Source organism: Somniosus microcephalus, unplaced genomic scaffold (genome assembly GCF_052327205.1).
Source record: "Somniosus microcephalus isolate GS21.2 unplaced genomic scaffold, FLI_Smic_1.0 unresolved_chr2, whole genome shotgun sequence".
In the NCBI taxonomy this organism is placed as follows: domain Eukaryota; kingdom Metazoa; phylum Chordata; class Chondrichthyes; order Squaliformes; family Somniosidae; genus Somniosus; species Somniosus microcephalus.
Genome location: NW_028225180.1, coordinates 82916822 through 82978519, shown reverse-complemented (window position 1 = coordinate 82978519; position 61698 = coordinate 82916822). Strand labels below are relative to the sequence as shown.

Below are 61698 nucleotides of genomic sequence, written 5' to 3'. Positions count from 1 at the left end.
CAAACCCCTTCCCATTCACTCCCACTGTACACAATCCCAATGGACCCAACCCCTTCCCCATTCACTCCCACTGTACACAATCCCAATGGACCCAACCCCTTCCCCATTCACTCCCATACTGTACACAATCCCAGTGGACCCAAACCCCTTCCCCATTCACTCCCACTGTACAACATCCCAGTGGACCAAACCCCTTCCCATTCACTCCCACTGTACACAATCCCAATGGACCCAACCCCTTCCCCATTCACTCCCACTGTACACAATCCCAATGGACCCAACCCCTTCCCCATTCACTCCCACTGTACACAATCCCAATGGACCCAAACCCCTTCCCCATTCACTCCCACTGTACACAATCCCAATGGACCAAACCCCTTCCCCATTCACTCCCACTGTACACAATCCCAATGGACCAAACCCCTTCCCCATTCACTCCCACTGTACACAATCCCAATGGACCAAACCCCTTCCCATTCACTCCCACTGTACACAATCCCAATGGACCCCTTCCCCATTCACTCCCACTGTACACAATCCCAATGGACCCAAACCCTTCCCCATTCACTCCCACTGTACACAATCCCAATGGACCCAAACCCCTTCCCCATTCACTCCCACTGTACACAATCCCAATGGACCCAAACCCCTTCCCCATTCACTCCCACTGTACACAATCCCAATGGACCCAACCCCTTCCCATTCACTCCCACTGTACACAATCCCAATGGACCAAACCCCTTCCCCATTCACCCCCACTGTACACAATCCCAATGGACCAAACCCCTTCCCCATTCACTCCCACTGTACACAATCCCAATAGACCCAAATCCCGTCCCCATTCACTCCCACTGTACACAATCCCAATGGACCAAACCCCTTCCCCATTCACTCCCACTGTACACAATCCCAATGGACCCAAACCCCTTCCCCATTCACTCCCACTGTACACAATCCCAATAGACCCAAATCCCGTCCCCATTCACTCCCACTGTACACAATCCCAATGGACCAAACTCCTTCCATTTCAGGTGGTGGTGTTTTAAATAAACAGTGCAGGGAGAGTCTACTAGCAGTTCCTATGCACCCAGGCTGCTGCTAATGCCCCTGTAGCTGGCAGGCAGTGATCACCTCCCTCTGAACCTTCATTCCCCACCAGCTGAGAATTACGACAGCCTCTGCTCAGCATCTCCCTGCCCAAGGAGGCTTAACTGGGAAGTTAGGGAGGGATCTGCACCATTCCTCTCCGTGGTGCTGAATGTCACTGCGCCAAGGAGATTGTCATTTCCTTGTCCTGCCCTCCTCTCCCGAAGGCGCCGACAGTTGCTGGGGTACAGGCACCTCTGATGCCTCACCTCGCGTCCGACATTCACGGGTGACTGCCGTGCAACTCTTGCCGGGCTCTTCAACAGCGAGGGCATCACTGCCACATCTACTCCTGTCCGGACACCTGCACTTGGGCGGCAGGAGTCACTGGACGGTAATCAGGAACAGGAACCCGAGCCGATTCTCCCTTCCTTAAACTGGGGCATTGGGAGAGGGCTGGGATTGTGCCTGGGAATATATAACAGAAGAGATTGTGTGCATGAGGAGAGGCAACTTCAATCGAAACAAGAAGAATCAAGAGCAGCCTAAATGTCAAATATTTATTTTAATAGATGTCTTTTTTTTTTTAAAGCTTCGATAGATTTGAAATAAACTTTCCCCCCCACCCCCACACACGATCTCCATGGTTTTAGTGCTCAGGACTCCAGTTTAGGATCGGTCCTGGTTTTAAAAAGTGCTGTACACTGAAAGCTGTATCCGTAGTCAAGCTCTGCCATGTAACTCGAATCCATAAAGCACCGGCTGGATACAGGGCTCCAACTGGGATTTCTTTCTTTTTTTAAAAAATTATTCTGCGGTTCACGTCACGTGCAGATTTGAGTCTTAGTGCAGGGTCAGTCACCAAAAGAAAACAGAGAAAAGTGCTAGGAGATTCTCTCGGCTTCGCCGGTCACGAGTCTTGCGAGCAATCGGGAGAGAGAGAGAGAGGAGGCACTGGGGGAATTCCGCTCATCCGGCCTCCCCAGAGCCGGCTGTTTTCCCCAAAGTTTTCCGTTTCCCCTCCCCGAGTGAGGATTTGATTCGCTCCGTGGTCCTCTAACCATGGCATCAGCTTGCGTGCTGAAGTCTCACCGAGTTTTTCCTCGGTGCCAATCTTCCGTGTAAACCCTGGGTAGAAGGCTGCTTATCAAAAAGTACTTTTCGTTTTATATAAATCGATATATATATATATATATATTTTTTTTTTTGCAATTAAAAGAGCTTTCCCTTGGCGGCAGAGTTCGTAGCGGTTTAGTGTCATGCCTTGTGGATGGAGTATTTCCCCTTCTGTAGCTGGCTGACGTACAACTTGGTTTTGCTGCCATCTAACCTGCGGAGCCAGACCTCTCCTGTGCTGACAGCCGTAATCGTTGCACTGTTGGAGCAGAGAAAGAACCGCGTCTGTCAACAAGATGCCGAAACGAGGTGCCCAGGTTAGTTCCAACAGGCTCCGGGGGGAGGGGAGCTTAATCGGTTGTTACTTGGGTTCATAGCAAGTCCCAGCAGCGTGTGGCACCGAGTGGGTGGCTGCAACTGCCCCAATCTCAATGGGGCAGAAAGAAGGACCTCCGACCAATCCACTCCAAAGCCCGATGGGTCAGGAGGTGAAGTGTCCCGTCAGGTTTGGTCCACGCTAATCAGGACGGCCTCGGGTTCGAATGCCCACTCGTGGAGGGGTGCAGCTCCACCAGCGCCAGCCCACCCCAGGACCACAATGCACACATCACAGCCAACCCCCTAAATCCTGTCCTCACCCAACATTCACACACCCGGGCACTTTCTAGGGTTGTACTCCCTGGAATTTAGGGGTGATTTGATCGAAGTTTTCAAGATGTTAAGGGGAACAGATAGGATAGAAAGAAATTATTTCTGCTGGTTGGGGAGTCTAGGACTAGGGGGGGCAGTGTCTAAAAATTAGAGCCTGACCTTTCAGGAGTGAAGTTAGGAAACACTTCTACACACAAAGGGTGGGAGAAGTTTGGAACTCTCTTCCACAAACAGCAATTGATGCTGGGCCAATTGTTAATTTTAAATCTGAGATTGATAGATTTTTGTTAACCAAAGGTATTGAGGGATAAGGCGGGTAGATGGAGTTAGGTGGCAGATCAGCCATGATCCCATTGAATGGCGGAACAGGCTCGAGGGGCCGAATGGCCTACTCCTGCTCCTATGTTCTATGTTTCTAACAGGCTCGAGGGGCTGAATGGCTTTCCCTCCTGTTCCGATGCTGGATAGCGATCAGGATTGGGGACCCTGGATGATTATTTTCCGCTCCCTGGACCGGGGGGGGGGGGGGCGCGTTGCACCCGCTTGCAGTGCCCCAACCGCCGCACAGATCAACTGACTCAGCGTGGAGTGGCAATCAAACCTGGGTCCTTCAGACCCAGGAAACAGAAACACCGGGGGGGGGGGGGGGGGGGGGGCCTGGTTCGCTGCACGTCACCTACATCCACGACACCCCGTCGAGCTGTGCTGCAGGTGATGCACATCGAGAGGCATTCAGCGGGTAACTTGCCATGACGCTGTGTGGCTCTAAGAATTCAACGACGACTTGATGCTGATGTAAAAAAAACACACTTTACAGGAAAGAGAGAAAGCAGAGTGGAGGGAGGAGCAACTGAAGAGGAGGCTTTAGAAAGCAGAGTGGAGGGAGGGGCAACTGAAGAGGAGGCTTTAGAAGGTAGAGTGGAGGGAGGGCAACTGAAGAGGAGGCTTTAGAAAGCAGAGTGGAGGGAGGGGCAACTGAATCGGCGCAGATCAGTGACTACCCCCGTCCGCTGAGCTGAAAGAGGCTGCACAGGGACAAGAGGCATTGTAAAAAAAAAAAACAACTCAAGGATTACAACTGCTCTCAGTGGGCCCTGGGCTCGCGAGGGGATGTAATCAGCCAGGGCTCCTGCTCCTGACTGCTATCCAATGAGTGACCCCTGGTGGAAAAGCGTGCGAGTCTGTGAGATAGAGTGCGAGTGAGTGTGTCAGTCAGGTAAGGCCAGGATCACTCTCAGCTCCCTCTCCCCATGAAGAATAGCCTGCTGACACAGTGTGTAGCTTCACACATGCAGAATTGGGGGCAGATAGCAGGAGGGGGGCACCCATCAAACCAGCGCCTTCATAGTGTGGTGGTGGGTGGGCGGGGCGGGGCGGGGCGGGGGGGGGGGGGGGGAAGACAGAAACACACAGAGTGGTGTAGAGTGCGAGAGTGCTTACTGTGAGGGTGCTTCATCCTTTATCTCCAGTACGATGCTCTGCCCCTTGATGTACCAGTCTCCCTCGTAGAACAGTCTTCCGTCCTCACACCTGGCCACGTACAAATGCTTCTCTTGTTTGGGCAGAACTGTGGAGGGAACAGACGCGTTAAACTTTTCCATTCTCTGCCTCTCTTTTACTATGCTTTCTCCCGAGTCCATCTTATAATTTTGCTAGAGTCAAGATTGGCTACCGACCAAAATTAACGACAGCCAAAATCAATGCATTAGTAAACATTACAGCCAGCCTGGCTCAGTGGATAGCAGGAGTCGGCCATTCGGCCCCTCGAGCCTGCTCCGCCATTCAATAAAATCATGGCTGATCTTCGACCTCAACCCCACTTTACCGCTCGATCTCCATATCCCTCGATTCCCCTAGAGTCCAAAAATCTATTGATCTCAGCCTTGAATATACTCAACGACTGAACCTCCACAGCCCCCTGGGGTAGAGAATTCCAAAGATTCACCACCCTCTGAGTGAAGAAATTCCTCCTCATCTCAGTCCTAAATGGCCGAGCCCTTATCCTGAGACTGTGACCCCTGGTTCTAGACTCTCCAGCCAGGGGAAAACAACCTCTCAGCATCTACCCTGTCAATCCCCCTTAAAATCTTATGTGTGTGTTAAGGTTGTGGGTTCGAGACCCACTCTCAGACTTGGCGTGACACTCCAGTGCAGTACTGAGGGAGTGCGGCACGGTCGAAAGGTACCGTTCTACAGATGAATATTAAAGGCCCCACAACACCATTGGGAGAAGAGCCGGGGGGGGGGGGGATGTTCTCCTCGTGTCCTGGGGCCAACATTCCTCTCTCAACCAACAAGAGTAACTGGTCGTTCACGTTTGCGGGATCTTGCTGTCTGAAAAATAGCTTTGCCCATTTGCCTACTGTACAACATTTCAAAAAGTAATTGGACGCAAAGCTCTCTGGGATGTTTCTGAGGTGTGACGGACACCTTCCGTATTACAGATTGGAGTCATGTTAGAGATTCCCACAAACTCTAAGCGGAGTATAACAAGTAGTTCACATTTAGTGGGAGGGAGCGAGGGGTCCTCTGCTGGGGTTCGGATGTCAGGTGGAGACTGGGTCACACTCGGTTCTGATGCCCACTCGCCCTCCCACTTGTGAGGGTGCCCACCCACATCGTCAGCAGTGGCTCAGTGGGTAGCACTCTCGCCTCTGAGTCAGAAGGTTGTGGGTTCAAGTCCCACTCCAGAGACTTGAGCACATAAAGCCAGGCTGACAGTCCAGTGCAGTACTGAGGGAGCGCCGCACTGTCGGAGGGGCGGCGCTGAGGGAGCGCCGCACTGTCGGAGGGGCGGCGCTGAGGGAGCGCCGCACTGTCGGAGGGGCGGCGCTGAGGGAGCGCCGCACTGTCGGAGGGGCGGCGCTGAGGGAGCGCCGCACTGTCAGAGGTGCTGTCTTTCGGATGAGACGTTAAACCGAGACCCCCGTCTGCCCTCTCAGGTGGACATAAAAGATCCCAAGGCACTATTTCGAAGAAGAGCAGGGGAGTTCTCCCCCGGTGTCCTGGCCAATAGTTATCTCTCAATCAACATCACTAAAAACAGATGATCTGGTCATTATCACATTGCTGTTTGTGGGAGCTTGCTGCCGCGTTTACTACATTACAACAGTGACTACACTTCAAAAAGTACTTAATTGGCTGTAAAGCGCTTTGGGACGTCCGGTGGTTGTGAAAGGCACGATATAAATGCAAGTCCTTTTTTTCCCCCTTTCACTTTAGACTATTTTCTAATACTCGCCGTCTGGGCTCACACATGGAGCAATGGCCACTGGGGTGCGGCAGAGGAGAGTGGCCATGGTGGTATCTGCAGGGTTGGCATGGTGGCCAGTTAGGAAGCCGATCTGCCCTTAATTTAGCACAACACTGGCAATCTCAGACAAAGTGAGAGAGAGCTGGTGTGGGAAATAGAATCAGGTCAGACGGGGGCAGTCAGGTTCGTGCTGAGGGTTTTCAACTAAAGGGGGAAACGAGCTGTGGAATAAGTTCCCAGGGAAGGACACTGGAGTAGACAGTGTAAGGGGTGGGGGGAAATCAAGAAACCAATGTAGGGGTTTGTGGACCGAAAAAGGCCCACGGGGAGAAGGCGGGGGCCCGAGACACACGGGGAGAAGGCGGGGGCCCGAGGGACACGGGGAGAAGGCGGAGCCCGAGGGACACGGGGAGAAGGCGGGGGCCCGAGACACACGGGGAGAAGGCGGGGGCCCGAGGGACACGGGGAGAAGGCGGGGCCCGAGACACAAGGGGAGAAGGCGGGGGCCCGAGGGACACGGGGAGAAGGCGGGGGCCCGAGGGACACGGGGAGAAGGCGGGGCCCGAGACACAAGGGGAGAAGGCGGGGGCCCGAGGGACACGGGGAGAAGGCGGGGCCCGAGGGACACGGGGAGAAGGCGGGGGCCCGAGGGACACGGGGAGAAGGCGGGGGCCCGAGACACACTGGGAGAAGGCGGGGGCCCGAGGGACACGGGGAGAAGGCGGGGCCCGAGACACAAGTGGAGAAGGCGGGGGCCCGAGGGACACGGGGAGAAGGCGGGGCCCGAGGCACACGGGGAGAAGGCGGGGCCCGAGCGACACGGGGAGAAGGCGGGGGGCCCGAGGCACACGGGGAGAAGGCGGGGCCCGAGGCACACGGGGAGAAGGCGGGGCCCGAGGCACACGGGGAGAAGGCGGGGCCCGAGGGACACGGGGAGAAGGCGGAGCCCGAGCGACACGGGGAGAAGGCGGGGGGCCCGAGGCACACGGGGAGAAGGCGGGGCCCGAGGCACACGGGGAGAAGGCGGGGCCCGAGGCACACGGGGAGAAGGCGGGGCCCGAGGCACACGGGGAGAAGGCGGGGGCCCGAGGGACACGGGGAGAAAGCGGGGGGGCCCCGAGGGACACGGGGAGAAGGCGGGGGGGCCCGAGGGACACGGGGAGAAGGCGGGGGGGCCCGAGGGACACGGGGAGAAGGCGGGGGTGCCCGAGGGACACGGGGAGAAGGCGGGGGGGCCCGAGGGACACGGGGAGAAGGCGGGGGCCCGAGGGACACGGGGAGAAGGCGGGGGCCCGAGGGACACGGGGAGAAGGCGGGGGCCCGAGGCACACGGGGAGAAGGCGGGGGCACGAGGCACACGGGGAGAAGGCGGGGCCCGAGCGACACGGGGAGAAGGCGGGGGGCCCGAGCGACACGGGGAGAAGGCGGGGGGCCCGAGCGACACGGGGAGAAGGCGGGGGGGCCCCGAGGGACACGGGGAGAAGGCGGGGGGGCCCCGAGGGACACGGGGAGAAGGCGGGGGCCCGAGGGACACGGGGAGAAAGCGGGGGCCCGAGGGACACGGGGAGAAGGCGGGGGCCCGAGGGACACGGGGGAGAAGGCGGGGGGGCCCGAGGGAGAAGGCGGGGCCCGAGGGACACGGGGAGAAGGCGGGGCCCGAGGGACACGGGGAGAAGGCGGGGGGGCCCGAGGGACACGGGGGAGAAGGCGGGGCCCGAGGGACACGGGGAGAAGGCGGGGCCCGAGGGACACGGGGAGAAGGCGGGGCCCGAGGGACACGGGGAGAAGGCGGGGCCCGAGGGACACGGGGAGAAGGCGGGGCCCGAGGGACACGGGGAGAAGGCGGGGCCCGAGGGACACGGGGAGAAGGCGGGGCCCGAGGGACACGGGGAGAAGGCGGGGCCCGAGGGACACGGGGAGAAGGCGGGGCCCGAGGGACACGGGGAGAAGGCGGGGCCCGAGGGACACGGGGAGAAGGCGGGGCCCGAGGGACACGGGGAGAAGGCGGGGCCCGAGGGATACGGGGAGAAGGCGGGGGCCCCGAGGGACACGGGGAGAAGGCGGGGGCCCCGAGGGAGAAGGCGGGGGGCCCGAGGGAGAAGGCGGGGGGCCCCGGGGAGAAGGCGGGGGGCCCCGGGGAGAAGGCGGGGGGCCCGAGGGAGAAGGCGGGGGCCCGAGGTGCACAGGGGGAGAAAGCAAGGGCCCGGGGCACACTGGGAGAAGGCGGGGGGCCCGAGGGACATGGGGAGAAGGCGGGGGGCCCCGAGGGAGAAGGCGGGGGGGCCCGAGGGACAGGGGGGAAGGCGGGCCGGAGGCACACGGGGAGAAGGCGGGGCCCGAGGGACACGGGGAGACCCGAGGCACACGGGGAGAAGGCGGGGCCCGAGGGACACGGGGAGAAGGCGGGGGCCCGAGACACACGGGGAGAAGGCGGGGGCCCGAGGCACAAAGGGGGGCGAAGGCGGGGGCCCGAGGGACACAGGGAGAAGGCGGGCCCGAGGGACACGGGGGAAGAAGGCGGGGGCCCGAGGCACACGGGGAGAGAAGGCGGGGGCCCGAGGGGCACGGGGAGAAGGCGGGCCCGAGGGACACGGGGAGAAGGCGGGGGCCCGAGGGGCACGGGGAGAAGGCGGGGGCCCGAGGGGCACGGGGAGAAGGCGGGGGCCCGAGGGGCACGGGGAGAAGGCGGGGGCCCGAGGGGCACGGGGAGAAGGCGGGGCCCAAGCGACACGGGGAGAAGGCGGGGGCGCCCCGAGGGACACGGGGAGAAGGCGGGGGGGCCCCGAGGGACACGGGGAGAAGGCAGGGGCCCGAGGGACACGGGGAGACCCGAGGGACACGGGGAGAAGGCGGGGGGGCCCGAGGGACACGGGGGAGAAGGCGGGGCCCAAGCGACACGGGGAGAAGGCGGGGGCGCCCCGAAGGACACGGGGGCCCCGAGGGACACGGGGAGAAGGCGGGGACACGGGGAGAAGGCGGGGGCCCGAGGGACACGGGGAGACCCGAGGGACATGGGGAGAAGGCGGGGCCCGAGGGACACGGGGAGAAGGCGGGGCCCGAGGGACACGGGGAGAAGGCGGGGCCCGAGGGACACGGGGAGAAGGCGGTGCCCGAGGGACACGGGGAGAAGGCGGGGCCCGAGGGACACGGGGAGAAGGCGGGGCCCGAGGGACACGGGGAGAAGGCGGGGCCCGAGGGACACGGGGAGAAGGCGGGGCCCGAGGGACACGGGGAGAAGGCGGGGGCCCGAGGGACACGGGGAGAAGGCGGGGGGCCCGAGGGAGAAGGCGGGGGGCCCGAGGGAGAAGGCGGAGGGCCCGAGGGAGAAGGCGGGGGGCCCGCGGGACACGGGGAGAAGGCGGGGGGGGCCCGAGGGAGAAGGCGGGGGCCCGAGGCACACAGGGGGAGAAAGCAAGGGCCCGGGGCACACTGGGAGAAGGCGGGGGCCCGAGGGACACGGGGAGAAGGCGGGGGGCCCGAGACACACGGGGAGAAGGCGGGGGCCCGAGGCACACGGGGAGAAGGCGGGGGCCCGAGGGACACGGGGAGAAGGCGGGGGCCCGAGGGACACGGGGAGAAGGCGGGGGCCCGAGGGACACGGGGAGAAGGCGGGAGGGCCCCGAGGGCCCGAGGGACACGGGGAGAAAGCGGGGGCCCGAGGGACACGGGGAGAAGGCGGGGGCCCGAGGGACACGGGGAGAAAGCGGGGGCCCGAGGGACACGGGGAGAAGGCGGGGCCCGAGGGACACGGGGAGAAGGCGGGGCCCGAGGGACACGGGGAGAAAGCGGGGCCCGAGGGACACGGGGAGAAGGCGGGGCCCGAGGGACACGGGGAGAAGGCGGGGCCCGAGGGACACGGGGAGAAGGCGGGGCCCGAGGGACACGGGGAGAAGGCGGGGCCCGAGGGACACGGGGAGAAGGCGGGGCCCGAGGGACACGGGGAGAAGGCGGGGCCCGAGGGACACGGGGAGAAGGCGGGGCCCGAGGGACACGGGGAGAAGGCGGGGCCGAGGGACACGGGGAGAAGGCGGGGGCCCGAGGGACACGGGGAGAAGGCGGGGGCCCGAGGGACACGGGGAGAAGGCGGGGCCCGAGACACAAGGGGAGAAGGCGGGGGCCCGAGCGACACGGGGAGAAGGCGGGGGGCCCGAGGGACACGGGGAGAAGGCGGGGGGCCCCGAGGGACACGGGGAGAAGGCGGGGGCCCGAGACACACTGGGAGAAGGCGGGGGCCCGAGGGACATGGGGAGAAGGCGGGGCCCGAGACGCAAGTGGAGAAGGCGGGGGCCCGAGGGACACGGGGAGAAGGCGGAGCCTGAGCGACACGGGGAGAAGGCGGGGGGCCCGAGGCACACGGGGAGAAGGCGGGGCCCGAGGCACACGGGGAGAAGGCGGGGCCCGAGGCACACGGGGAGAAGGCGGGGCCCGAGGCACACGGGGAGAAGGCGGGGCCCGAGGCACACGGGGAGAAGGCGGGGCCCGAGGCACACGGGGAGAAGGCGGGGCCCGAGGCACACGGGGAGAAGGCGGGGGGGCCGAGACACACGGGGAGAAGGCGGGGGCCCGAGGCACACGGGGAGAAGGCGGGGGCCCGAGGGACACGGGGAGAAGGCGGGGGCCCGAGGGACACGGGGAGAAGGCGGGGGCCCGAGGGACACGGGGAGAAGGCGGGAGGGCCCCGAGGGCCCGAGGGACACGGGGAGAAAGCGGGGGCCCGAGGGACACGGGGAGAAGGCGGGGGCCCGAGGGACACGGGGAGAAAGCGGGGGCCCGAGGGACACGGGGAGAAGGCGGGGCCCGAGGGACACGGGGAGAAGGCGGGGCCCGAGGGACACGGGGAGAAGGCGGGGCCCGAGGGACACGGGGAGAAGGCGGGGCCGAGGGACACGGGGAGAAGGCGGGGGCCCGAGGGACACGGGGAGAAGGCGGGGCCCGAGACACAAGGGGAGAAGGCGGGGGCCCGAGCGACACGGGGAGAAGGCGGGGGGCCCGAGGGACACGGGGAGAAGGCGGGGGGCCCCGAGGGACACGGGGAGAAGGCGGGGGCCCGAGACACACTGGGAGAAGGCGGGGGCCCGAGGGACATGGGGAGAAGGCGGGGCCCGAGACGCAAGTGGAGAAGGCGGGGGCCCGAGGGACACGGGGAGAAGGCGGAGCCTGAGCGACACGGGGAGAAGGCGGGGGGCCCGAGGCACACGGGGAGAAGGCGGGGCCCGAGGCACACGGGGAGAAGGCGGGGCCCGAGGCACACGGGGAGAAGGCGGGGCCCGAGGCACACGGGGAGAAGGCGGGGCCCGAGGCACACGGGGAGAAGGCGGGGCCCGAGGCACACGGGGAGAAGGCGGGGCCCGAGGCACACGGGGAGAAGGCGGGGGGGCCCCGAGGGACACAGGGAGAAGGCGGGGGGGCCCGAGGGACACGGGGAGAAGGCGGGGGCCCGAGGCACACGGGGAGAAGGCGGGGGCCCGAGGCACACGGGGAGAAGGCGGGGGGCCCGAGCGACACGGGGAGAAGGCGGGGGGGCCCCGAGGGACACGGGGAGAAGGCGGGGGCCCGAGGCACAAAGGGGGGAGAAGGCGGGGGCCCGGGGAGAAGGCGGGGGCCTGAGGGGCACGGGGAGAAGGCGGGGGCCCGAGGCACAAAGGGGGGAGAAGGCGGGGGCCCGAGTGGCACGGGGAGAAGGCGGGGGCCTGAGGGGCACGGGGAGAAGGCGGGGGCCTGAGGGGCACGGGGAGAAGGCGGGGGCCCGAGACACACGGGGAGAAGGCGGGGGCCCGAGGCACACGGGGACCCGAGGCATACGGGGAGAAGGCGGGGGCCCGAGGGGCACGGGGAGAAGGCGGGGGCCCGAGGCACACGGGGAGAAGGCGGGGCCTGGGGGACACGAGGCGAAGGCGGGGGGGCCCGAGGCACATGGGGAGAAGGCGGGGGGGCCCCGAGGGACACGGGGAGAAGGCGGGGGGGCCCGAGGGGCACGGGGAGAAAGCGGGGGGGCCCGAGGGACACGGGGAGAAGGCGGGGGGGCCCGAGGGACACGGGGAGAAGGCGGGGGCCTGGGGGACACGGGGAGAAGGCGGGGGGGCCCGAGGGACACGGGGAGAAGGCGGGGGGGCCCGAGGGACACGGGGAGAAGGCGGGGGGGCCCGAGGCACACGGGGAGAAGGCGGGGGCCTGGGGGACACGGGGAGAAGGCGGGGGGGCCCGAGGGACACGGGGAGAAGGCGGGGGGGCCCGAGGGACACGGGGAGAAGGCGGGGGCCTGGGGGACACGGGGAGAAGGTGGGGGGGCCCGAGGCACACGGGGAGAAGGCGGGTAGGTGGGGTTGATCCATTATAAAGGTATGGGCCTGATGGACATTTTCTATTGCCAAGAATCCTTATATGGGAGGACGAGAGAGAGAGAAAGGGGGTAGGAATGGAGGGTGAGGGGCCGGGGGGAGCAGAGAGCGTGAGAAAGGAGGGAAGCAGAAGGCAAGACAGAAAGCGAGAATGAGGTGGAGGTTGGGTAGAAGGAAGAATTTTCTATTAGCTATGGTGCAGGGACAAGCCCAACATTTCTACCCACCTGTGTCACTTAACAGCTGGGACGAGGCCTTTGCCTTCTTACCATGGGCTGTTTCAGAGCCTGCACCTGGGGAGCAAAGGAATAGAGGCCGAGTTATCTCGAGTCACTTTACCTAAACACAGCCCGTACATGCACGGGTACACAAACCCTACTTATACAGAGCCTCCAATTTGCACGGGTACACAAACCCTACTTATACAGAGCCTCCAATTTGCACGGGTACACAAACCCTACTTATACAGAGCCTCCAATTTGCACGGGTACACGGCCCCTGATATTGCACTCTGGACTCCGAGAGACTCTGAATACAGAAGTCCCCTGATATTGTGTGTTCAGAGCCTCTCGGAGTCCAGAGTGCAAGTCCCTGATATTGTGTATTCAGAGCCTCTCGGAGTCCAGAATGCAAGTCCCTGATATTGCGCTCTGTCTGGGCTCTGCGAGGGGCCCAATACACCCACCGAGGCCCACTGAAGCCTTACCATCTGATTTTCTTTTTTGCTGGGTGACGACTGCTTTCGCCTGCAAGAAAAAGAAGAGATTCATCAGGTACCTGCCACATCATTCTACTCATCGACACTGACGGGGTACTGGTTACACACCCTCGCCAGCTTCTCATACCGCCTACACCCTCCAACTTGAGAACTGTGATCTCCCTTCTGCACTGTACCAGTAAATCTAGGCTCCATGGTTGGCTGGCCTGGAGCAAGAGAAAACAAAAGGTTACTATGGTGGCACCGCTTTCCCAGAAAGCCCCCTATTAAACCTAAAGGGCCTCAAAATGAGCGATACAATTCCTGCTTCATTGCACCTTCAGCCCACTTAATCACATACTCCCTGTTTCCAACCACTCTGGCTCCAAGCCCACTTGGACTGTTCCCTCAGGGCAAGGGCGCTCAGTAACCTGTGCGCTGGCTCCGTACATTGTCCAGTAGCAAGGAGGGAAACCCAATTATCTCTGTGCATGTGGAAAAAGTTGCTGATCGGAGACTGCACTGGGACTGGGGCCGAAGCTGCAAATGCCCCTTCCTGCACCAGCTGAAGGGGCCCAGGCAGATCCCAGATCCGCACACCAGCACTAGCCAAGAATACACACATTTCGCGACTCTGCGATGGTGGCTGGGAATTTGTGGGGGGAAAAAATCGCAGGCAGGGCTCGACCAGATTTCCGACGGGCACTGCAGCAAGCGAGGCTCTCCATCAGTGGCACGGCCCGGTAAAACCCACCTCGCCCACACGCAGTGACCCTCCCTCTCTACTAAACTACACCGCTTCCCCTCTGAACCAAGTGAAGACCCTGGCCCTGTCCACTCACCACGTAAAACGCGCACAACAATGCAGGACCTGGAATGGAACAGACAGCGCGAGGATTGAGGAGAGTACAGAGAATCGTGAGTGTGTGAGGAACCAGAGCGCCGGCAACGTGGGGAATGAAAGGATTTGAGAGAGCACAGGATGGAGGAGTGGGGAACGAGCATGAGAAATGGGGGGGGGGGGGCGGTGGTGAAGGGTGATTGGGAAAGAGTGCGGGGACTAGGGAGAGCACGGGGAATCAGAAACGTGGATGAACTAGGAAAGTGCGGGTTAACAAAGTGAGTGGGGATAACTGGGAAAATGTAAAAGAATGGAGCGAGTCCGGGGATAGGGGAGCGCGAGGGAGAAGGGGAATGTGTGAAAGAAACGAGGAGCACGTGCGGGGAACTGGGAACAAGTGGTAAGGGAGCAAAGGGATTGTGGGCAGTCGAGGTTGAAGTCAGCAGCAGATTTTACCTTTTTGATTGCAGCCCAGTCCTCCAAGATATCGATGTCTCGTAGCATGTAGACAATGTACGGACGTGCACCGACGTTAAGGAATGAAGACCAAACCAGAGAATTTTAACCCTTTTCTGCCTATGCTGCTCAAGAATTCCCCTTCCATCCCACACCATACCCTGAGAAAGGGGGAATATCTGTCCAGTTAAAGGGGCATGTTCTTCCCCTCGAGTAACTCCAGTTAAAAGATGCATTTATACAGCAACCTTGCATCTCAGAAACACCTCAAAGCTCTTCCTAGACAAAGAATGAATCAGAAATACAGTGACGCTTGTTATGCAGGGAAACACGGCAGCCATTTTGTGCACAGCAAGATCTCACTAACAGCAGTGCGGTGAATAACCTGTTCAGCTAGTTTTGGAAGGAGAGAAAGGTAATGAGGGGCAAGCTGTTTAGTGAGAGACTCAAAGCACAGACGAGTAGGCTGCCCCTTGATTCTGGAGCAGAGGGTGTGGGGAACAAGCAGTAATCCAGAGTGGGAGGAGTGGAAGGCGTCAGTTGGAATATACATCTAAGGGCACATCTCAGACCGTCACTGACCACCGGGAATTGTAGGAGAGCGAGAGGTGATTGGTCGGATCGCTTTACCTGCCATTCTGCTGGGAGATCGCAGATACAAGACACCATCCTTTAAATATTAAAAAATTGAACAGTTTCTGACTCCGCTGCACTAACTACTGCTGCCACTAGAGAGAGCTCCAACATCACATAGCTGATGGAGGCCTCTCGTTACACAGAGCAGTGCAGTCAGCATCAAGAAACTCTCATTTATATCCAGCCTTGTATGGCCTCAGGACGCCCCAGAGCGCTTCACAGCCGAGGAAGTACTTTTTTGAAGTGTAGTCACTGTTGTAATGTAGGAAACGCGGCAGCCAAGTTGCGCACAGCAAGCTCCCACAAACAGCAATGTGATAATGACCAGATCATCTGTTTCAGCGATGTTGGTGAAGGATATTGGCGAAGGATATTGGCCAAGGCACCGGGGAGAACTCCCCCTGCTCTTCTTCCAATAGTGCCCGTGGGGTCTTTTACGTCCACCTGAGAGAGCAGACGGAGTTTGACGCCTCATCAGAAAGGCAGCACCTCTGACGGTGCAGCGCTCCCTCAGTAGCACTGGGAGTGTCGGCCTCGATGATGTGCTTAAGTCCTGCAATGAGGCTTGAATCTTTGACCTTCTGAGCCAGCAATGAGGGCGTTACCACTGAGCCACAGCCAACATCTAAAGCACCAGGACATAGAAACATAGAAGATAGGAGCAGGAGTCGGCCATTCGGCCTTCGAGCCTGCTCCGCCATTCAATGAGATCATGGCTGGTCATCCAAATTCAGTACCCTGTCCCTGCTTTCTCCCCATATCCCTTGATCCCTTTAGCCTTAAATCAAATCAAATCAACTTTTATTGTCATTGTTAGTGCATATATCCAACTCTTTCTTGAATATATTTAATGAACTGGCCTCCACCGCCCTCTGTGGTAGAGAATTCCACAGGTTCACCACTCTCTGGGTGAAGAAATTCCTCCTCATTTCTGTCCTAAATGGCTTACCCCTTATCCTTAGACTGTGACCCCTGGTTCTGGACTCCCCGGCCATCGGGAACATCCTTCCTGCATCTAGTCTGTCCAGACCTGACAGAATTTTATAGGTTTCGATGAGATCCCCTCTCAATCTTCTAAACTCCAGTGAGTATAAGCCCAATCGACACAATCTCTCCTCATACGTCATTCCTGCCATCCCAGGTATCAGCCTGGTGAATCTTCGCTGCACTCCCTCCATGGCAAGAACGCCCTTCCTCTGATAAGGTGACCAAAACTGCACACAATACTCAAGGTGCGGTCTCACCAAGGCCCTGTACAACTGTAGCAAGACATCCTTGTTCCTGTACTCGAACCCTCTCGCTACGAAGGCCAACATACCATTTGCCTTCTTAACCGCCTGCTGCACCTGCATGCTTACCTTCAGCGACTGGTGCACAAGGACACCCAGGTCTCTTTGCACTTCCCCTTCTCCCAATCTATTGCCATTCAAATAATAATCTGCCTTCCTGTTTTTGCCACCAAAGTGGATAACCTCACATTTATCCACATTATAGTGCATTTGCCATGTTTCTGCCCAATCACCCAACCTGTCCAAATCGTACTGGAGTTTCACGACATCCTCCTCACAGCTTACCCTATTGGACTGTCGTTTTTTTTAATCAGGTGAAGTGTCCCAATCTTTGGCACAAGGTGTGGGCACCTCTAATACCAAGCTAGCCAATGATTGGTCTGTTCTCACTGTCCCAATAACCACTCGTCAGGTGGGACTGAGTCCCCCCTCTCAATCTTCCCTCCCCTACAGGGATAAGACGGCAGCTTCCACTCTGTACAATCCAGATCAGGCACCAAACCGGAACTCAATCCATGTTCGGTGTAATCACAAACTCTCTAGCTTGGTGGGCACGCACGGCAAGGCAGAGGAGGGCAGGGGACAGGAAGTGTTGAATTAACCTCTTTTACACAGTGGATGGAGAGTACATGGCATAGACTGTAGAGAGGCAGTGGAGAGGCACAGCATCAACATGGAGTTGGATAGATACCCGGCAGAGGAAGGTACTGGGGGCGGAGGGGAGAGAGAAAGAAGAGTATACAAGATTTTTCAAACTTTCAGACGTTGGGGTAATACTGTGATGCAAAGGCTTATAAGATGCAAGTGTACATATGTATATTGCATACATTACATAGAATCTACAGCACAGAAACAGGCCATTCGGCCCAACTGCTCCGTGCCGGTGTTTCTGCTCCACACCAGCCTCCTCTCACCCCATCAGCATCACCTTCTACTCCTTTCTCCCTCAGGTTTCTCTGGCTTCCCTTTAAGGGCATCTATCTACGCTAGTCACCTCAACCACTCCCTGTGGTAGTGAGTTCCACACGGAGTGTAGGTCACGATAGGGAGTTAACACGGACTCTCCAACCATGCTCACCGCCAGCGAGGCTCTGGGTCAGCCGCGGAACTTCACAGAATGACCCCCCCTATGTGTCATAGTGTTGTAACCCAACAACGCCCGTTGAAATGCAGGGGAACAGGGGCGGGTGTGCAAGGATATCAGACACCGTCGCTGCCTTCTTCTTCTTCTCTGGTTTAAAGGTATCGCACTTCTTCTTGTTCCGTTTCCCACGGGCTTCCTCATTCCACCATTCTGACAAAAAAAGGAAACCGTTAAACCTAACGCAATTACCTGAAGCGGCTTCCTGTGTTCGTTCATAAGAGAAGGGCCAAAGGAGGCCATTCAGCCCATTCCTGCTACAGAAACCTACAGCGCCCCCACCCCCATCACATAACTGCCCCTTGAAGGGCTCCGGAGTTTATCGGTTCTGGTCCTGGTACCACTGTGTCAAGAAGTCGCTACCTCTGTCTCCTTGCCCCGCAGTTGTGGTTTAACCTGAAATACTGACTCGGGATCACCCTTTCCGATCGTCTTTTAGTCACTTCCACAAGGGTAGCTCCAATTCAACTCTTTTAAGGCTGAAGTGTCCATATTTTTCTAACCTTTCCCAGAACTCAGTTCCCTGGGATCAGCCTCACGGCCCTTCTCTGCTTCGCTCCCAGGACTTGGACACTGCCTTTGTGCCTCAGAGCCCCGAACTGAACACAGTATTAGGGCAGCACGGTGGCATAGTGGTTAGCACTGTTGCCTCACAGCGCCAGGGACCCGGGTTCAAATCCAGCCTCGGGTGACTGTCTGTGTGGAGTTTGCACATTCTCCCCGTGTTTGCGTGGGTTTCCTCCGGGTGCTCCGGTTTCCTCCCACAGTCCAAAGATGTGCGGGTTAGGTTGATTGGCTATGATAAATTGACCCTTAGTGTTAGGGGGATTAAATACGTGGGGTTACGGGGATAGGGTGGGATATGTGTTGGTGTAGGGGTTACGGGGATCGGGTGGGATATGTATCGGTGCAGGCTCGATGGGCCGAAATGGCCTCTATCTGCACTGTGGGGTTTCTGTGATTCTGTGCAGGCTGACTGCAGCACAGTGCCAATTACACTCTCCTGCTCTGGTGACATAGCTCGGCACTTGGTGAGCTCTGGTGTGTAGAGGCCAGTATGAAGTTTCCACAAGCCCGATCTCTCGCTGTACCTGCAGTATGTCTAGTCTGGCCTGGCCTGTACACCATCACCAAAACACAATTCTGGACTTGATCCCGGTGCAATCACCGCCCCCCCCCACTTCAACATTTTCCCTCTCTCCTGAAGGCACACTAATACAGACCAGGGCATGAACCAGGTCAGGAGATGGGGAATTACAATTAGCTTCAGTGCCTCTGGGTCAGGCAGAGGTGAGATCCACCAGCAATCTTGGTCACTATCCAGTGACCAACGCTCGACAGTGCACGTGTGTCGACATTGGAGGAGTGCAGGATAATGCTCAGCTGTGATATCCCCCCCCCCACTCCGCCCTCCCCAATTCCCGCCGACACTCACTGAAGAATAGCCACTTGGGTGAGGTACCATGGAACCGGTAACCCTGGCAACTGCCAAGGCCTTCAGGATAGGAGGAGGGGAAAGTTGCGTAGAATAGGGAACAACAGGCAACGGGACACTGACCGGAGGTGATGTCTACACTCTGCTTGTCCTCCTCCAGTCGCTGAATTCGCTCCAACAGCTCGTTCCGCATGTTATCGAACAGCAGCAGCTTCTCACTCTGAGCCCGCCATCCAAATAGAAAGAGGGAAGATTTAGCCCTTTAAGAAGCAATCTGTCTGCAAACGTGCCTGTTTAGAGCAAATTACAATTTGTGGCCTCAAACGGACAGGCCGCTTTAAACACAGCCCCAATTATCGGCAGAATAGCACAGCGCGCTACACGGAGTGCGTGCAAAGGGCTGCCCAGGTCGTGCGGAATAGCGTACAGGTGCCGAGGAACGGGTGACTTTGTAAGCAACGTTCCCGTTAAAGCTGCGTGGCCGCGCAGCGGTCTAAAGGTCCCGCCGCAGCTTTAAAATGGAAAAACCGCGCCTGCGCGGAAATTTGAATAGGCCGCGCGGCCCCTTTAAAGGGGTCAAGCACCCCAAAAAATAATTTGTGGGAACATTGATTGATGGGTACTCGCTTTCGGGATCGGGTGGACTGCTGACTCTTTTCTGGGCCTGTCCTTTCCCACGTTCCTCTCTGCACCTTCAGTCGCCAGCCCTAATAACCCCTCTCCCATTCTGACGAAGGGTCATCGACCTGAAACGTTAACTCTGTTTCTCTCTCTCCGCAGATGCTGCCTGACCTGATGAGTGTTTTCGGTTTTTATTTCAGATTTCCAGCATCCGCAGTGTTTTGCAATTCTCAGCTGTGTTTGGGATTTCCGTTTAGTTTGATTGACAAATCAACACATTAAACGATACAAGGTTTAGAATGAAATGGAAGAGGAGGTGGGGGGGGGGGGTGCTGTCCCACCCTCCCTACTGCCCTTACCTCCAGATGTTGCCGAGCTCCCTGCAGTTCACACTCGTACCGGTTTCGGATTACCTCCAAGCACAGCTCTTTATATACTCCTGTCAGACGTAGAATTAGGACAAGGTTAATCTCTCCAAGCTGTAGTATCTTCAGCCCACACAATCACCCAAAGCTGGTCTCCGACACAGCCAACACCATAAGCTCGCTGCCCACGCATCGCGCGGTACAGCCCGGCTGCCCTCCCTGTTCAATAGCAGCATTCTGCCTGCAATAAATTTCTCCACCACGTGATGCAAACTGTCATACAGGTGTCCGCCCTCCCCTGGTATCTCTCCATGTCATACAGGTGTCCGCCCTCCCCTGGTATCTCTCCATGTCATACAGGTGTCCGCCCTCCCCTGGTATCTCTCCATGTCATACAGGTGTCCGCCCTCCCCTGGTATCTCTCCATGTCATACAGGTGTCCGCCCTCCCCTGGTATCTCTCCATGTCATACAGGTGTCCGCCCTCCCCTGGTATCTCTCCATGTTATACAGGTGTCCGCCCTCCCCGGTATCTCTCCATGTTATACAGGTGTCCGCCCTCCCCTGGTATCTCTCCATGTCATACAGGTGTCCGCCCTCCCCTGGTATCTCTCCATGTCATACAGGTGTCTGCCCTCCCCTGGTATCTCTCCATGTTATACAGGTGTCCGCCCTCCCCTGGTATCTCTCCATGTCATACAGGTGTCCGCCCTCCCCTGGTATCTCTCCATGTCATACAGGTGTCCGCCCTCCCCTGGTATCTCTCCATGTTATACAGGTGTCCGCCCTCCCCGGTATCTCTCCATGTTATACAGGTGTCCGCCCTCCCCTGGTATCTCTCCATGTCATACAGGTGTCCGCCCTCCCCTGGTATCTCTCCATGTTATACAGGTGTCCGCCCTCCCCGGTATCTCTCCATGTTATACAGGTGTCCGCCCTCCCCTGGTATCTCTCCATGTCATACAGGTGTCCGCCCTCCCCTGGTATCTCTCCATGTCATACAGGTGTCTGCCCTCCCCTGGTATCTCTCCATGTTATACAGGTGTCCGCCCTCCCCTGGTATCTCTCCATGTCATACAGGTGTCCGCCCTCCCCTGGTATCTCTCCATGTCATACAGGTGTCCGCCCTCCCCTGGTATCTCTCCATGTTATACAGGTGTCCGCCCTCCCCGGTATCTCTCCATGTTATACAGGTGTCCGCCCTCCCCTGGTATCTCTCCATGTCATACAGGTGTCCGCCCTCCCCTGGTATCTCTCCATGTCATACAGGTGTCTGCCCTCCCCTGGTATCTCTCCATGTTATACAGGTGTCCGCCCTCCCCTGGTATCTCTCCATGTCATACAGGTATCTGCCCTCCCCTGGTATCTCTCCATGTCATACAGGTATCCGCCCTCCCCTGGTATCTCTCCATGTCATACAGGTGTCCGCCCTCCCCTGGTATCTCTCCATGTCATACAGGTGTCTGCCCTCCCCTGGTATCTCTCCATGTCATACAGGTGTCCGTCCTCCCCTGGTATCTCTCCATGTCATACAGGTGTCCGCCCTCCCCTGGTATCTCTCCATGTCATACAGGTGTCCGCCCTCCCCTGGTATCTCTCCATGTCATACAGGTGTCCGCCCTCCCCTGGTATCTCTCCATGTCATACAGGTGTCTGCCCTCCCCTGGTATCTCTCCATGTCATACAGGTGTCCGTCCTTCCCTGGTATCTCTCCATGTCATACAGGTGTCCGCCCTCCCCTGGTATCTCTCCATGTTATACAGGTGTCCGTCCTCCCCTGGTATCTCTTCATGTCATACAGGTATCTGCCCTCCCCTGGTATCTCTCCATGTCATACAGGTGTCCGCCCTCCCCTGGTATCTCTCCATGTCATACAGGTGTCCGCCCTCCCCTGGTATCTCTCCATGTCATACAGGTGTCTGCCCTCCCCTGGTATCTCTCCATGTCATACAGGTGTCTGCCCTCCCCTGGTATCTCTCCATGTTATACAGGTGTCTGCCCTCCCCTGGTATCTCTCCATGTTATACAGGTGTCTGCCCTCCCCTGGTATCTCTCCATGTCATACAGGTGTCCGCCCTCCCCTGGTATCTCTCCATGTTATACAGGTGTCTGCCCTCCCCTGGTATCTCTCCATGTCATACAGGTGTCCGCCCTCCCCTGGTATCTCTCCATGTCTCAACCTAAACCGCAAGGCTTTTCAACTGAATTTGTATCGAACCTTGGTTAGACCGCACTTGGGAGTACTGTGGACATTTGGACATCAGCATATCAATTTTGGAGGAGAACACAAGAATTTTAGGACCTGAAAAAGGCGGTTAGGCCAAACAAGCCTGACCTTTCCACATCAATCACTCCCATACTTTCACCATATCTCTCAACCCCTTTCCCTGGAATGCTTGTTGGGGGTGAAGACATTAATGCAGGAGGGGGCAGTTTTTATGGCCATCGGTGGGACCTGGCGTCGGTGCAGCAACGGTACGTCTGGTCAGACATGTACCGTGCCATTGAAAGGCTCCACCTAGGAGGTTCCAGACCAAGGATCTGAAAAAAAAGTGTCTTTCTCTTCCGACCCTAGTGGCACGCGAGACGACCCATTTCTGCCACTGCTTTTACACCCACAAGATCGTGAGGCAAGGCAGGATGGGTGATGCACGTACACTAGTATTTCTTGTGGCTCTCCAGAACACAAACTTCATTCTCAAGATGTGGGCGTCGCTGGCAAGGCCCAGCATTTATTGCCCATCCCTAATTGCCCTCGAGAAGGTGGTGGTGAGCCGCCTTCTTGAACCGCTGCAGTCCGTGTGGTGAAGGTGCTCCCACAGTGCTGTTAGGGAGGGAGTTCCAGGATTTTGACCCAGCGACGATGAAGGATCGGACGATATATTTCTAAGTCAGGATGGTGTGTGACTTGGAGGGGAACTTGGAGGTGGCGGTGTCCCCATGCGCCTGCTGCCCTTGTCCTTCTAGGTGGAAGAGGTCGCGGGTTTGGGAGGTGCTGCCGAAGAAGCCTTGACGAGTTACTGCAGTGCATCTTGTAGATGGTACACACTGCAGCCACGGTGCGCCGGTGGTGGAGGGAGTGAATGTTTAAGGTGGTGGATGGGGTGCCAATCAAGCGGGCTGCTTTGTCCTGGATGGTGTCGAGCTTCTTGCGTGTTGTTGGGAGCTGCACTCATCCAGGCAAGCGGAGAGTATTGCATCACACTCCTGACTTGTGCCTTGTAGATGGTGGAAAGGATTTGGGGAGTCAGGAGGTGAACTTTTAGTCATCATATCTATATATTGGGGGCACACACTTCCCGTTGTCACGATTTTTGGTCACACTTGCGTGTCAGCGTTTACCACTACTTAACTGGTTCAACATTAGCCACTCAATTTTGCTATGTCAACGGTCACGGTGCAGTTACAGGCTCTGGCCACTAGGTGGCTCCACGCAGTGTATTCCTGAAATCTCTATCCAACTCGGTCACCACCTCGTACATTAAAAAAAATATTTGGCAACTGAGCTTGGGCATAAAAATGACCCTCCCTTGCCCCCAGTGATACACAGAACACCCCCCCCCTTCCCCCCCACCCACAGATCCAGTTTGGGGGGGGGGGGGATCAGAATACCCCAATGATGCTACCATTACCTGCTACCTCAGTTCTGATTTTCATATTCTTCTGCAGGACAGCCAGGGGCTCCAAGTACTCGGTTGCTTTCTCTGCAATCACCTCGTCCAGTTTGGCTTCAACCTGGCTCAGTCTCTCTTTGTACAGTCTGCAAAAGAGAAGCCTCCGATTTTACCCTCTGTTCCCATTTTACTGTCTCACGAGTAAATTCTCCTCCCAACTTTTTACCGAGCAATTTTTCAAACTGCGGCAAGTATTTATTTGCTGGTTTTCGCTCTCCTTTCCTAAAGGTGCTGACTTTCGCCAGGGTATGGGTTCTGCCCTCCGGTACCTCCGCCAAGTGGTCACTCGTCACGTGCGAGCCTAGATGGTTAGCGCTGGCTGGCTATTCAACGGTGGACAGCATCACAGCTCAGTCTGACTTTGTCCTCACCCAATATCTAAAGGGGGGTTCCGCTCTTAAAACGCAATCCGGTGACTCCTGCGTGCGTGTGTGTTGCGCCCTAGCCTCACACGTCGAGAACGGTCCCTTGGGCGATGAGCCAGAGAGAGTCGTGGAGCCTGTGCTCAGCAGGAAGCAGCACCTTCGGGGGGAGGAGGAAGAGATATATTCAAAAAAAAAAAGTAAATCAGCGTACTGCTCTTTCAGATCCATGAACTGCTTCTCCAGGTCCGACATCTCGTCCAGACACTCAGTGCGGCGTCGCTCACAGTCCTCGTCGTCCATCTCTGCAAAATGGAACGTGCCCGAGATCAGATCGATCGTGACTAACACAGAATAAAAGACCTGAACTTGCCTGTTTTATCACCTTGCTGAAATTACATAGAGTGTAGAGCACAGAAACAGGCCATTCGGCCCAACTGCTCCGTGCTGGTGTTTATGCGCCACACGAGTCTCCTCCCGCCCCTCTTCATCTCACCCCATCAGCATATCCTCCTATTCCTTTCACCCTCATGTACTTATCTAGCTTCTCAACGTCTCAGCATACTTCACACAATGAATGACTGAAGTGCATGGACTGTTTTGTACGCAGCCATCCTGCGCCAGCAACAAGAGCAAGATAAATGACCAGTTACTCTGTTTCTAATGGTGATGGCTGAGAGAGGAGAGCTGGTCCCAGGACACCGGGGAGAACTCAACTGTGGCTAACAAGGGAAATTAGGGATAGCATAAGATCCAAGGAGAGGACATATAAATTGGCCAGAAAAAGCAGTAAACCTGAGGATTGGGAGCAGTTTAGGATTCAGCAAAGGAGGACAAAGGGATTAATTAAGAAGGGGAAAATAGAATATGAGAGTAAGCTTGCACGGAACATAAAAATTGACTGTAAAAGCTTTTATAGATATGTGAAGAGAAAAAGATTGGTGAAGTCAAGCGTAGGTCCCTTGCAGTCAGAATCGGGGGAATTCATAATGGGGAACAAAGAAATGGCTGGCCAATTAAATACATATTTTGGTTCTGTCTTCACAAAGGAGGACACAAATAACCTCCCAGAGGTGTCGAGGAACATAGGGTCTGATGAAAGGGAGGAACTGAAAGAAATCAGTATTTGTCGGGAAATGGTGTTAGGGAAATTGACGGGATTGAAGGCCGATAAATCCCCAGGGCCTGATAATCTACATCCTAGGGTACTTAAGGAAGTGGCCCTAGAAATAGTAGATGCATTGCTGGTCATCTTCCAACATTCAATGGAATCTGGAACAGTTCCCATGGATTGGAGGGTAGCTAATGTTACCCCACTATTCAAAAAAGGTGGTAGAGAGAAAACGGGGAATTACAGACCGGTAAGCCTGACATCGGTAGTGGGGAAAACGCTAGAGTCCATTATAAAAGATGTAATAGCAGAGCACTTGGAAAACAGTGACAGGATCGGACAAAGTCAACATGGATTTACAAAAGGTAAATCATGCTTGACTAATCTACTGGAATTTTTTGAGGATGTAACTGGTAAAATAGATAAGGGAGAACCAGTGGATGTGGTGTATTTGGACTTTCAGAAGGCTTTCGATAAGGTCCCGCATAAGAGATTAGCGTGTAAAGTTAAGGCACATGGGATTGGGGGCAAGGTATTGACTTGGATAGAGAACTGGTTGGCAGGCAGAAAGCAAAGAGTTGGAATAAACGGGTCTTTTTCTGAGTGGCAGGCAGTGACTAGTGGGGTACCGCAGGGATCGGTCCTTGGACCCCAGCTATTCACAATATATATTAATGATCTAGACAAAGGGAACTAGATGTAATATCTCCAAATTTGCAGACGACACAAAGCTGGGTGGGCGTGTGTGCTGTGAGGAGGATGCCGAGAAACTCCAGGATGATTTGGACAGGTTGGGTGATTGGGTAGAAGCATGGCAGATGCAATATAACATGGATAAATGTGAGGTTATCCACTTTGGTAGCAAAAACAGGAAGGTAGATTATTATCTGAATGGCAATAGATTGGGAGAAGGGGAAGTGCAACGAGACCTGGGTATCCTTGTGCACCAGTCACTGAAGGTAAGCATGCAGGTGCAGCAGGCGGTTAAGAAGGCAAATGGTATGTTGGCCTTCGTAGCGAGAGGGTTTGAGTACAGGAACAAGGATGTCTTGCTGCAGTTGTACAGGGCCTTGGTGAGACCAAATCTTGAGTATTGTGTGCAGTTTTGGTCGCCTTATCTGAGGAAGGATGTTCTTGCCATGGAAGGAGTTCAGCGAAGATTCACCAGGCTGATACCTGGGATGGCAGGAATGACGTATGAGGAGAGATTGGGTCGATTGGGCTTTCTTAAGGCTAAAGGGATCAAGGGATATGGGGAGAAGGCAGGGACAGGGTGCTGAATTTGGATGATCAGCCATGATCTCATTGAATGGCAGAACAGGCTCGAGGGGCCGAATGGCCTACTCCTGCTCCTATCTTCTATGTTTCTATGTTTCTATACTCGCTGGAGTTTAGAAGAATGAGAGGGGATCTCATTGAAACGTACAAAATTCTGACAGGACTGGACAGACTAGATGCAGGAAGAATGTTCCCGATGGTCGGGGAGTCCAGAACCAGGGGTCACAGTCTAAGGATAAGGGGTAGGCCATTTAGGACAGAAATGAGGAGGAATTTCTTCACCCAGAGAGTGGTGAACCTGTGGAATTCTCTACCACAGAAGGCAGTAGAGGCCAATACATTAAATATATTCAAGAAGGAGGTGGATATATTTCTTAAGGCTAAAGGGATCAAGGGGTATGGGAAGAAAGCAGCGACCGGGTACTGAGTTTGGATGATCAGCCATGATCGCATTGAATGGCGGAGCAGGCTCGAGGGGCCGAATGGCCTACTCCTGCTCCTATCTTCTATGTTTCTATGTTTCCTTTAACATCAGGCAAATGAGGTCTTGGCTTAACGTCTCATCGCTGACAGTGCAGCACTCCCTCAGTATGGCACTGAAGTGTCAGCGCAGATCGTGTTCAAGCCCCGAAGTGGGGCTCAAACACACAACCTTCTGACTACGAGAGGAGAATGATACTGACTGAGAGAAGCTGGCACACAATTCCATCAGTAGGGGAGGTGCTGCCACATACAGGTGTCTCTCGACCCCAGTTATAGTGTCCACCTCGATATCCTCTGGTGACAGTCTACAGCGCAATTATCCTTTGGGTGAAAAGCTTCCTCTACTACCCGCCCAATTCCCTTCTTACTCTTAACTGCCTCATTATTACCTTGTGTTCTCTGGAATTCTATTCTTTCACCACAGTAAATAAATTAAAAGAAAAACATCCCGGACGAATGCAGAATTCCTATGACCTCAAGTAGTAATAGATTTATTGTTGTTCATACCTCACAATTCTGTATAGCTTTCATGCCGTGTCTTAATCGCGTGCGCACTCACTCAAGCAAGCACAAAGGTACAATTGCATTTAAACGCAGGGTTCATCGCTGACCTGAGCTGTCCTCGCCCTCCTCCTCGGATGCAGAGGTACTGCCACTCTCCTCATCCGAGCTCTCCTCATTCTCTGGAGAATCCTGCTCCATTTCCTCATCAGCCTTCTCCTCGTCCTTTTCTTTGTCTCTCTGCGGCTGCTGCCCAGGCATTGTCCTTCAAAGTAAATGCAATCTCATCACAAGGCAACAAAACACAATCACAATTTGTGTCATGATATTAGACATACACGTGTGTGGCCCAGTGATACATAACGGCAGACTGCACCCACCAGTACTGTAACCCAGTGATATATAATGGCAGAGCTGTACCCACCAGTACTGTGCCCCAGTGTTATACAGGAAACTTTTGATTTACCGGCACCTAAATAACCGGAAATCTCGGTTAACCGGCAAAATTCAGGAGTAGGTTCAGGTAAGTTTTACTTCTGCCTTCCTCGATCTGTTGCTGTGCAAAGGTGTGGCTGCAGCTGTTGCTAAGCTACAGAGATGCTTGGAACTTGTGGATATTGTTCTGAACCTCTTGCTAAGCAACAGGGTTTGTTGCTTTATACGGAGGTCTCACCTTTCGGTTATCCGGAATTTTTGATGAACCAGCACCACGTCGGTCCCGTCAGTGCCGGATAAAAAAAAGTTTCCTGTACAGCGACAGACCTGTACCCACCAGTACTGTACCCGTGTTATACAGTGACAGACTTGTACCCACCAGTACTGTACCCCAGTGTTATACAGTGACAGACCTGTACCCACCAGTACTGTACCCCAGTGTTATACAGTGACAGACCTGTACCCACCAGTACTGTACCCCAGTGTTATAGTGACAGACCTGTACCCACCAGTACTGTACCCGAGTGTTAGTGACAGACCTGTACCCACCAGTACTGTACCCCAGTGTTATAGTGACAGACCTGTACCCACCAGTACTGTACCCCAGTGTTAGTGACAGACCTGTACCCACCAGTACTGTACCCCAGTGTTAGTGACAGACCTGTACCCACCAGTACTGTACCCCAGTGTTATACAGTGACAGACCTGTACCCACCAGTACTGTACCCCAGTGTTAGTGACAGACCTGTACCCACCAGTACTGTACCCGTGTTATACAGTGACAGACCTGTACCCACCAGTACTGTACCCCAGTGTTATATCGTGACAGACCTGTTCCCACCAGTACTGTACCCCAGTGTTATACAGTGACAGACCTGTACCCACCAGTACTGTACCCCAGTGTTATACAGTGACAGACCTGTACCCACCAGTACTGTACCCCAGTGTTATAGTGACAGACCTGTACCCACCAGTACTGTACCCCAGTGTTAGTGACAGACCTGTACCCACCAGTACTGTACCCCAGTGTTATACAGTGACAGACCTGTACCCACCAGTACTGTACCCCAGTGTTAGTGACAGACCTGTACCCACCAGTACTGTACCCGTGTTATACAGTGACAGACCTGTACCCACCAGTACTGTACCCCAGTGTTATACAGTGACAGACCTGTACCCACCAGTACTGTACCCGTGTTATACAGTGACAGACCTGTACCCACCAGTACTGTACCCCAGTGTTATACAGTGACAGACCTGTACCCACCAGTACTGTACCCCAGTATTATACAGTATTAAAGCAGAACCACAAGGGTAATAATCTCTGGATTATTACCTGAGCCACGAGCGAATTTGGCTAGGACAAATAAAATTAGAGAGTTAAATGCGTGGCTCAAAGACTGGTGTGGGAGAAATGGGTTTTGCTTCCTGGGGCACTGGCACCAGTACTGGGGCAGGAGGGAGCTGTTCCGTTGGGACGGGCTTCACTTGGCCAGTGCTGGGACTAGAGTCCTGGCGGATCATATAACTAGGGCTGTAGAGAGGGCTTTAAACTAACTAGTGGGGGGGAGGTTCCTAGAGAGCAAATAATACAAATGACAACAGAGAAGTCATAGACTTAGGTAGCAGTGGGGAAATTAAAAACCAGAGCATGTCAGGAAGGGGCAGAAGGTATGGAGTAAAAGGTAAAGTAATAAAAAGGGCAAAAGCAGGAACTAAGTGTCACAAAACATCTTTGAAAGTTCTCTATCTGAATGCACGTAGCATTCGTAACAAAATAGATGAGTTAATGGCACAAATAACTACATATGGGTATGATCTTGTGGCCATTACAGAAACATGGCTGCAGGGTGACAATGCCTGGGAATTAAACATACCAGGTTATTTAATGATCAGGAAGGACAGGCAGGAAGGAAGGGTGGCTATGTTAATAAAGGAAGGAATCACTGTAATACAGAGAAATGATATTGGGTCAAAAGATCAGGACAATGAAACAGTTTGGGTGGAGGTAAGGAATAATAAGGGGAAAAAAACACTAGTGGGCGTAGTCTATAGGCCTCCGAACTGTGGCAACTCTGTTGGACGGAGTATCAATCAGGAAATAGTTGAGGCTTGTAATAAGGGAACATCTATAATTATGGGGGATTTTAACTATCATATTAATTGGACAAATCAAATTGGGCAGGGCTGCCTTGAGGATGAGTTCATTGAGTGTATTAGGGATGGGTTTCTTGAGCAGTATGTAACTGAACCGACCAGGGGGCAGGCAACCTTAGATCTGGTCCTGTGTAACGAGACAGGATTAATTAAAAATGTCCTAGTAAAGGATCCCCTTGGAATGAGTGACCATAACATGGTTGAATTCCATATTCAATTAGAGGGTGAGAAGGTTGGATCTCAAACAAGCGTGCTAAGCTTGAATAAAGGAGACTATGAAGGTACGAGAGCGGAATTGAGTAGAGTGGATTGGGAAAATAGATTAAAGGGTAAGACGATACATGATCAGTGGTGTACATTTAAGGAGTTATTTTACAACTTCCAAAAAATATATATTCCACTGAGAAGAAAGGGGTGTAAAAGAAGACAGCCATCCGTGGCTAAGTAAAGAAATTAAGGATAGTATTCGACTAAAAACAAGGGCATATAAGGTAGCCAAATCTAGTGGGAGGATAGAGGATTGGGAAAACTTTATAAGACAGCAAAAAATAACAAAAAGATTGATTAAGAAAGGGAAGATAGATTATGAAAGTAAATTAGCAAAAAATATAAAACAGATAGTAAGAGTTTTTATAGTTATATAAAAAGAAAAAGGGTGGCTAAAGTAAATGTTGGTCCCTTAGAGGATGAGACCGGGAAATTAATGGTGGGAAATATGGAGATGGCAAAAACACTGAATGAATATTTTACATCAGTCTTTACAGTAGAAGACACTAAGAATATCCCAACACTGGACAAACAGGGGGCTAAAGGGGGGGAGGAGCTAAACACGATCAAAATCACTAAGGAAGTGGTACTCGGTAAAATAATGGGACTCAAGGCAGATAAATCACCTGGACCTGATGGCTTACATCCTAGGGTCTTGAGGGAAGTGGCGGTAGGGATTGTGGATGCATTGGTAATAATTTTCCAAAACTCCCTGGACTCGGCAACGGTCCCGGCAGACTGGAAAACTGCTAATGTAACACCCTTATTTAAAAAGGGCAGTAGACAGAAGGCTGGAAACTATAGACCGGTTAGCCTAACATCTGTGGTAGGTAAAATTTTGGAGTCCATTATTAAGGAGACAGTAACAGGACATTTGGATAATCATAATTTAATAGGACAAAGTCAGCATGGTTTTATGAAGGGGAAGTCATGTTTGACAAATTTGCTGGAGTTCTTTGAGGAAGTAACATATAGGGTGGATAAAGGGGAACCAGTGGACGTAGTGTATTTAGACTTCCAAAAGGCATTTGACAAGGTGCCACACAAAAGATTATTGCTTAAGATAAAAAATCACAGGATTGGGGGTAATATTCTGGCATGGATAGAGGATTGGCTATCTAACAAAGGCAGAGAGTTGGGATAAATGGTTCATTCTCAGACTGGCAATCAGTAACTAGTGGTGTTCCGCAGGGGTCAGTGCTGGGTCCCCAACTCTTTACAATCTATATTAACGATTTGGAGGAGGGAACCGAGTGTAACATATCAAAGTTTGCAGATGATACTAAGATGGGGGGGAAAGTAGTGAGTGAGGAGGACATAAAAAACCTTCAAGGGGACATAGACAGGCTAAGTAAGTGGGCAGAGATTTGGCAGATGGAATACAATACTGGAAAGTGTGAGGTTATGCACTTTGGCAGGAAAAATTGTAGAGCAAGTTATTATCTTAATGGCAAGAAACTGGAAAGTACTGAAGTACAAAGGGATCTGGGGGTCCTGGTGCACAAAACTCAAAAGGTTAGTATGCAGGTGCAACAAGTGATTAAGAAGGCCAATGGAATGTTGGCTTTCATTGCTAGGGGGATAGAATATAAAAATAGGGAGGTATTGCTTCAGTTGTACAAGGTATTGGTGAGACCGCACCTGGAATACTGCGTACAGTTTTGGTGTCCATACTTAAGAAAGGACATACTTGCTCTCGAGTCAGTACAAAGAAGGTTCACTCGGTTAATCCCGGAGATGAGGGGATGGACATATGAGGAGAGGTTGAGTAGATTGGGACTCTACTCATTGGAGTTCAGAAGAATGAGAGGCGATCTTATTCAAACATATAAGATTGTGAAGGGGTTGGATCGGGTGGATGCGGGGAAGATGTTCCCGATGATGGGTGAAACTAGAACTAGGGGGCATAGTCTTAGAATAAGGGGCTGCTCTTTCAAAACTGAGATGAGGAGGAACTACTTCACTCAGAGGGTGGTAGGTCCATGGAATATGCAGCCCCAAAAAGCTGTAGAAGCTACATCATTACATAAATTTAAAACAGAAACAGACAGTTTCCTAGAAGTAAAGGGAATTAAGGGTTACGGGGAGCGGGCAGGAATTTGGACATGAGTCTAGGTTCGGATCGGTCATGGCCCTGTGGGTAGCGGAGCGGGCCCAGGGGCCGTGTAGCCTGATCCTGCTCCTATTTCGTGTGTCTAATTCTGTTAGATTCAGGAGATAGTTCTGTGATAGTGGATTGGCGGTTAGGATCAGATCAGCCATCATCTTATTGAATGGCGGAGCGGGCTCGAGGGGCCGATTGGCCTACTCCTGCTCCTATTTCTTATGTTCTTATGTGACAGACCTGTACCCACCAGTACTGTACCCGTGTTACACAGCGATAGACCTGTACCCACCAGTACTGTACCCAGCATTATACAGTGACAGACCTGTACCCACCAGTACTGTACCCCAGTGTTATACAGTGACAGGCCTGTACCCACCAGTACTGTACCCCAGTGTTATACAGTGACGACCTGTACCCACCAGTACTGCACCCCAGTGTTATAGTGACAGACCTGTACCCACCATTACTGTACCCCAGTGTTATATAACGGCAGACCTGTACCCACCAGGACTGCACCAGTGTTATACAGCGACAGACCTGCACCGACCAGTACTGTACCCCAGTGATATATAACAGCAGACTGCACCCACCAGTACTGTAACCCAGTGATATGTAACGGCAGACCTGTACCCACGAGTAATGTACCCCAGTGATATATACCGGCAGACCTGTACCCACCAGTACTGCACCCGTGTTATACAGTAACAGACCTGTACCTACCAGTACTGTATCCCAGTGTTATACAGTGACAGACCTGTACCTACCAGTGCTGTACCACAGTGTTATACAGTGGCAGACCTGTACCCACCAGTACTGTACCTGTGTTATACAGCAACAGACCTGTGCCCACCAGTACTGTACCCGTGTTATACAGCGACAGACCTGCACCCACCAGTACTGTACCCGTCATACAGCGACAGACTTGTACCCACCAGTACTGTACCCCAGTGTTAGTGACAGACCTGCACCCATTAGTACTGTACCCCAGTGTTAGTGACAGACCTGTACCCCCAGTACTGTACCCGTGTTATACAGTGACAGACCTGTAACCCCAGTACTGTACCCCAGTGTTATACAGTGACAGACCTGTACCCACCAGTACAGTACCCCAGTGTTATAGTGTCAGACCTGCACCCACCAGTACTGTACCAGTGTTATATAGTGACAGACCTGTACCCACCACTACTGTACCCCAGTGTTAGAGCGACAGGCCTGTACCCACCAGTACTATACCCCAGTGTTACACAGTGACAGACCTGTACCCCAGTGATATATAATGGCACACCTGTACCCACCAGTACTGTACACGTGTTAGTGACAGACCTGTACCCACCAGTACTGTAACCCAGTGATATATAACGGCATACCTGTACCCACCAGTACTGTACCTGTGTTATACAGTGACAGACCAGTACCCACCAGTACTGTAACCCAGTGATATATAACGGCAGACCTGTACCCACCAGTACTGTGCCCGTGTTATACAGTGACAGACCTGTGCCCAACAGTACTGTACCCCAGTGTTAGTGACAGACCTGTACCCACCAGTACTGTACCAGTATTATACAGAGACAGACCTGTACCCACCAGTACTGTACCCCAGAGTTAGTGACAGACCTGTACCCACCAGTACTGTACCCCAGTGTAATACAGTGACAGACCTGCACCCACCAGTACTGCACCCCAGCATTATACAGCGACAGACCTGCACCCACCAGTACTGTACCCCAGTGTTATACAGTGACGACCTGTACCCACCAGTACTGCACCCCAGTGTTATAGTGACAGACCTGTACCCACCATTACTGTACCCCATTGTTATACAGTGACAGACCTGTACCCACCAGTACTGTACCCCAGTGTTATATAACGGCAGACCTGTACCCACCAGGACTGCACCAGTGTTATACAGTGACAGACCTGCACCCACCAGTACTGTACTCCACTGATATATAACGGCAGGCCTGTACCCACCAGTACTGTACCCCAGTGATATATAACAGCAGACTGCACCCACCAGTATTGTAACCCAGTGATATATAACGGCAGACCTGTACCCACCAGTACTGTACCCCAGTGATATATACCGGCAGACCTGTACCCACCAGTACTGTACCCGTGTTATACAGTAACAGACCTGTACCCACCAGTACTGTATCCCAGTGTTATACAGTGACAGACCTGTACCTACCAGTGCTGTACCACAGTGTTATACAGTGGCAGACCTGTACCCACCAGTACTGTACCTGTGTTATACAGCAACAGACCTGTACCCACCAGTACTGTACCCCAGTGTTATACAGCGACAGACCTGCACCCACCAGTACTGTACCCGTCATACAGCGACAGACTTGTACCCACCAGTACTGCACCCCAGTGTTATACAGTGACAGACTTGTACCCACCAGTACTGTACCCCAGTGTTAGTGACAGACCTGTACCCCCAGTACTGTACCCGTGTTATACAGTGACAGACCTGTAACCCCAGTACTGTACCCCAGTGTTATACAGTGACAGACCTGTACCCACCAGTACAGTACTCCAGTGTTATAGTGACAGACCTGCACCCACCAGTACTGTACCAGTGTTATACAGTGACAGACCTGTACCCACCAGTACTGTACCAGTGTTATATAGTGACAGACCTGTACCCACCACTACTGTACCCCAGTGTTAGAGCGACAGGCCTGTACCCACCAGTACTATACCCCAGTGTTACACAGTGACAGACCTGTACCCCAGTGATATATAATGGCACACCTGTACCCACCAGTACTGTACACGTGTTAGTGACAGACCTGTACCCACCAGTACTGTAACCCAGTGATATATAACGGCATACCTGTACCCACCAGTACTGTACCCGTGTTATACAGTGACAGACCAGTACCCACCAGTACTGTACCAGTATTATACAGAGACAGACCTGTACCCACCAGTAATGTACCCCAGAGTTAGTGACAGACCTGTACCCACCAGTACTGTACCCCAGTGTAATACAGTGACAGACCTGTACCCCAGTGTTAGTGACAGACCTGTACCCACCAGTACTGTACCCCAGCGTTATACAGCGACAGACCTGCACCCACCAGTACTGTACCCCAGTGTTATACAGTGACGACCTGTACCCACCAGTACTGCACCCCAGTGTTATACAGTGACAGACCTGTACCCCAGTGTTAGTGACAGACCTGTACCCACCATTACTGTACCCCATTGTTATACAGTGACAGACCTGTACCCACCAGTACAGTACCCCAGTGTTATAGTGTCAGACCTGCACCCACCAGTACTGTACCAGTGTTATATAGTGACAGACCTGTACCCACCACTACTGTACCCCAGTGTTAGAGCGACAGGCCTGTACCCACCAGTACTATACCCCAGTGTTACACAGTGACAGACCTGTACCCCAGTGATATATAATGGCACACCTGTACCCACCAGTACTGTACACGTGTTAGTGACAGACCTGTACCCACCAGTACTGTAACCCAGTGATATATAACGGCATACCTGTACCCACCAGTACTGTACCTGTGTTATACAGTGACAGACCAGTACCCACCAGTACTGTAACCCAGTGATATATAACGGCAGACCTGTACCCACCAGTACTGTGCCCGTGTTATACAGTGACAGACCTGTGCCCAACAGTACTGTACCCCAGTGTTAGTGACAGACCTGTACCCACCAGTACTGTACCAGTATTATACAGAGACAGACCTGTACCCACCAGTACTGTACCCCAGAGTTAGTGACAGACCTGTACCCACCAGTACTGTACCCCAGTGTAATACAGTGACAGACCTGCACCCACCAGTACTGCACCCCAGCATTATACAGCGACAGACCTGCACCCACCAGTACTGTACCCCAGTGTTATACAGTGACGACCTGTACCCACCAGTACTGCACCCCAGTGTTATAGTGACAGACCTGTACCCACCATTACTGTACCCCATTGTTATACAGTGACAGACCTGTACCCACCAGTACTGTACCCCAGTGTTATATAACGGCAGACCTGTACCCACCAGGACTGCACCAGTGTTATACAGTGACAGACCTGCACCCACCAGTACTGTACTCCACTGATATATAACGGCAGGCCTGTACCCACCAGTACTGTACCCCAGTGATATATAACAGCAGACTGCACCCACCAGTATTGTAACCCAGTGATATATAACGGCAGACCTGTACCCACCAGTACTGTACCCCAGTGATATATACCGGCAGACCTGTACCCACCAGTACTGTACCCGTGTTATACAGTAACAGACCTGTACCCACCAGTACTGTATCCCAGTGTTATACAGTGACAGACCTGTACCTACCAGTGCTGTACCACAGTGTTATACAGTGGCAGACCTGTACCCACCAGTACTGTACCTGTGTTATACAGCAACAGACCTGTACCCACCAGTACTGTACCCCAGTGTTATACAGCGACAGACCTGCACCCACCAGTACTGTACCCGTCATACAGCGACAGACTTGTACCCACCAGTACTGCACCCCAGTGTTATACAGTGACAGACTTGTACCCACCAGTACTGTACCCCAGTGTTAGTGACAGACCTGTACCCCCAGTACTGTACCCGTGTTATACAGTGACAGACCTGTAACCCCAGTACTGTACCCCAGTGTTATACAGTGACAGACCTGTACCCACCAGTACAGTACTCCAGTGTTATAGTGACAGACCTGCACCCACCAGTACTGTACCAGTGTTATACAGTGACAGACCTGTACCCACCAGTACTGTACCAGTGTTATATAGTGACAGACCTGTACCCACCACTACTGTACCCCAGTGTTAGAGCGACAGGCCTGTACCCACCAGTACTATACCCCAGTGTTACACAGTGACAGACCTGTACCCCAGTGATATATAATGGCACACCTGTACCCACCAGTACTGTACACGTGTTAGTGACAGACCTGTACCCACCAGTACTGTAACCCAGTGATATATAACGGCATACCTGTACCCACCAGTACTGTACCCGTGTTATACAGTGACAGACCAGTACCCACCAGTACTGTACCAGTATTATACAGAGACAGACCTGTACCCACCAGTAATGTACCCCAGAGTTAGTGACAGACCTGTACCCACCAGTACTGTACCCCAGTGTAATACAGTGACAGACCTGTACCCCAGTGTTAGTGACAGACCTGTACCCACCAGTACTGTACCCCAGCGTTATACAGCGACAGACCTGCACCCACCAGTACTGTACCCCAGTGTTATACAGTGACGACCTGTACCCACCAGTACTGCACCCCAGTGTTATACAGTGACAGACCTGTACCCCAGTGTTAGTGACAGACCTGTACCCACCATTACTGTACCCCATTGTTATACAGTGACAGACCTGTACCCACCAGTACTGTACCCCAGTGTTATATAACGGCAGACCTGTACCCACCAGGACTGCACCAGTGTTATACAGTGACAGACCTGCACCCACCAGTACTGTACTCCACTGATATATAACGGCAGGCCTGTACCCACCAGTACTGTACCCCAGTGATATATAACAGCAGACTGCACCCACCAGTACTGTAACCCAGTGATATATAACGGCAGACCTGTACCCACCAGTACTGTACCCCAGTGTTAGTGACAGACTTGTGCCCACCAGTACTGTATCAGTGTTATACAGCGACAGACCTGTACCCACCAGTACTGTACCCCAGTGCTTTAGTGACAGACCTGTACCCACCAGTACTGTACCCGTGTTATACAGTGACAGACCTGTACCCACCAGTACTGTACCCCAGTGTTATATCGTGACAGACCTGTTCCCACCAGTACTGTACCCCAGTGTTAGTGATAGACCTGTACCCACCAGTACTGTACCCCAGTGTTATACAGCGACAGACCTGTACCCACCAGTACTATACCCCAGTGTTCTACACTGACAGACCTGTACCCACCAGTACTGTACCCCAGTGTTATACAGTGACAGACCTGTACCCACCAGTACTGTACCCCAATGTTATAGTGACAGACCTGTACCACCAGTACTGTACCCCAGTGTTACAGTTTTTCATACAGACCCCAGCATCTGCAATATTTGACCCCTTGTGACCCCACCTCATTGTTCTTTGATGTAATGTTTCCCTGACTGACCTGTTTGGACACCATTCACACCTTTGACTGCTGTGATTATCTCTCTGCCGAGGTGTGATAAATGGCAGTTGGAAAGGTTACCTGTAAACATCTGACATGATTCTCTGACTATATAAGCTGTGTCTTTATGCATTTCTCCACTTCACCTGAAGAAGGAGCAGCGCTCCGAAAGCTTGTGATTTCAAATAAAGCTGTTGGACTATAACCTGGTGTTGTGTGACTTTTTACATTTGTCCACCCCAGTCCAACTCCAGCATCTCCACACCAGTGTTACAGTGACAGACCTACTGTACCCCAGTGTTATACAGTGATAGACCTGTACCCACCAGTACTGTACCCCAGTGTTATACAGTGACAGACCTGCACCCACCAGTACTGTACCCCAGTGTTATACAGTGACAGGCCTGTACTCACCAGTACTGTACCCGTTATACAGCAACAGACCTTTACCCACCAGTACTGTACCCGTTATACTGTGAGAGACCTGTACCCACCAGTACTGTACCCATGTTATAGTGACAGACCTGTACCCACCAGTACTGTAACCCAGTGATATATAACGGCAGACCTGCACCCACCAGTGCGGTACCCGCGTTATACAGTGACAGACCTGTACCCACCAGTACTGTACCCGTGTTGTACAGCGACAGACCTGTACCCACCAGTACTGTACCCGTGTTAGTGACAGACCTGTGCCCACCAGTACTGTGCCCCAGTGTTATACGGTGACAGACCTGTACCCACCAGTACTGTGCCCCAGTGTTATACAGTGACAGACCTGTACCCGCCAGTACTGTACCCCAATGTTATAGTGACAGACCTGTACCACCAGTACTGTACCCCAGTGTTACAGTTTTTCATACAGACCCCAGCATCTGCAATATTTGACCCCTTGTGACCCCACCTCATTGTTCTTTGATGTAATGTTTCCCTGACTGACCTGTTTGGACACCATTCACACCTTTGACTGCTGTGATTCTCTCTCTGCCGAGGTGTGATAAATGGCAGTTGGAAAGGTTACCTGTAAACATCTGACATGATTCTCTGACTATATAAGCTGTGTCTTTATGCATTTCTCCACTTCACCTGAAGAAGGAGCAGCGCTCCGAAAGCTTGTGATTTCAAATAAAGCTGTTGGACTATAACCTGGTGTTGTGTGACTTTTTACATTTGTCCACCCCAGTCCAACTCCGGCATCTCCACACCAGTGTTACAGTGACAGACCTACTGTACCCCAGTGTTATACAGTGATAGACCTGTACCCACCAGTACTGTACCAGTGTTATACAGTGACAGACCTGTACCCACCAGTACTGTACCAGTGTTATATAGTGACAGACCTGTACCCACCACTACTGTACCCCAGTGTTAGAGCGACAGGCCTGTACCCACCAGTACTATACCCCAGTGTTACACAGTGACAGACCTGTACCCCAGTGATATATAATGGCACACCTGTACCCACCAGTACTGTACACGTGTTAGTGACAGACCTGTACCCACCAGTACTGTAACCCAGTGATATATAACGGCATACCTGTACCCACCAGTACTGTACCCGTGTTATACAGTGACAGACCTGTGCCCAACAGTACTGTACCCCAGTGTTAGTGGCAGACCTGTACCCACCAGTGCTGTACCCCAGTGTTATACAGTGACAGGCCTGTACCCACCAGTACTGTACCCCAGTGTTATATAGTGACGACCTGTACCCACCAGTACTGCACCCCAGTGTTATAGTGACAGACCTGTACCCACCATTACTGTACCCCAGTGTTATACAGTGACAGACCTGTACCCACCATTACTGTACCCCAGTGTTATACAGCGACAGACCTGCACCCACCAGTACTGTACTCCACTGATATATAACGGCAGGCCTGTACCCACCAGTACTGTACCCCAGTGATATATAACAGCAGACCTGTACCCACCAGTACTGTACCCGTGTTATACAGTGACAGACCTGTGCCCAACAGTACTGTACCCCAGTGTTAGTGGCAGACCTGTACCCACCAGTGCTGTACCCCAGTGTTATACAGTGACAGACCTGTACCTACCAGTGCTGTACCACAGTGTTATACAGTGGCAGACCTGTACCCACCAGTACTGTACCTGTGTTATACAGCAACAGACCTGTACCCACCAGTACTGTACCCCAGTGTTATAGTGACAGACCTGTACCCCAGTGTTATGCAGTGACAGACCTGTACCCACCAGTACTGTAACCCAGTGATATATAACGGCAGACCTGTACCCACCAGTGCGGTACCCGTGTTATACAGTGACAGACCTGTACCCACCAGTACTGTACCCATTGTACAGCGACAGACCTGTGCCCACCAGTACTGTGCCCCAGTGTTATACAGTGACAGACCTGTACCCACCAGTACTGTGCCCCAGTGTTATAGTGACAGACCTGTACCCACCAGTACTGTACCAGTGTTATAGTGACAGACCTGTACCCACTGTGGTAAACCACTGTTTGTATTCCTGTTTGTATTCCACTGTGTACATGCCTGGACATGCCTCGGCTGACTCCTCCCACAGGTCCTAGTATAAAGGTGACTGCTCCCCAGCCCTTCGTATCCTGGACCGGTCGACCACTCGAGGCAGACCTCCATTCTGTTGTTAATAAAAGCCTTTAGTTACTCTTCTAACTCTCAGTCTTTTATGAGTAATTGATAGCGCATCAATTTTATTAACAACATTTTTATAATGGAGAAGATCCTCACACCAGCATGCCTGGACTTAGATCATCGGGAGGCGGACTCATCCACCAAGTTTACTCACTGGCTTAAGTGTTTCGAAAAATTCCTGACCGCCTCCGAAGCAATCAAATCGGACGAGGACAAACTGGATGTCCTGACCTCCAAAGTGAACCACCGAGTGTACTCGGTCATCCAAGACGCGACCTCGTACGCGGATGCTATCAAGCTCCTCAAGGACCAGTACACGCGCCCAGTGAACGAAGTGTACGCCAGGCACCTCCTGGGGAGTCGTAAACAACAACCTGGGGAATCGACCGTGGAATACCTTCAGGCACTGTCTGTGCTTGGCCGGGCCTGTGGTTGTTAGGATGTAAAGGCCGCCGTGTACACAGAGGAACTTATCCGGGACGCTTTTGTAGCGGGCCACAGATCCAATTACACACGACAGCGACTGTTGGAGCAGAGTAACCTCGACCTCAACAAGGCCTCTGAACTCGCACTATCGTTGGATGCAGCCTACCAGGGCATGGATGCCTACTCCTCTGCACCGTGGACGCCGCGGGGAATGACAGCCTGGGACACGGTAGGACCGCCTCATAGCGCCGTGCCACCCCAGCCACACCCCAACAACGGCCCAACTACCGCAGCAGTGTCCCAAGGCCAGACAGCAGTGCCCCAAGGCCAGAAATGCTACTTCTGTGGCCAGGCAAAACACCCCAGAGCGCGCTGCCCGGCGAAAAACGCGATCTGCTCGGGCTGCGGGAAGAAGGGACACTACGCTAGCGTCTGCAGGGCCAAAGCCACCCCGAACCCCAGCAGCGCCGCGTGTGGGCCATGCAGGCCGCCATTTTGGACCTCCCCGGCCGTGTGCGAATCACCGGTACAGCAGCCATTTTGGACGCCTCCAGCCACATGGGGATCATGGACGCCGCCATCTTGGACGACAGCCGGGACGCAGCAGGCCCCCGACACCGCCTCATCTGATACCCGCAGCGACACACCGACCCCTACGCTGGCATCCGTTACACTGGACCAAGCGAGACCGCACCAACTGGCCAGTTCCACAATGGACATTAAGGTAAATGGTCACGATACAATCTGCCTTTTTGACTCTGGGAGCACGGAGAGCTTCATCCACCCCGACACGGTGCGGCGTTGCTCTCTCCCAGTCCTGCCTGCGCAACAGCGGATTTCTATGGCCTCCGAGTCCCAGTCGGCGGACATCGGCGGCTACTGCGTGGTGACACTCGTAGTAGACGGGACCGTGTACGATCATTTTAAACTTCTGGTCCTGCCTGACCTCTGCGCTGCCGTCCTGCTGGGGTTAGATTTTCAGTGCCACCTTAAAAGTGTTACGATGGCGTACGGTGGACCCCTACCCCCACTCACAGTCCGCAGCCAGCAGCTTCCAAATTGCCCGCCGCGCACCAGGTGCAACCTCTCCACACTCAGAGTCACCCCCCCACCACTGTTTGCTAACCTCACCCCCGACTGTAAGCCCATCGCCACAAAGAGCAGGCGATACAGTGCCGGGGACAGGGTTTTCATTAAAACCGAAGTGGAGCGGCTCCTGAAAGAAGGGATTATTGAGGGCAGCACCAGCCCCTGGCGAGCCCAGGTTGTGGTCGTTAAGACCAGCGAGAAGCAGCGCCTGGTCATCGACTACAGCCAGACAATAAATCGCGACACCCTGCTGGACGCCTACCCACTCCCCCGTATAGCTGATATGGTCAACCAGATCGCGCAGTACCGCGTCTTCTCGACCATTGACCTGAAATCAGCGTACCACCAGCTCCCCATCCGCCCTGAGGACCGCCAGTACACTGCCTTTGAGGCAAACGGCCGCCTCTATCACTTCCTTAGGGTCCCCTTTGGCGTCACCAACGGGGTCTCCATCTTCCAAAGGGAGATGGACCGGATGGTAGATCAAAATGCGTTGCAGGCCACTTTCCCATATCTGGACAATGTGACCATCTGCGGCCGTGACTTGCAGGACCATGACGCAAACCTCGAAAAATTCCTCCGCACCGCCCAACTCCTAAACCTGACATATAACAAGGAGAAGTGCATATTCCGCACAAACCGCCTCGCCATCCTTGGCTGTGTTGTGGAACACGGAGTCATCGGCCCCGACCCCGACCGGATGCGACCCTTATGGAACTTCCACTGCCCCACTGCCTCAAGGCCCTGAAGAGGTGCCTAGGGTTTTTCTCCTATTACGCCCAGTGGGTCCCCTACTATGCGGACAAGGCCCGTCCGCTGATCAAGTCCACCTCTTTTCCCTTGACGGCAGAGGCCCGCTTAGCCTTCCACCGTATCAAGGAGGACATTGCCAAAGCCACCATGCACGCAGTGGACGAATCCATCCCCTTCCAGGTGGAAAGCGACGCGTCCGACTTTGCCCTGGCCGCTACCCTCAATCAGGCGGGGAGACCCGTGGCCTTCTTTTCACGAACCCTCCAAGGCCCGGAGACCAGACACTCCGCTGTTGAGAAGGAGGCCCAGGCGATTGTGGAGGCTGTGCGTCATTGGAGGCACTACCTGGCCGGAAAACGATTTACCCTGCTCACTGACCAGCGTTCAGTTGCTTTTATGTTTAACAACAAGCAGAGGGGCAAAATCAAAAATGACAAGATCTTGAGGTGGAGAATCGAACTTTCCACCAACAACTACGAGATCTTGTACCGGCCCGGGAAGCTAAATGAACCCCCGGATGCGCTATCGCGTGGCACCTGCGCCAGCGCGCAGATCGATAGACTACGGGTCCTCCACAATGACCTCTGCCACCCGGGGGTCACCAGGTTCTTCCACCTCATCAAGGCCCGCAACCTGCCTTACTCTATTGAGGAGGTCAGGACCATGACCAGGAACTGCCAAGTCTGCGCTGAGTGCAAACCACACTTTTATAGACCAGACAGGGCCCACCTGATAAAAGCCACTCGCCCCTTCGAGCGCCTGAGCGTTGATTTTAAAGGGCCTCTCCCCTCCTCCGACCGCAATGTGTACTTCCTCAATATTATTGATGAGTACTCCCGTTTCCCGTTCGCCTTCCCCTGCCCGGACATGACCAGTGCCACGGTCATTAAATGTCTGAACAACCTCTTCACCCTGTTCGGCTTCCCCAGCTATATCCATAGCGACCGGGGCTCATCGTTTATGAGCGACGAACTCCGTCAGTACCTGCTAACTAGGGGTATTGCCACAAGCAGGACCACCAGTTACAACCCCCGGGGGAACGGACAGGTGGAAAGAGAAAATGCGACAGTTTGGAAGGCCGTCCTGCTAGCCTTAAAGTCTAGGGGCCTTCCAACCTCCCGCTGGCAGGATGTGCTCCCCGATGCGCTCCACTCTATTCGGTCACTGCTCTGCACTGCCACTAACGCCACCCCTCATGAGAAAATGTTTGTCTTCCCAAGGAAGTCCACATCAGGGACATCGCTACCGCCATGGCTGACGTCCCCAGGGCCGGTCCTACTGAGAAGACACGTGAGGACCCATAAAACGGACCCCCTGGTCGAGAGGGTCGACCTCCTCCACGCCAACCCCCAGTATGCTTACATCGCATACCCGGACGGGCGGGAGGACACAGTCTCCATAAGAGACCTTGCACCCTCGGGGACCACAGTAACCCACTACCCACTACCACCCCCCCCCACGATCCGATATCCAGCCCCAGCAGACGGCAGGCCTGGGCCCCGCGACCCGCTCGACATCTACGAGGACGACACGCCTGTGCCACAGCCTACGCTGGACTTGACGCCGGAAGCTTCACTACCCCTGCCGTCGCCACGCCGATCACAGCGGCAGACAAGACCTCCGGAGAGACTCCAATACACTAACTTTTAATACACTTCACCCCGACGGACTCAATTTTAAACAAGGGGTGAATGTGGTAAACCACTGTTTGTATTCCTGTTTGTCCTGTTTGTATTCCACTGTGTACATGCCTGGACATGCCTCGGCTGACTCCTCCCACAGGTCCTAGTATAAAGGTGACTGCTCCCCAGCCCTTCGTATCCTGGACCGGTCGACCACTCGAGGCAGACCTCCATTCTGTTGTTAATAAAAGCCTTTAGTTACTCTTCTAACTCTCAGTCTTTTATGAGTAATTGATAGCGCATCACCCACCAGTACTGTACCCGTTATACAGTGACAGACCTGTACCCACCAGTACTGTATCCCAGTGTTATACAGTGGCAGACCTGTAGCCACCAGTACTGTACCGCAGTGTTATACAGCGACAGACCTGTACCCACCAGTACTGTACCCGAGTGTTATACAGTGACAGACCTGTACCCCAGTGTTAGTGACAGACCTGTGGCTAACAAGGGAAATTAGGGATAGCATAAGATCCAAGGAGAGGACCTATAAATTGGCCAGAAAAAGCAATAATCCTGAGGATTGGGAGCAGTTTAGGATTCAACAAAGGAGGACAAAGGGATTAATTAAGAAAGGGAAAATAGAATATGAGAGTAAGCTAGCTGGGAACATAAAAACTGACTGTAAAAGCTTTTATAGATATGTGAAGAGAAAAAGATTGGTGAAGTCAAGCGTAGGTCCCTTACAGTCAGAATCAGGGGAACTTATAATGGGAAACAAAGAAATGGCAGACCAACTAAATTCATACTTTGGTTCTGTCTGCACAAAGGAGGACACAAATAACCTCCCAGAGATGCTGGGGAACATAGGGCCTGATGAAAGGGTGGAACTGAAAGAAATCAGTATTTGTAGGGAAATGGTGTTAGGAAAATTGATGGGACTGAAGGCCGATAAATCCCCAGGGCCTGATAATCTACATCCCAGGGTACTTAAGGAAGTGGCCCTAGAAATAGTAGATGCATTGCTGGTCATCTTCCAGAACTCGATAGGCTCTGGAACAGTACCCATGGATTGGAGGGTAGCTAATGTTACCCCACTATTCAAAAAAGGTGGTAGAGAGAAAACGGGGAATTACAGACCGGTAAGCCTGACATCGGTAGTGGGGAAAATGCTAGAATCTATTATAAAAGATGTAATAGCAGAGCACTTGGTAAGCAGTGACAGGATCGGACAAAGTCAACATGGATTTACAAAAGGTAAATCATGCTTGACTAATCTACTGGAATTTTTTGAGGATGTAACTGGTAAAATAGATAAGGGAGATCCAGTGGATGTGGTGTATTTGGTCTTTCAGAAGGCTTTCGATAAAGTCCCACATAAGAGATTCTCGTGCAAAATTAAGGCACATCGGATTGGGGGCAAGGTATTGACTTGGATAGAGAACTGGTTGGCGGACAGAAAGCAAAGAGTTGGAATAAACGGGTCGTTTTCCGAGTGGCAGGCAGTGACTAGTGGGGTACCACAAGGATCGGTCCTAGGACCCCAGCTGTTCACAATATATATTAATGATCTGGACAAGGGAATTGGATGTAATATCTCCAAATTTGCAGACGACACAAAGCTGGGTGGGAGGGTAAGCTGTGAGGAGGATGTCGTGAAACTCCAGTACGATTTGGACAGATTGGGTGATTGGGCAGAAACATGGTAAATGCACTATAATGTGGATAAATGTGAGGTTATCCACTTTGGTGGCAATAACAGGAAGGCAGATTATTATTTGAATGGCAATAGATTGGGAGAAGGGGAAGTGCAAAGAGACCTGGGTGTTCTTGTGCACCAGTCGCTGAAGGTAAGCATGCAGGTGCAGCAGGCGGTTAAGAAGGCAAATGGTATGTTGGCCTTCGTAGCAAGAGGGTTCGAGTACAGGAACAAGGATGTCTTGCTACAGTTGTACAGGGCCTTGGTGAGACCGCACCTTGAGTATTGTGTGCAGTTTTGGTCGCCTTACCTGAGGAAGGACGTTCTTGCCATGGAGGGAGTGCAGCGAAGATTCACCAGGCTGATACCTGGGATGGCAGGAATGACGTATGAGGAGAGATTGTGTCGATTGGGCTTATACTCACTGGAGTTTAGAAGACTGAGAGGGGATCTCATCGAAACCTATAAAATTCTGTCAGGCCTGGACAGACTAGATGCAGGAAGGATGTTTAAAACGGCCGGGGAGTCCAGAACCAGGGGTCATAGTCTAAGGATAAGGGGTAAGCCATTTAGGACTGAAATGAGGAGGAATTTCTTCACCCAGAGAGTGGTGAACCTGTGGAATTCTCTGCCACAGAGGGCGGTGGAGGCCAGTTCATTAAATATATTCAAAAAAGAGTTGGATACATTTCTTCAGGCTAAAGGGATCAAGGGATATGGGGAGAAGGCAGGGACAGGGCACTGAATTTGGATGATCAGCCATGATCTCATTGAATGGCCGAGCAGGCTCGAAGGGCCGAATGGCCTACTCCTATCTTCTATGTTTCTATGTACCCCAGTGTTACAGTGACAGACCTGTACCCACCAGTACTGTACCCCAGTGTTATACAGGGACGGACCTGTACCCACCAGTACTGTACCCCAGTGTTAGACAGTGACCGACCTGTAGCCACCAGTACTGTACCCCAGTGTTATACCTTGACAGACCTGCACCCACCAGTACTGTACCCCAGTGTTATACAGCGACAGACCTGTACCCACCAGTACTGTACCCCAGTGTTATATAGGGACAGACCTGTACCCACCAGTACTGTACCCCAGTGTTATACAGTGACAGACTTGTACCCACCAGTACTGTACCCGTTATACAGTGACAGACCAGTACCCACCAGTACTGTACCCGTGAGTGACAGACCTGTGCCCAACAGTACTATACCCCAGTGTTATACAGTGACAGACCTGTACCCACCAGTACTGTACCCCAGTGTTATATAGTGACAGACCTGTACCCACCAGTACTGTACCCCAGTGTTCGTGACAGACCTGTACCCACCAGTACTGTACCCCAGTGTTATATAGTGACAGACCTGTACCCACCAGTAATGCACCCCAGTGTTAGTGACAGACCTGTACCCACCAGTACTGTACCCCAGTGTTATACAGTGACAGACCTGTACCCACCAGTACTGTACACCAGTGTTATACAGTGACAGACCTGTACCCACCAGTACTCACAGAATCACAGAAACCCCACAGTGCAGATAGAGGCCATTTCGGCCCAACGGGCCTGCACCAACACATATCCCACCCAATCCCTGTAACCCCTACACCAACACATATCCCACCCTATCCCCGTAACCCCACGTATTTAATCCCCCTAACACTAAGGGTCAATTTATCATAGCCAATCAACCTAACCTGCACATCTTTGGACTGTGGGAGGAAACCGGAGCACCCGGAGGAAACCCACGCAAACACGGGGAGAATGTGCAAACTCCACACAGACAAGTCACCCGAGGCCGGATTCGAACCCGGGTCCCTGGCGCTGTGAGGCAACAGTGCTAACCACTGTGCCACCGTGCTGTACCCGTTATACAGCGACAGACCTGTACCCACCAGTACTGTACCCTAGTGTTATACAGCGACAGACCTGTACCCACCAGTACTGTACCCGTGTTATACAGTGACAGACCTGTACCCACCAGTACTGTACCCCAGTGTTATACAGTGACAGGGCTGTACCCACCAGTACTGTACCAGTTATACAGCGACAGACCTTTACCCACCAGTACTGTACCCGTTATACTGCGAGAGACCTGTACCCACCAGTACTGTACCCATGTTATACAGTGACAGACCTGTAACCACCAGTACTGTACCCATGTTATAGTGACAGACCTGTACCCACCAGTACTGTACCCGTGTTATATAGTGACAGACCTGTACCCACCAGTACTGTACCCGTTATACAGCGACAGACCTGTACCCACCAGTACTGTGCCCCAGTGTTACACAGTGACAGACCTGTACCCACCAGTACTGTACCCGTGTTATACAGCGACAGACCTGTACCCACCAGTACTGTACCCGTGTTATACAGTGACAGACCTGTACCCACCAGTACTGTACCCCAGTGTTACAGCGACAGACCTGTACCCACCAGTACTGTACCCGTGTTATACAGTGTCAGACCTGTAGCCACCAGTACTGTACCCCAGTGTTATACAGTGACAGACATGTACCCACCAGCACTGTACCCCAGTGTTATACAGTGACAGACCTGTACCCACCAGTACTGTACCCCAGTGTTATACAGTGACAGACCTGTACCCACCAGTACTGTACCCCAGTGTTATACAGTGACAGACCTGTACCCACCAGTACTGTACCCGTTATACAGCGAGACCTGTACCCACCAGTACTGTACCCGTATTATACAGCGACAGACCTGTACCCTCCAGTGCTGTACCCGTGTTATATAGTGACAGACCTGTGCCCAACATTACTGTACCTGTGTTATATAGTGACAGACCTGTGCCCAACATTACTGTACCCGTTACAGCAACAGGCCTGTACCCACCAGTACTGTACCCGTGTTATACAGTGACAGACCTGTACCCACCAGTACTGTACCCCAGTGTTATACAGTGACAGACCTGTACCCACCAGTACTGTACCAGTGTTATACAGTGACAGACCTGTACCCACCAGTACTGTACCCGTGTTATACAGTGACAGACCTGCACCCACCAGTACTGTACCCTAGTGTTATACAGCAACAGACCTGTACCCACCAGTACTGTACCCATGTTATAGTGACAGACCTGTACCCACCAGTACTGTACCTGTGTTATACAGCGACAGACCTGTACCCACCAGTACTGTACCCGTGTTATACAGTGACAGACCTATACCCACCAGTACTGTACCCCAGTGTTATACAGTGACAGACCTGTACCCACCAGTACTGTACCCGTGTTATACAGTGACAGACCTATACCCACCAGTACTGTACCCCAGTGTTATACAGTGACAGACCTGTACCCACCAGTACTGTACCCGTGTTATACAGCGACAGACCTGTAGCCACCAGTACTGTACCCGTGTTATAGTGACAGAGCTGTACCCCAGTGATATATAACGGCAGACCTGTACCCACCAGTACTGTACCCGTGTTATACAGTGACAGACCTGTACCCACCAGTACTGTACCCCAGTGTTACACAGTGACAGACCTGTACCCACCAGTACTGTACCCGTTATACAGTGACAGACCTGTACCCACCAGTACTGTACCCCAGTGTTATACAATGACAGACCTGTACCCACCAGTACTGTACCCCAGTGTTACAGCGACAGACCTGTACCCACCAGTAGTGTACCAGTGTTATACAGTGACAGACCTGTTCCCACCAGTACTGTACCCCAGTGTTGCGCTGACATACATTTGGAAGGATAGAATTCACAATTGTACTACTTCAGACCTGCCAACTTGGTTATTTGGAGGAATTTACCGTGATTTCTGTTTACGAAATTGATATGTCTCCCTCTTTCTGATCACAAATCTCTCTCCCAATACTGAGTGTGTGACACTTACGCTGGGTGTCCTTCACAGCTCAGGTTTGTAAACTCCACCCATGCACCATTAAAGAACACTGAAATCCTGGTCACAACTTCGATATAGCTTCACTGTATAGCACTGAGGCACAGCTCTCTACTAAAGGAGAAAATAGAACATCTAGAAACCAAAAATATAATAATGAATAGTCAGCATGGATTTCAAAAGGGAAAGTCTTGCTTGACCAACCTCATTGAATTTTTTGAAGAGGTAACCGAGAGAGTAGACAAGGGTAATGCGGTAGATGTAATTTATCTGGATTTTCAAAAGGCCTTCGATAAGGTACCCCATAATAGACTGATGAACAAGGTCAGAGAATGCGGAGTCAGGGGACAAGTAGCAGAATGGATTGCTGGCTGGCTTCAGGACAGAAAGCAGAGAGTAGGGGTAAAGGGCAGCTATTCACAGTGGCAGAAGGTGGGTAGTGGTGTTCCACAAGGATCAGTGCTGGGACCACTGCCGGTCACAATTTACATTAACGATTTAGACTTTGGAATCAAAAACACAATCTCTAAATTTAGCGGACACCAAATTGGGGGGGATAGTCAATACTGAGGAGGGCTGCAACAAATTACAGGAGGACATTAATAAACTTGCAGAATGGGCATATAATTGGCAAATGAAGTTCAACACAGATAAATGTGAGGTATTACATTCTGGTAGGAAGAATAGGGAGGTCACTTATCACTTGGAGGGTGCGAGTCTGGGTCGGGTAGAGGAACAAAGGGATCTCGGAGTACAAATACACAAATCACAACGTTGCGACGCAGGTTAGCAAGGCCATAAAACAGGCAAACCAGGCACTAGGGTTTATTTCTAGAGGGATAGAATTGAAAAGTAGGGAAGTTATGCTAAACCTGTCTCGAACCTTGGTTAGACCACACTTGGAGCACTGCGTACAGTTCTGGTCGCCATATTATAAAAAGGATATCGAGGCACTGGAGAGGGTGCAGAGAAGATTTACAAGGATGATACCAGAAATGCGAGGGTCTACATATCAGGAAAGGATGAACAGGCTGGGTCTCTTCTCTCTTGAAAAAAGGCTGAGGGGTGACCTAATAGAGGTCTTTAAAATGATGAAAGGTTTCGATAGAGTGGATACAGAGAGAGTGTTTCCACTTGTGGGGAAGAGCATAACTAGAGGCCACCAATATAAGATAGTCACCAAGAAATCCAATAGGGAATTCAGGAGAAACTTCTTTACCCAGAGAGTGGGGAGAATGTGGAACTCGCTACAACAGGGAGTGGTTGAAGCGAATAGTATAGATGCATTTAAGGGGAGGCTGGACAAGCGTATGAGGGAGAAGGGAATAGAGGGTTATGCTGATAGATTTAGATGAGGAAAGACAGGAGGAGGCTCGAGTGGAGCATAAACACCGGCATGGACAGGTTGGGCCGTATATCCTGTGTAATCCTACACAGGACTTTTGTTAAAGTAATATTTGGCAGAAATTACACCGTCATTTTGTTGAAAAAAAAATTGAAATATGTTCTGAATTAAAACAATTTTAATTTGAAATAAAAAATGAATTTTTCTTCAGTTCAATGAAGAATTGTTAAGGATTTTAAATTAAATGCTTTTGATCGAAAAGTATTTAAAATTAAGTACAAAAGTAGAGAAGTTATGTTGAAGCTTTATAAAGCGCTGGTTAGGCCACAACTGGAATATTGCGTCCAGTTGTGGTCACCACACTTTGGGAAGGATGTGAAGGCCCTCGAGAGGCTGCAGAGGAGATTTACCAGAATGGTTCCGGGGATGGGGGATCTTAGCTACAAGGACAGGTCGGAGAAGCTGGATTTGTTTTCATTAGAGCAAAGGAGGTTGCGGGGTGGTTTGATAGAGGTGTACAAGATTATGACGGGTTTGGATAGGCTAGACGGGGAAAGGCTGTTCCCACTAGTTGATGGTACAAGGACTAGGGGACACAGATTTAAGGTTTTGGGCAAGAGATACAGGGGGGGGGGATGTGAGGGAAAACTTTTTTACGCAGCGAGTGGCAAGGACCTGGAACTCGCTGCCGATGGAAGTGGTGGAAGCAGAGACACTCAATGTTTTCAAGGGAAGACTGGATAGGCACTGGAGGGAAATAAACTTGCAGGGCTACGGGGATAGAGCGGGGGAATGGGACTGACTGGATTGCTCTACAGAGAGACGGCACGGACTCGATGGGCCGAATGGCCTCCTTCTGTGCCGTTATGACTAAATAACATAAATCTAAATTTCAGATGAAATGGAATAAAAAATGAAATATTCAAGACTTTTTTAAAAATTGGAAGGAAATTAAAAATGTCAAGAAATTAAGTGACAAACATATCTCAAAGTAAAATAATGTTAAGAAAGTAATGTTTGAACATTTCTTAAAAGAAACAAACGCTCTTTAAAATTAAAACCACTTTTTAAAAAGTTAGTATTAAAATAACGTGCAGATTTAAAGTAATGAACTTTTATGGGACAACTAAAATATAAATAGCTGTCAAATGAAAATGTAAATATTAACAAATTAAAATAACGTGCAGATTTAAAATAATGAACTTTTAAGGGACAACAAAAATATAAAAAGGAAATAGTCGTCAAATGAAAATGTAAATATTAACAAATTAAAATAACGTGCAGATTTAAAATAATGAACATTTAAGGGACAACTAAAATATAAAAAGGAAATAGCCGTCAAATGAAAATGTAAATATTAACTATTTTAAATCTGCACGTTATTTTAATTTGTTAATATTAACATTTTCATTTGACGACTATTTCCTTTTTATATTTTAGTTGTCCCATAAAAGTTCATTATTTTAAATCTGCACGTTATTTTAATTTATGAACTTTTAAGGGACAACTAAAATATAAAAAGGAATTATTTGTCAAATGAAAATGTTAATCTTAAAAAAAACACAATAATTGAAAATTTAAAAACATTGAAGAAAATGAAAGAGTTGATGCCAATTTGTTGAAAGCTTTAGGCGTCTAAAAAAGAAACACACCAAGCCAAAAGGGATGCACAAGATTAAAAAAAATAATTAAAAATAATTTTAGATCGCGGGAGGGAAAAGAAAATCGCGGCTTGAAGAAAGTGAAAGAAACTTTTGAAATGAGGTAAAGAAGGAGCGAATGCGCCTACAAGGGTAGTTAGTGGCGGTGGGGAAAAGAAGAAATTATGTTTAAAAAAAAGAAAACGACATCGTAAAAAAAAAAGAAATTTACGTTTATATAAAAAAAGAAAATTAAAGGGAGACACTCACCGCTCCGATGCGCGCCAGGCTGCTCAAAGGGTCCAGTTTATAAGCAAAAGGAGGGAAAGGGAAAAGAGTGTTTAATTTTCTTTTGGGAGCGGGGGCGAATATTAAGATTTGGAGAAATATGTTTAATTTTTAAAATGTTGGTTTTTTTTAAAGATGAATCGGCCGGGACATCCTCGCTTTAAGAGTAACGGTCGGCGGGCTCTGGAAGGTTCGAGCGCGGCGGTGTGGCCGGGGCCGGAGCGCGGCCGCTCGCCAGTCGCCCAGTGGCGCTCCGAGGGGCAGGATGTATGCTGCTGCTGCTGCCGGCGGCGGGCCGGCTTACTCTCGCTTCAAACACAAAAAAAAAGTTTTGCCGTGTGGGAAGGAATTGCATTTAATTCTTTTTTTTTTCTTATTCTTTCGAGAAGTTTTAAGTTAGTTAATCTTTTATTTTTTGACTGCGCTCGGGAGCTTCCAGCAACTTTCAGGACGGATCAGGAATTGAGAGAAGGGGAGCGGTTGGCGAAAGCCCTTGATTGACAGCCAGCCTCCCCGCCGCTCGGCCAATCGGAGGCAGCCGGAGGTAGGCGGGACCGGCTGCTCGGCCAATCGGAGCGCAGGGTGGGCGTGGTTAAGGGAAGGGGCGGCGACTGCGGGCGCTGGAAGAGGAGTTGTTGTTGGTGGTGGTCAAGATGGGCCGCCGGTGGGCACCGGCGACTGTGCGAGGAGGTGCTGCTGCCACCTGCAGCTGGGAGGACTGCTATTGGAGGACTGTAGCTGGGGAGACTGCTATTGGAGGACAGCAATTGGGAGGACTGCTATTGGAGGACTGTAGTTGGGGAGACTGCTATTGGAGGACAGCTATTGGAGGACTGTAGTTGGGGAGACTGCTATTGGAGGACAGCAATTGGGAGGGACTGCTATTGGAGGACTGTAATTGGCTAAAGGGATCAAGGGATATGGGGCGGAGACAGGGCACTGAATTTGGATGATCAGCCATGATCTCATTAAATGGCGGAGCAGGCTCAAGGGGCCGAATGGCCTACTCCTGCTCCTATCTTCTATGTTTCTATGGGACTGCTATTGGAGGACTGCAGTTGGTGAGGGACTCCGCCTGCTTCACGACGACATGCAAGCCGTGATCCTGACCAACGGTTCCACCACAGACCCAATTCACGTACACACCGGGGTCAAACAAGGCTGTGTCATCGCACCAAAGCTCTTCCTTGCTGCAACGCTTCATCTCACCCTCAGTAAGCTCCCCACTGGAGTGGAGCTAATTTACAGAACAAACAGGAAACTGTTCAACCTCCGTCGCCTCCAGTCCAGATCCAAGGTCGTCCCATCCTCTGTCGTCGAATTACAGTATGCAGACGACGCTTGCGTCTGCACTCACTTGAAGGTCGAACTCCAAACCATCGTCAACATCTTCACCGAAGCGTACATCAAAACATAGAAGATAGAAGCAGGAGTGGGCCATTCGGCCCTTCAAGCCTGCTCCGCCATTCAATGAGATCATGGCTGATCATCCAAACCCTAGCACCCGGTCCCTACACCGACAGCCATCCCACCCAAGCCCTATCCCCGTAACCCCACGTATTTAATCCCCCCTAACACTTAAGGGTCAATTTTTTATCATGGCCAATCAACCTAACCCGCACATCTTTGGACTGTGGGAGGAAACCGGAGCACCCGGAGGAAACCCACGCAAACACGGGGAGAATGTGCAAACTCCACACAGACAGTCACCCGAGGCCGGATTTGAACCCGGGTCCCTGGCGCTGTGAGGCAACAGTGCTAACCACTATGCCACCGTACGAGAGCATTTGCCTTACACTAAACATCCGTAAGACAAAGGTCCTCTACCAACCTGCACCCGGCACACAGTACTGCCCCCCGATTATCAAAATCCACGACAAGGCCTTGCACAACGTGGACCACTTTCCATACCTCAGGAGCCTACTGTCAACAAGGGCAGACGTCGACGATGAAGTCCAACACCGCCTTCAGTGTGCCAGTGCAGCCTTCGGTCGCCTGAGGAAGAGAGTGTTTGAAGACCAGGACCTTAAACCCAGCACTAAGCTCATGGTCTACAGAGCAGCAGTGATACCCGCCCTGCTGTATGCCTCAGAGACATGGACCATGTACAGCAGGCACCTCAAAGCACTGGAGAGGTACCACCAATGCTGCCTCCGCAAGATCCTGCAAATCCATTGGCAGGATAGGCGCACCAACGTCCGTGTTCTTGCTCAGGCCAACATCCCCAGCATCGAAGCTTTGACTACGCTCAATCAGCTCCGATGGATGGGCCACATTGTCCTCATGCCTGATACGAGACTCCCAAAATAAGCACTCTACTTGGAGCTCCGACACGGCAAGAGAGCCCCAGGTGGGCAGAGGAAACGCTTCAAGGACACCCTCAAAGCCTCCTTGAAAAAGTGTAACATCCCCACCGACACCTGGGAATCCCTGGCCCAAGACCGCACCAAGTGGAGGAGAAGCATCCGGGAAGGCGCCGAACACTTCGAGTCTCTTCGCCGGGAGCAAGCGGAAGCCAAGCGCAGGCAGCGCAAGGAGTGCACGTCAACCCAAGCACCCCACCCACCCGCCCCTTCAACCACCGTCTGCCCCACCTGTGACAGAGACTGTAGGTCCCGCATTGGACTCATCAGTCACCTGAAAACTCATTTTTAATGTGGAAGCAAGTCATCCTCGGTTCCGAGGGACTGCTGAAGAAGAAGAAGCTATTGGAGGACCGCAGTTGGGAGACGCGCTATTGGAAGACCCTACAGTTGCGAGGACCGCAATTAGGACTGCTATTGGAAGGACGTTTTGAATGTTGGCCTTGGACAGATCTTCAAAGAAAGCACTTGCATTTATACAGCCCCTCCTCAGAACATCCCAAAATGATTCAAAGCCAATGAATGAAATTGTTCAGAGCAGTCACTCTTATGCAGGCAAATACTGCAGCAAATTTGCACACCGCAAAGTTCCACAAAGATTAACTGAGATGAATGGCCAGTTAATCTGTTTTGCTGGTGTCCGTTAAAGGAGGGATGACTGACCAGGGGGACTCCCTGTTCGTTGATTGATATATTGAGATCTTTTACGTTCACTAGAACAGGTAGATGGGGCCTTGGTTTAAAATCACAGGCATAAGACCAAGAAAGGCTGTCATATGATGACCGATCTTCACTTGCTATTAGAAGGACTGCAATTGGGAGGAACAAGGGGGCAGTTTTTTTGACTGCACTCATTGTTTTTTGATGAAAGTTAATAAGGAGACATTGTTTACAGTGGCAGGAGGTAACCAGAGCAGGGGCATTCTCTCCGGTGTCCTGGGGCCAATATTTATCCCTCAACCAACATCACTAAAACAGATGATCCGGTCATTATCACATTGCTGTTTGTGGGAGCTTGCTGTGCGCAAATTGGTTGCTGTGTTTCCTACATTACAACAGTGACCACACTTCCGAATTACTGCATTGGCTGTAAAGCGCTTTGGGACGTCCGGTGGTCGTGAAAGGCGCTGGAGAAATGCAAGTCTTTCTTTCAGAGGACACAGATTTAAGATAATTGCCAAAAGAACCAGAGGGGGAGATGAGGGCGGGGGGGGGAAATTTACACAGCAAGTTGTTTTGATCTGGAATGCACTGCCTGAAAGAAAAGAAAGACTTGCATTGATGTAGCGCCTTTCACAACCTCAGGACATCCCAAAGCGCTTTACAGCCAATGAAGTACTTTTGAAGTGTGGTCACTGTTGTAATGTAGGAAACGCAGCAGCCAAATTGCGCACAACAAGCTCCCACAAACAGCAATGTGATAATGACCGGATCTGTTTTAGTGATGTTGGTTGAGAGAGAAATATTGGCCCCAGGACACCGGGGAGAACTCCCCCTGCTCTTCTTCGAAATAGAGCCATGGGATCTTTTATGTCATAGAAACATAGAAAAATAGGAGCAGGAGTCGGCCCTTCGAGCCTGCTCCGCCATTCAATATGATCATGGCTGATCCTCTACCTCAATACCATATTCCCGCTCTCTCCCCATACCCCTTGATGCCTTTTGTGTCTAGAAATCTATCTATCTCCTTCTTAAATATATTCAGTGACTTGGCCTCCACAGCCTTCTGTGGTAGAGAATTCCACAGGTTCACCAACCTCTGAGTGAAGAAATTTCTCCTCATCTCAGTCCTAAATGTCCTACCCCGTATCCTGAGACTGTGACCCCTCGTTCTAGACCCGCCCCCCCCCAGCCGGGGGAAATATCCTCCCTGCGTCCAGTCCTGTCAGAATTTTATACGTTTCAATGAGATCCCCTCTCATTCTTCTAAACTCTGGTGAATACAGGCCTAGTCGACCCAATCTCTCCTCATACGGCAGTCCTGCCATCCCAGGAATCAGTCTGGTGAACCTTCGCTGCACTCCCTCTATGGTAAGTATATCCTTTCTTAGGTAAGGAGACCAAAAGTGCACACAGTAATCCAGGTGTGGTCTCACCAAGGCCCTGCATAACTGTAGTAACTGTCCATCTGAGAGAGCAGACAGGCCCTCGGTTTAAGGTCTCATCCGAAAGACGGCACCTCCAACAGTGCAGTACTCCCTTGGTGCTGGCAACAGAGTGTCGGCCTAGCTTTATGTGCTCAAGTCCCTGGAGTGGGACTTGAACCCACAACCTTCCGACTCAGAGGCAAGGGGGCTACCCACTCAGCCACAGCTGACACTGTAAAGGGTGGTGGAAGCAGATTCAGCACAAGAAGTAGAGTTAAAATACAAAGATTATACTTACAGCTTATAGTAAATAAGAGAGATACAACCTGTCAACATCGGCACGGTTTAGTGGTGATTGATCTCCAACGACCTTGTGGTAACACGTGAGCAGTCCAGTCTCCATCCAAGAACGTTCTCCTATTCTATGCTTTACCTTTGCCTTATATACATTAAATCACGACTTATGGGAACTTGAGCTTGCTTTTGTGCCTGTATATGTCAATGGATTTCAATGTTTTGCCATGCCAAGCAGCCTCCTAACCCCTCACACACATTCCAAGATAGGCAGTCACAGTCAGGCAATGGTTCCCATGCTACGATCCCATAAACAGAAGATAACCACAGCAGACGAAATGTCTTCTGACGTCGATGCACAAGGACAGTGACAATAACAATGCAATAGCAAAATACCGCGGATGCCGGAATCTGAAATAAAAACAAAAAGTGCTGGATATCCTTGGGTGTCCTTGTGCACCAGTCGCTGAAGGTAAGCATGCAGGTGCAGCAGGCGGTTAAGAAGGCAAATGGTATGTTGGCCTTCGTAGCGAGAGGGTTTGAGTACAGGAACAAGGATGTCTTGCTGCAGTTGTACAGGGCCTTGGTGAGACCACACCTTGAGTATTGTGTGCAGTTTTGGTCGCCTTATCTGAGGAAGGATGTTCTTGCCATGGAAGGAGTTCAGGGAAGATTCACCAGGCTGATACCTGGGATGTCAGGAATGACGTATGAGGAGAGATTGGGTCGATTGGGCTTGTACTCGCTGGAGTTTAGAAGAATGAGAGGGGATCTCATTGAAACTTATAAAATTCTAACAGGACTAGATGCAGGAAGGATGTTCCCGATGGCGGGGGAGTCCAGAACCAGGGGTCACAGTCTAAGGATAAGGGGTAAGCCATTTAGGACAGAGACGAGGAGGAATTTCTTCACCCAGAGAGTGGTGAACCTGTGGAATTCTCTACCACAGAAGGCAGTGGAGGCCAATTCATTAAATATATTCAAGAAGGAGTTAGATATATTTCTTAAGGCTAAAGGGATCAAGGGGTATGGGGAGAAGGCAGGGACAGGGTACTGAATTTGGATGATCAGCCATGATCGCATTGAATGGCAGCGCAGGCCTGAGGGGCCGAATGGCCGACTCCTGCTCCTATTGCTCCTATCTTCTATGTGAGAGGGCAGACGGGACCTCGGTTTAAGGTCTCATCTGAAAGACAGCACCTCCAACAGTGCAGCACTCCACCGGAGTGGGACTTGAACCCACAACCTTCTGTCCCAGAGGCGAGAGTGCGTCCCACTGAGCCACAGCTGACACTTTGAGGGGAGGACATTGGTGAGGGAGGGGAATAGTTAATAAGGTAATAAGTTTCAACGGGAGACTAACGTAAGAAGGAAAACCATTAACTGTTCTGCTAGCGCTTTCATCGGCATCTTTAGAACTGTATCTATCCCTCGAAGGGTTAAAGGGATAGAATGTCCACACACACACAGGACAGCTGGAGAATGAGACACTTGAACATCCATTAGTATTTCAGTGGTGCTCGGAATACTTGCAGTGCAAATGCACAGGAACTTGAGGCAGATGCAAGGAAGGAGTTGGAAGCTGAAGGGCCCGCATTCTTAACTGAACAATGTGGCTGTATGGTATCCACAGCAACCGCAAGGCCTTTTTCCTTCTCCCCCACCCCGCCATTTCTCTCCATTGGGATGCGCCTCTCCGGAGAGAGAACGAGGAATTCCAACCGTTAACTCTGATCGAATGGATGAAACAGCGGTGAGGGGAGGGGGTGATTTGTAGACAGGAAGCTGGTCTCTTTTCGTGCCGTGCCGCCCCCCCATCCTCTCCCATGTTGGTTTGAGCGATTGTTTTCAGCTTTGGAAAGAGGAGCCTTTGCTTGTCTGGGAGGTGAGAAGTCAGGCTTTGAACGTTTTTTTTTGCTATTGCATCCTGTACCAAGCAGAAAGGACACCGGGCGTGTGCACAGAGACAGCCAGCCTGCAGAATATTAGAGGTTCATAAGACACTAAGAATCCAGTGTAATGAAAGAAAGAATCCAATATCTACAGCGCTTTTCACCACCTCAGGACATCCCAGAGCGTTTCCCAGCCAATGCAGGACTTTTTGAAGTATAGTCACTGTTGTAATGTAGGAATCGCGACAGCCAATTTGCACACCACAAACAGCAATGTGATAATGATCAAATCCTCTGTTTTAGTGATGTTGGTTGGGAGATAAAAATTGGTCAGGGTAGAACTCCCCTGCTCCTCTTCGAAATAGTGCCGTGGGATCTTTTACACCCACCTGAGAGGGCAGACCGGGCCTCGGTATAACGTACACCCTCAGCACTGCACTGACGTCACCCTAGATTGGAAGAAGAGCAGGTGAGTTCTCCTGAAAACAAGATTCCTCCCGCAAACCAAGAGTACCTTATAGCAGACCCTGTGTATATTATAGGGAATAGCAGCCCCTGTGTACATTATAGAGAATAGCAGCCCCTGTGTACATTATAGAGAATAGCAGCCCCTGTGTACATTATAGAGAATAGCAGCCCCTGTGTATATTATAGGGAATAGCAGCCCCTGTGTATATTATAGGGAATAGCAGCCCCTGTGTATATTACAGGGAATAGCAACCCCTGTGTATATTATAGGGACTAGCAGCCCCTGTGTATATTATAGAGAATAGCAGCCCCTGTGTATATTATATGGAATGGAATAGCAGCCCCTGTGTATATTATAGGGAATAGCAGCCCCTGTGTATATTATAGGGAATTGCAGCCCCTGTGTATATTAGAGAATAGCAGCCCCTGTGTATATTATAGGGAATAGCAGCCCCTGTGTATATGATAGAGAATAGCAGCCCCTGTGTATATTATAGGGAATAGCAGCCCCTGTGTATATTATATGGAATGGAATAGCAGCCGCTGTGTATATTATAGGGAATAGCAGCCCCTGTGTATATTATAGGGAATAGCAGCTCCTGTGTATAAAAGAATAGCAGCCCCTGTGTATATTATAGAGAATAGCAGCCCCTGTGTATATTATAGGGAATAGCAGCCCCTGTGTATATTATAGAGAATAGCAGCTCCTGTGTATATTATAGAGAATAGCAGCCCCTGTGTATATTATAGGGAATAGCAGCCCCTG

At 52.2% G+C, this 61698-nt stretch overlaps 1 protein-coding gene across 2 annotated transcripts; it reads right to left on the bottom strand.

The window, feature by feature from the left end:
• Window positions 1-1631: 1631 nt before the first annotated feature.
• LOC147092927 (breast cancer metastasis-suppressor 1 homolog) lies at window positions 1632-54308 on the bottom strand. Of its 2 annotated transcripts, XM_085976239.1 has the most exons (13): window positions 53811-54308; window positions 50760-50867; window positions 27444-27598; window positions 24175-24265; window positions 23557-23684; window positions 19920-19999; window positions 19063-19159; window positions 17565-17657; window positions 14439-14503; window positions 13151-13190; window positions 12672-12737; window positions 4294-4420; window positions 1632-2461 (listed from the first exon to the last, which is right to left on the bottom strand). In XM_085976239.1, exons 2-13 carry the CDS (start codon window positions 50762-50764, stop codon window positions 2344-2346), a joined length of 1065 nt encoding a protein of 354 aa, XP_085832365.1. In that variant the 5' UTR covers window positions 50765-50867; window positions 53811-54308; the 3' UTR covers window positions 1632-2343. The 2 variants fall into 2 exon arrangements, with proteins under 2 accessions (XP_085832365.1, XP_085832366.1); XM_085976240.1 differs by lacking the exon at window positions 50760-50867 and having other exon boundaries at window positions 53811-54307.
• Window positions 54309-61698: the final 7390 nt, after the last annotated feature.

Excerpts from the sequence above, each read along its gene's own strand:
- LOC147092927 (XM_085976239.1), bottom strand. Across the intron at positions 17,658-19,062 it reads GAGTGTAGACATCACCTCCG|AATGGTGGAATGAGGAAGCC; the intron begins GTCAGTGTCCCG and ends TTTTTTTGTCAG. Across the intron at positions 4,421-12,671 it reads CCAGCTGTTAAGTGACACAG|TTCTGCCCAAACAAGAGAAG; the intron begins GTGGGTAGAAAT and ends TTCCCTCCACAG.